Here is a 72,089-nt window from a genome sequence, read left to right as displayed (position 1 = left end):
GATCATTATCAAGAGATAATAGGGAATCTGTAAAATTGAATTTTTATTTTAAGGCCGTTTGTCATGGTAATAATAGAGATAACTAAATTTCTTGTAATGGAGAGAATTCAGTCTTTTAATTTTGTCCATATCAGATGGTGGAGCACGTCTTTTGCAGACTACTGTACTAAGTAATCTTAGTCGGTCCCGAAATAAAATCTTGGTTGCGCCACTGCGGAGAATATCCCTTCGACAGAATTATTGGATCTCTAGGCTAACGCCTTACCCTTTGTCAAGCCAATCGGGTTGTTATGTGAAGTAAGACATGGTATGGGGTCATGAACGAGTGTTTTAAACTTGATCAGTACATTGCAATGTTTGTAGACAGGGCCTCCATTTTGCCGTGCTGTATAATTATTCATCGCTGCGTGCTTTTGCCATTAGCTTTCAACACATGGACGTTACTTGACTCATCATTCTCTGTCACGTGCGTTAACTCATCATAATATTTCTTGCCAAACCATAAAATAAACAAATGCTTATTAGAGCCCAATATGGACAAAGCATATGCATTTTGTACGTAACAATGCAAACATTTTTTTTTTTTTTTTTTTTACGCATCCATGTGTCATATGATATCGGAACTGTTGTTCGCTGAGGACATGTGCACCAAGTGAACAGGGGACAGGTGACAAAGCATTTTACTCCTTGTTAAGTAATCCCTGAATAATAAAAAGAACTTCAGTGCAAGATGCGTCATCACCGAAATTAAATATAATGCGCATTTTGTGTACTATTTATTCTCTGTTCTAAAATCTGTCTTATATCTATGAAGAGAAGACAACATACCTTACATTTTAACTACCAACGTCAGTAAATTTTATATCTATTTGGAAAGTGTAATTTACAAGAACGTTGGGTCATGTGACCATCTATAAGTATATCTAATATATAAAAGAACGCACGTGCGTATCTGTAAGTGTTTGTATGCCTGTCATCACATTTTCATACAAAAAAGGAGTCACTTAAAACCATCAAATTTTGTACAGATAAATCATCATCAAATCTCATCCCATATAAAGCCATTTTCTTGATTTACGGCACGAAGGGGTATTGGGGTCATACTATCTGGAGGTTCAGGGACTATAGAGTACAGTAGAATGTCGATAATCCGAACGTCAAAAATCCGAACTCGGTTTCTAAAAGTTTTTTACATTTTGTCTTAGCGCTAGCGATAAACAAATAATAGGATTGTCCGTCGGGGTAGTGTGAAGTCAGTGTTTTTACAAAACCTCCTTCATATGTAATTGTTTGTCATACATTTTTAAAAAATTTTATTTTCCCTTAGGCCTATATAAGTTAAGTTTTAAATGTGAATTACAAAACCAATGTAATTTTGTGTACTAGCAGGTTCTTCCGAAACACTAAATGCAAGTAACCTTATGTACGGTATTGTAATTACTGTATGTACTGTATAGCCACTGTATCGATAAAGGAGCATATCGTACAGTATGTTTAAGCCTAAATGGCATTTTCTTGGTCACTTTCGAAAATCCGAACAATTTAAAAATCTGAACTACCTGTGGTCCCAATTAACTCGGATTTTCGATTTCCTTCTGTATTTAAAAAGTCTTTCAAGTTAGGCAATCCGCACTACCCTACTGTGTTGCACGTTGCGTACCGTTCAGTCCATGCTTACAGTGGGTACTTTCTACTAGTTTCTAATAAGTAGTTGGAATTCCTCGTGGCTAAGCAGTTAACTCTAACAGCACAATATGTGCTAGGCATGTGCCATTTAGGTGTCCCAGCTACTTTCTAGGTACCCGACACTTGGCACATATGATATTCATGTGCTAAGTATGTACTTCAGCTACCTACAGTTTTAGGTAGTTGTTACACCAATTAATATTTGCAACTATGTGCCACAAATATAGCATTTATATACCTGGCTCAATTTCACACTAACAGTCATTTGTTTTTATGTCGTCACTTGGGACATATATCTGTCATGTTCTAGGTACGTCTTTTAGGCACATACTGTTTCAGATACTCTAACAGCACAAGATGTGCTAGGCATGCGCCATTTAGGTATTCTAATTTCATCTCCCACATCTGATGCTTCTTTTTCTAAGCGATTGTGTACTAGAAGCAACAAACGTATCAACTTTATTAGATGGCAACTGTCGCCGATCATTTCAAAGTGAATATGGAAGAACCATGAAATAAAGTAAATAGACACTCGTCATTTTGTTATAAAATTACATTGGGATGGATTTTATCTGATCCCAAACGGTTATCGTCGAATATACGCGGTCAAAGGAGCACACTGATGAGCCAAATTCAAAAGACCTCAATAATTTATCCCTCTACAATAGGGTGACCAAATTGTCAACTAGAAAAAACGGGACAACTTTTTACTTTTGGATAGGTTGCTCCCCTAAATACATATTTTTGTCTCTCCGTTCTCTCTTTCTCTCTCTCTCTCTCACACACACACACAAAATAGGGGGGCAAATTTACACTTTTTCGTTTTAAAACCTATTGAAAAGGTTGTGGAATTAATTAAATAACAAGTAACTATCAGCAGTAACTATCAGTAACGAAAAATGAAATTTTGAAAACATTACTATATATGAAACATTAATCAATATCTGTCAATCAATAAAATCGGTCATTGGCAGAATTTATAACAAACTACTCTCAGCATCAGATTTGAACTCCCTTTATTTGCTTTTTCTTACTTCTAAACATTATTTCACTTACAACTAGTTTTCTTTTTACTTTAACTTTTATAGTTCTATACTTTTGTTCCCCTCTCATAAATGACAGTATGTTACATCTAAGTCAAATCACGGAAACACTGTACTGTACTGTAGCGCGTCAGTCTTCCACCGCCCGAAACAGTTTATTTTTCATAAGACTTTGAGCCCCTTGCACTGTCGTCTGCGGAGTGGGAGTCTTGGATGGGGAGACCTAGGAGGGAAAACAGTGCAACCACCACACCCAATATCGCAAACGTCGTAATGACGTTGCTCAGTAATTAGACATATTCCAATATAATCACATAGCTTAGAAAATAATAATATAAATTAGGAAATTTTAGATTAGAAAGTTTTTTGTGCCTAATGAACATAAATACGGGACATTTTGACGTCCCGGGAAAATTTTTCGGGACACCGGGAATGGTAGTGAAAAAACGGGACATTCCCGTTTTTACGGGACGGTTGGTCACCCTCCTTTACAAGCGACGTTACCTTCGTGGCCTCCGTGGCCAAGTAGGAAGAGCATGCGGCTACTAATCCAATGGTTGGTGGTTCGCGCCCCTTCCCCTGGGGTACATTTCTTTTACTTGTTTAAATTGTTGTTTAGACTCGCCTTAATGTAAACACATTACGCGTATAGATGATTTAACATATTTTGGGGGAGTAAGTTTGTGGTTCATTAACGCTTACGGCATGGGGAACATACCTAGAACGTATTAGGCACGTTCCCCATGTACATATCAGTCATGTGCCTAGGGGTAAACATAGAGTATGACTATCACTTGCCATCCATGTGATTTCTCTCTTAGAGGTAAATAAGACACATACTGGACACATTCCCATGTACCTGAGGGAACATGATAGGCATATGCCTGCTATGTAATTGTGCTGTTAGGGAACGTACGCACATTTGTTGTGGGAAACCCGGGTTCGATTCCCTGCGGGAGCTCATGTGATTCGGATCCCGCGTTATGTTGTAGGTCCACGTCTCATGTAGCTTGCTGCTGAACAGGACGCTAAACTGAAAATTAAATCTAATAAAGAGTTCATATACTAATTATCATCGTCTTAATACGAGAAGGTCGTGACATACTCTATTTTTGGCGTATATTTTGAACTCTCTTTTCCCTAGGTCAAACATTTTAATGAAAGTAACAAGATAAAAACATGATAAAATCAAATTGCTAAATATGTTCAAAAATTCATTTCAAATGGTTCAGCTGTTTTCCCGTGATAATGAGAAAGTCAAATAGTTTTCTATACCTATTGAGAGAGAGAGAAAAAAGAAATTGCCTCTTTAGAGCAGTGGTATAGCCATCAAGTTGTTCTAGGGGGACGTGATAGTTTCATAGGGAATGAGTTTTGTAAATTCTAAAAACAAACCAAATGGCTTCTTTCACAAAATGAAAGCAATATAACAATTCACCATACATATTACACACGTATAAATAATAATAATAATAATAATGATTTTCCGTTTCTTCTAAGAAAAATATAAATATATAACGCTGAACACGTCTTTAATTATTTTAAATGAAAAGTCTAAATACCAAATATCATGCCTCTAATACACAAGGCCCAAAGCGATACTCCCAGATCTGTTGAAAATCTAAGCATCTCCTTCCTCCTTTTATCTTTATTCAGTTTTAAAACCAATACATACATTTAGACTAACACACATTACACATACTCAAATAACAATAGCAAAGTACAATAGTACTTCGTACGAAAGCTGGACCTGTTTGAAACCTAGTTGACACTTATCAAGCTAAAACTATCGTGTACTCCCTACTTACATTAAGAATTATAAGCAAGGATATAATTTTTCCCTTAAAGTATAAAAGTAGCAGTTTGAATTAAGTACAGTAAACCATTTTTAATTTAATTTCCTATGAACATAATTCACATTAAGTATATGGTGATAACTTAGGAAAAAAGTAAAAACTTTACGTTTCTTAATAAAAATTACTTTGTAAACTGTTAATATATATATATATATATATATATATATATATATATATATATATATATATATAGATAGATAGATAGATAGATAGATAGATAGATAGATATAGATATAGATATGGATATATATATATATATATATATATATATATATATATATATATATATATATATATATATATATATACTGTTATATATAACGCAACAGTTGAAATGCGTGGGGCAGAGGCGGGTATAAGTAAAACTAGTTACGCCACTAATCCAAGTGGATATCATTCTCTAGAATTGATATCATTTATTTGCAATTCTTGTTGATGATACGCATCTTCAATTCATGACAACATATGAGCCAGAATACGGGCGTAAATTCACGACATGAATTTACGTACGTACGTTACGTCCGTAAACTTACGGTAATCTATGGCTACGTATTACATGAATGTTAACGATGACAGGATGTTACGATGAGAAGTCACACGATAAATGCTTCTGCAGTAGACGGGTCTTGTTTTTGAATTTTAACACCAAAAATCATTCTTATTTCGAAAGCTTGAAAGATCACATATATGTAATTATTCATTATATTGGGATAAATTTTACTAAAATTATTGTGGAATAAACAGATGGACATAAACAGGTGCTCGTACAAAAGCCAGTTGAGTCGAATAGTTACACAACTAGTTATGCTGTACGTTATTGTAACTAGCGTTGGTTTTCCTTTTTTTCCCTTTAAAACTGCATCTTTTTTTTTAACGTATTTCTATCCCAAACATCAGTAGTAATTGTTGAGCTTTCAAGAAAATAAACACCTATTGTACCGAAAGCAATTTTACTTCATTTATTGTGGAACATATTTTAAAACGAATTGGTACGGTTATTGCACACACCTCATTCTTGAAGGTTTTTATCCTCAAGCAATGTAGGAAAGCCTTAATGAACATATAGATTATAAATTGCATCATAACCGAATACCTTTTAGGACAGATATCATCATCGTCATCATAGGTATTCAGCCATTATTGACAGGTCAATTACCGTAAACTGAGAAAATTCTACTTATCACAATCTTCAAGTAAACTCTGTGCCTTTACATAGGAATCTTCTGGTTTTATATAGTCCATCAACCAATTGTGGACCACCACGCTCCCTTTCTATCTTTCACTGTACTTTCTATCATATTACTTTATGATACAGTTTCTTCACAGCCAATGTCACAACCAGCTTCTCCTCCATTTTTAAAATTACATTTTAAGTAGTTGTTTTCTCCCCTACTACTTTTAACACTTCTTCATCCGTTTTCTGTTCAACCCAAATAATTACCTCCATTCTTCTTCACACTATTTAAAGCCTCTAGTTATTTTTATCGCTCTTTACATTCATTTTGTCTCTGTCCCATAGAGTGTAATATCTTACACGAAACATTTCATGAGTGTTTTTTTTTTTAACTCGTTATCCAATTAAATACCAAACAGATTTTTCTTCATCCTAAATTCTTCTTTCGTCATTCCTATCCTTGCTTTTATTTCACGTTCGCGCTTTGTACCCTTATTAATAATAGAAGCCTGGTATCAAAAACTAGTTATCTGTCCTACTTTCTCCCTTCCTACTTCTATATTCGATACCAACCGCTTCATTCCAATCACCACACCTTTTCCCTTTCTAAGGTTAATTATAATCTCATATTCTTCTCCTCTCTTCCTCAATTTTTCTAACATCTTATTAATTTTCTTTATATAGCTTGTGCTATATATTATGTGCAAAGCGTATTCACGTTATCATTCTACATACTACTTAACTATCGTCTTTACCATGAAGGCCCTTCTTCAATATCTCTTCGAGATATGTGTTAAATAACGTTGGAGAGAGGCAACATCTTGGTCGAAGTCTCCTTCCAATTGCACCCTCCTCTATTACGTTGAACGTATTTTTAAAACCAGAGGGGAGATATTAATTTTCCTCCCTTATTCTCGACCGATTTTAAACCCAAGCAGTAGGAATGATGGGAAGCTTCAAGAAAGTGTGATTTAAATTGCCTAAAAATCGAATATATATCCGCAAACCTGTCGTGGAAAGTATTTTGTAAATCGGAATTACCTCTTCTTGAAGAGGTAAATTCGTCCATCTTCTAAACTGATTTTAGCCCCACTGGGAATATTGAACAATACCAAAGGCAATAATCTATATATCATAGAGATTAACAAGAATTTTAGGAGGACTCCAAAAACAAATGGATCAAAAGATTTCGATCTTGGCCTATAATCAGTTTTTGGATCAAGGGTCACAAAATTTTTGAACGGACTCTAAATCGAGTTTTCGTATTTTCTACTGAATTAGCACATCATACTAAGTTAACTGATAGTTTGGGTTCGGCTACACTATATGTAGATCTCAAGATATAAGGCCAACAGGAAATTTTTATTGATATATTGACAAGAAAATATATTGAATCTTTTGATCGAAAATAGAAATAAGCCTATGCGAAAAAATCATTTTCTTATCTTATTTTTAAATCAGGACATTTGGAAAGTACAGAGGAACTTACCATCTTTTATTAGCTTATTCTAGGCAGATTTCAATATCAAACAATGGGAATGATGTATACTCTGATAAGAATATACACTTTATTGTATTAAAATCGTATAATTTTCGTGCAGGTTATGTTAGAAAATTGTTTTCTTATCATTTTACTGTATGTAGATCTACACACTATGTGAAAACTTAGAATATGGGTGGAATTTTGCACCCTTTTATCCTGTTATTCTTGACGGATTTCAAACTCTAAATTTGATAAATTATCGGTTATTGTGGAACAGATAATCTGAGGGCCAGTCAGACGGACAATTATGCAAATGTCAGTTGAGTCGTGTGGCAGAAGCTTGTTTTTCTCGTTTCAATCATAATAAGATATAAGAAAATTTAAGGATTCTCTGCAGTCATGACGAGACTGGTTTCAAGCTCCCATGGAGCAGAACTACTCCGTATATGGATCGCATTTCATAACTTGTGGACACGCATAAAATTCCTACGTTTCCTTTCAAGCATCTCGGAGTCTCCAGGGCCGTTAACACCGCCACTGGTTCCAAAGAGTATGCAAAATTTCTTCGCAATAATTTCACCTTCGTTTTATAGTTATGCAGTTCTCATGTGAAATCTGGCATAATTACTTCTTTTCCACACGTAAGTAAACTATAGCTTGAGAAAATCTACACTAATTTCCTTGTTTAAAAATATTTGCACAGTTTGTAAAAACAAGCTTCAGAATTCACCAAGTGTAAAACGCATCTGATAGACTACTAATTCCGAACTTGAAGGTCTACACTAATTACTTTGTTTAAAAAAGATCGCACAGTTTGCAAAAACTCGTTGCAGAATTCATCACGTGCAAAATGCATGCGATACCAATTTTGAACCTAGTTGTCACGAATGCTACTAGGAATTCTGCTTGTTAAATTTATCTCATTGTCAAGTCTAAATTTGCCATATTTAGTTGAATACCAGCGCCCCATTTTCTTCAAAATGTAAGGGTAGAGTTTTTTAGGAGAGCTTACAATCGCATAATACGTTTCCGAATAAACGGTAGGAATACCAGTAGATCGATAGATGTTTCATGCATATTGAGTTTTCTTAAGGTTGTTCTATTATTTCTCTTGTAATTACACATTCTATTTTTATGCTAAATGTGTGTAACCTGTAATAACATGTTGACGATGTAAAGTTCTGTCGATTGGGTTTAGTTTCAGTTCACAACACTGGATGTAACTTCAAACATAGTATTTTTTTTCTGAATGGATAAAAGAACTATTGTTAACCCTACCTGGAAAGATTATTCTAACAGGTTTTGTAGCCAAATGTGTGCCAGTGGTTGGTTTGGTAGTTGCGCGAATTTTCCGTATTGATCTTTTAGGGAAGATTTCATTCGCGTATCAAACGGATTCGTGAAACAGATTCAAATTTTCTCGGATTTGTTTATTTTCGACGGAAGTTTATACACGAGTAAAATAAGATGCATTTGTATGTACAAGTACGAGTTTAGGCAAGACATAGGGACTAGTAATGATTTCACAAGATTTCCCCTGGGAGCGGGGGAGGGGAGGGGATTTCAATACATGGGGGATGAAAGTAATACTGTGAAGATAGTGGTAATACATGTTGAAAAGGATCGGCGCTGGATAAGGGATTTCGTGCAGAGGAAATATTTTTTTTCTGATGACAATCCCTTAGATCATCACTGATATGGTGAAATCACTACATCTGTCGTTACGACTTATAACAACTGAACTCAGGAATCAAGCTTAGGAACCAAACCCTGAAGCACGAAATAAGGTATTTCAAAACACTATCTTTTCTTTTTAGGGGAGAATTTCTTTCTTTTATAAAAAGTCATTTAGAAAACAACACGGAAATGTTTGCTTTTGACTCTTTTTGTGTGTCTTATTTAAGTAGCCACTTACACTTTCCTGTAGTGAATTCTACAATTAAGAGGACTAATCACTGCGAAATTAAAATACCACTAATTTTGTAGTAATGATGTGATATCTTCAAATTCTACATAAAGAAAATCGAAATGTGGAACAAGAGCGCTCTAGACAATATTGTCTTACATGACGTACCGTTATCAGGAGTCACCTAGTAGATTTCCGCTTGCAGCCACTTAAAAACGCGAAAATAAATAGCCAGCGGCGTAGCGTAAGGGAACGCCGGTATGCCCGGCATCCCCTGTTAATAACAAAAAATACGTATTTCATTGTATATAAATTGTTTACTTGTAATTATCACAATTATTTCCACTGCGATCTTCTGGATGTGTTCTCTCGCCTTACCTTGACAAGTGGAACCTACGCATGCGCGTCACTTAGATACACATTTTCTGTCTTTCCTCTTGTCGTATGCTATGTTCCTTGGGCATCCAGGCCTACTGCAAGCAACGGGGTTTTCGTCTGCTTTCTGGCGAATGTGCATGCGCAACTACTTGCTTTCCACTCCTCTACACCCCTTGCAACTCAACATTTTGCTTTAGATATACGCTGGCGTATTCAAGTATTTCCAACTCTATATATCTTGAACTAAGTTATAGTTTCAGTACAGAACGTACGAGCGCTAACATCAAGGAGATAGAACAAAACAGAAATTGTTACTTCAATGCCTTTTTGAAGCATGCCGGTTATGTAAATAATAGTATAAAATAGTTACGCTTTATCGTAATTAAATGCATCGTAATATAATCGTAATTAAAGGCAAACTATTCATCTTCATCATAAATACATAGTATGTCCAGTGGCGTGGCCAGGAACGCTTTGAGGGAGCTCACACACACAAGCATCACGGTCACCGATCTGGTAGACCAAGAGAGCCAGCATTCCCCGCCCCTCGCAAAGATTGCTTGGGCCCTTCAGTCATTGGCACATATCCCGGGGAGATGAGGGGGACATGTCCTCTCAATCCGATTTGAAATTGTGATGATTTGTATCCGAATGCCACAAAGGAAAGTGAGATGAAATTGAGGTCCCTTGACTTGTTTCATTTTTAAAAAAGAATCGTATTGTTTAATATTTCATTGTCATTAATTATTGTTAGTCTATTTTCAACTATTTGTTTAATTCCTGTAACGATTCCTATAATGCTACTGAGATCATCATCATTTTGCTGAAATAAGAGTATTGTTGCACCATACATAGTTGATTTTTTTCATAGTTTTTGGGAAGTCATTATTTATATTATTACAAAACAAGTGTCCTAAAATTTTAATGTATATCATTGTGGATGCGTAAATAGAAACATATCAATTATAAATATGCATGTATTCAGATTTCAGAATGTGTTCACGGTACTGATTTGTAATGCTGATACGTATCACGATTTCATCTACATCGCCTGGAATATAATATACAAATCAGATTACCTCACCTCAGAAATCAGATTCATCTACCGTAATATGAGTTTCATCTCTCCTCCCCCAGAATAAGTCTCAAATATCCTCTCCTCCCTCAAATCTGCCCTCCTCCCGATATTGAATATAACTCTGCTCTTCTGATCCTCCACAGCATTGTTTTTCAACTTCATGAATATTTTGAACATCGCTTTAAAAAAAATGGAAACGGTCTTACCCGTTCCCCGAATGTTGAAAACAGATTTGCGCCCCTGTCTTCAGTATCTGGATATCTGACAACGAAATACATACACAGAAACAGGCCCCCAGAGTTGGTTTAAGTGCTTTCTATTTGCATCTTCAAATGATATAGTATACACTCAGGACCATATTCACGAATGGGGGACTGAGTTCCGGACCCAAGATGACAAATTTGTAGGGGCGACTTTTTCAAGAACAAGATTGAAGTATGGTATGGGGAGAAAGAAGCTGTCCATGGGAACTATGCTGGAAACAATGTTTATACAACAGTGGGGCCGAGTTTTCTCGTCACAACGGTAGTGGCAAGAAGAAGCTGAGACAATTGCTTATTGGCTTCTAACGTAATCCACGCGCTTGATTCTGCATGCCCCACTAGGCCACCAATTAGGGGCCTCCCTTCTAAATTTTTTATAACCCTATGTTTCCCATCGGCATAGCTATGAATTGCTAATTTTAGTAGTATTGTATCGCACAAGTGACTAACTTTGGCATCCCCATTTCGGAATATCACGCTACGCTACTGATAAATACCGATTTTCTAAATGGATGGAAATTGAAATCAGATAAATGAGTCGTGATAACGGTATGTCATGTAAAATATTATTTTCTAGCGTCCTCTTGTTCCACTTTTCGATTATCTTTTGTCTATTTTTAAAGATATCACATAATTACTGTAAAATTAGCGGTATTTTAATTTCGCCGTGATGGGGCCTCTTAAGAAAGTGCGTTTACATAATCTAGTATTACGTGAGTCCTATGTTTAATATTGGGTTGGCTATTTTGATTGGCTTTCAAACTGGTATTGCAGTTGTTGCCAACAAGTAGACGTTATGTAACCACAATATCCCAAATGTTGCTTTGGTTGCCTAGCCATTTTATCAAGTACCTGGAAGTTTTAAATCTCGATATGTATGTTTTACTGATTTCCTAAATTCAACCTGGCAGGCAAGGAAAACTTACCATAAAACAAAGAATAGACACAAAACCCATTTTGGTTTGCTATTAAATTTGGTTACAACTAGTCCTTTGTTCTAGAAACATTTTATTGTGAGCTCCAGAGAGTTCAATTTACAAAATTAAACCCATAAACGGCTTTTTTGAGCATGATGTTAGTACAAATTTACAGAATTCTTTCCTTGTTTACTGTTATATCGTGTTAAAATTCTTCAAATAAGGAATTTGTGAATAGCGTTTTAGACGTTCTTCACCTCAAATTGTAGCACTTTCAATAAATGTTATATATGGTTACAATAAGGTTTTAGTCCATTCATAAATTTTAAATGATAATTTTGTTGCATTAGATAGATCTACTAAACTTTCAGAGGAGTAATTGCTAACACTATTAAACTTCTTACTGAAACATTTTTGTCGTTAAAGGTTTTTCCTACTAGCTCTACAAACAATTCATTGAAACACTGAAAAAGCCACTGCTTCAAATGAGTGACATTTTTTCTTTTCTATAGAATTACCGATATTCTACGCTTCTAGATTTTTTTTTCAGGATTTGTCTTTAAAATTCAGTAATTAAATGCTTTTTTCGTGTTAGAATGGGAAATCAAAGGAGAGCTCCATTAAAATTTAAACTATTTTAAAAAGTTCAAACATTTCCAAGCAAGAAAGTCGCGGAAAAACTTATTTTAAAAAAACAAAAAAGCCGTATCTGCAGAACCTTTGCATTTCTACTATTTCTTATCGTTTTCGCTTTGATAACTTATCCGTCAACAGAGAGAGATGAAATGAGCAGCGTTATTCTAAGTGGGGGTCCATGCATAAAGCATAGTTGGAAGTCTAGAAGAACTCAAACAACCCATCCAAATCAATTTAAAAAATAAAAGATTCAAATATTTATAATGATAATCATCATCATTATCACAGGTATTCTGTCATTACTGACAGGTCATTTGCTGCAACTAAGAAACTTTCTTACTCAACAGTCTTCAGCTAACCTCTTCGCCTTCACGTTCGATTTTTCTGTTCCGATATCGGCCCTCAATTGTAATATCCTTCACCTCTCCCTCTCTTTCCTGCCACTATACCCTTTAATATGTCCCTCATGATACACTTCTTTCTTTGCCAATGTTCCAAGCAGTTTTTCTTCCTCTTCTCAAAAATATCTGAAACTGTTCTTTTCTTCCCCATTGTTTCTACCATTCTCTCATTCATTTCTCGCTTGATCCATTCTCTCCATTCATCTCCATACCTACATTTCGAAAGCTTCCAGTTGTTTCTCAACATTTGTGCTTAATGTTCATGTTTCTGCCCCATACAGCACAATACCCCACACGAAGCATTTTATAAATCCTTTTCTCAACCTTTTATTCGAAGACCCTAAAAACAGACTTTTCTTCTACCTAAAGCAGGAATGCAAATAACCACTCGCCCACTCGCCCGGGGCGAGTAGTTCATCGGTGCGAGCGAGTATTTAATATCATATCGAAGTAAGTAAATGATTTCTAATGTGGAATGTGGGCTAGAAGCTTTTTTTCTTGGCCTAGTAAAATTTTGTTGCTTATTTGCATCCTTGACCTAAAGGCTTCTGTCGCTATTTCTATTCTCGCTTTTATTTCAAGTTCGCACTTCATATCATCACTAATAATACTATCCAGGTATCGAAAGCTAGAACCTTTCTATTTTAAGTGTGCCCTCGGAAAATACGTGAAACATACTTCGGCCGCACTCCTGCCACCTTCTTACGGACGAAACCCTCTCTCTGCTTAGGGTAAAGAAGTGAATGACATCGGACGTGTTGCCAAATTATCATTCAGTCCCTTGGTCTCGACGAGTGATGATCGTAGGCTACTTAGAATGGCTAACAAGTCAGTGCACGGCGAAGTCCGTGAACTAATTCATTGTGGCAACGCTTCCGCATCCAACTGAAAGAGCTCGGCCAAAGCAACTTGTCCCTCTTCTTTCAAGGGAAAAACAGGAAAATACACATCGACAGCAGTACCAACAGGGGCATACTTCAAATAGGCTCTAGTCAGTCACCTGTTGTATATTCTCTATTTGACACCGACCGCTTCGTTCCAATCATAATGGCTTTTGTCTTTCCAACATTTATTTTGATCCCATATTCTTCACATCCCTTCGTCAAGTTTTGAAATGTATTGTTTTTATTTTCAGATTCCGCCACAAGTGACGTAGCATCTGCATATCAAATATTAATGTCCAAAATTTTTTGGAGTGTGAAGGTTTATGTTATTATTGCAGTGTCTCTTTTAATGCTACTTTTATGTTTGCTTATTAGTGTGAAATCTTGCAACGCAAATTTCGTACACATCCATACTAATGCGTGCTCTGAAATTTTGTACAGATCGTCTACGAAAATGAGGATACAATGCTTCTACATAATTTTCACTCTAGCTATTGTAAAATCAATTAAGCTATTACAAATGTGTTAGGAATGTGTGCATGTGTAAGCAACGTTGTTTAATTATGCACTACGTACTTCAACAGACGGTAGTATGTTTCAGTGCTGGTAAGTGACCTTTATGTGGTATCTCTATCTCGAAAATTAAGAATTATTATCGTCTTTCATAAGTGTTCTTTCACCCGTTCTCATTGCAGAATATTTTATAAAGGCTAGAAGGAAGTAATAAACGCAAAAAATATAAATAAATACATTTAACACTTGCAAAAACTTGAATACCAGAAAGAGAAACAGTTCTTTTTTATATAAAGTGCACTGAGAAGGAGACTTTTCTTGTGCAGTAAAATGTTGAAATTGAAATAAGACTAAAAGTATTGGGCGCATTTATACTTTAAGTGAAAACAAAGTGCCTTCAACTTTAGGAAGAGCACCCAATGCTTAAAAAAGCACTCAATGCTTAAAAGAGCATCCAATGCTTAACAGATCATCCAATGCTTAAAAGAGCGCCCAATGCTTAAAAAAGCATCCAATACTTAAAAGAGCATTCAATGCTTAAAAGAGCGACCAATACTTTTAGCCTTAATATTTTACCCCAGCAAAAAATATTTTTCCACTTTTTAATTGTCCGTATCAATGATGTATAATTTAGACATTTAAGATGAGAACATATTATACATCTTCCCATTCGAGATCGAACGTGGGATCCTTAGTAAATATGTGTGAAATAAAATTTCCAGTTTCGTCTGTTTGGTAGTTTGATATCGTGCGGTTATCAAAATCAAAACAAGAAGCTTTGGAACTACCTCTATAGTTTAGAATTATGGTTCTCAAACAACGGTGAATTTTCTCATGGGCTACAAAAAGCCAATAAGAAGATTAATAAGCAGGATTCTGAAATATTTTAACGCCATGGATACAAAATAGTAGCTGTACTATAAGATATCACATTATAACGTATCAGAGAGATGTCACGATAGGACATGAGAAAACGGTCTCATGTCATAAAGTCCGAAACAAAGCGACCACAAAATGGTACCGCGTCAAAAGGAGTTCAGTCAAAATGACATCACATAAAAATGACCCGACTCCAAAAGTTTTCGTGTCAAAGTTCGCTCATGAAACTTAACCCAAGTCAGAAAGTTCTAAGTGAGAAAGGACTACCGCAGTTAATTAAAGCAGCTTGGGACAAGAATGCCCGCATCAACACAGGATAGTCAATCTAGCTTTTAGATTTTCTTTATTCCTTTCATTCAACTCAAACTGTTACATTTGATTTTATACTATCTTCACCCCTAGCAAATGACAAACACTAGTTGGTAAAATGTTGCTGTTATACTTCCGTTTCAATAAAAGAAAAACGAAATACCCACATTATAAACTATAGTAACTTTCGTAAAATATTTTACGTGTTTAAAAATTCCATTCTCTTCCTTAGGCTTCACTTCTTAACATTCAATTTTCTAATGCAACTTTGTAGAAAAAATAAATTGCTCAGTGCTATGAAAATTTTTTATTCCATTGAGCAACTTAAGTAGTAAAATATAGAATACCAAAAATTACTCTACGAAGGGTTACACCTAAATCTAAGGATACATTACGATTAAATACTCATTTGTGATTACCAATGGTTTCTACTTCCCTCATAGCGGCCATATTGAGATTTTACTCGATATGATTTTTCTACTGAACACCCATACACACACACGAACTTTCTAAGTATTATTTTGAATCCCACTCTTCAGTAGTTTACGAAACGACTTCCTATTGTAAAAGCTTTTCTTCCTCATTCTTATCCTTAAGGCATTTCGTTTGTCATTCTTATCCTTTCTTTGCATTCCTAAAAGCTTTTGTTTTGTCATTCTTAAACTTATTTTCATCCTTGTTTTCAATTCTAAAAGCTTCTTTCTTATCATTTTTATCTTGTTTTTCTCGCATGTTTAAAAGCTGTCAATCTTATCCTCGCTTTTATTTTTTGTTTACAATTCTAAAAACTTCTTATATTTTCTTTTATTCCACGTTTTCATTCCTAAAAGCTTCTTTTGCCATTCTTACCTGTACCCTTTCTTTTATTTCCCATTTTCATTTCCAAAAGTTTTTTTATTATTATCCCTCTTACCCTTACTGTTATTTGTTTACATTCCTAAAAGTTTTCTTTATCATTCTCATTCTTACTTTTATTCCCTGTTCCTAAAAGCTTCTTATGTCATTCTCATTCTTACTTTTATTCCCTGTTCCTAAAAGCTTTTTCTGTCATTCTTATCCTTAACTTTATTGCTCTTGTACGTTTAGATCTTCAATAACAATATTACCGAAGTAATCAAAATAAATTACCTGTTTTATTGTCTTCTCTCCAACTTCTACGGTTGTTACAATTTAATTTCTTGCATTAACTACTTTCGTATTGCCAGTGTTTATTTCCATTCCATATTTTTATAGCTTTTCCTGAGTGTTCTAACGAGTTTGTTTGGACTCATATTTTGAAAAAAAAAAAAAAAAATAGAGGATAAATTCCATAAGTTATTTGTTAAAATTAGATTCTTCATGATATGTTTCTAAAGTAAAATAATTTTACCTTCATAAAATAAATTCTTAAAATATGATATGGTATATGGGCTTAGCAACTACTTACCTAGGTAAAATGTATCGAAGTTTTAGGTTAACTTTGCGCATTTTTGTAGTGTAAATTATATGTATACAGGGTGTTAAGGAACTATACCGACAAACTGAAAGATGTGATACCTTACATCAAAATAAGAGAAAAAGTTCATATGGATCTATGGGAAAATGTGCATAGTTTCAGAGCTAGGGCTGTCCAAAATTACGTAAAAGCTAAATTTCAATAGGCTATATTTTGAAACTGTGAATGGTGGTTCTCATCAGCGTAAACGGAGTCACGCATACACAATCCTAAAATGCGTATTTCACCAATGTTCAATGGGTGTACAGAGTATTCCCTGCAGGATGTAATTCCCAGACACGCCGTCAAACTAATTTTGATATGTGCTCTGACTTTATGATTGGTCCAAAGTAGGCAAACGATAAGCTTTGACAGCAGTGAACACGGAATCCTTTGGCTGTATGTCGGAAGTGTTAAGGACCGTCAGCATCATGGTTCTCTAGTATTCGGAAAAAGCATGCTGTGATGTTTTCTTTTACGCTTATAAGTGAAAAAAAAACGTGAAATATACCGTGACGAATTACATCGCAGTACACGTTATTCCGAACATAAAAAAAAAACAACATAGAACTGCCGGTTCCAGAAACTTTCGACTTTCCTCGAAAAACGTTGAGTGTTCATTATTGTCAAGACTTACATCTTGCTACTTTGGAGGCAATAAAATACATACTATGGGCCTGGACGTATTTCAATTAAAATGCTCAATATTTAAACAAAAATGCGTCCAAATGTTACTTAATAAAGTGTAAAGATTGTTATTATATCTTGTACTTATTGACAGTACGTGAACAAAACATGAGTAATGGTTAGTTGTTAGAATTACATGTAACACATTCTGCACCATTATAAAATTAACAATTTGTATTTTGTAATTGCTTTCGGGTGTTAAGTACAAATAAATTATTATTATCTTGTAACCAGAGCATATCTGAAAACGTTGCTCAGAGCGTATCTGAGAATTGCACTCTGTAGAGAATACCCTGCACACCCACTGAACATTGATGAAATATGCACTTTTGGAATATGTATGCGTGATTTCCTTTACGCTCGTAAGGACTACCAATCATAATTTCTCTAATTCGAAATAGGGCCTGTTGAAATTTACATTTTTCTCGATTTTGGACAGTCCCAAATCTGAAACTATGCACTTTTCCCCATAGGTCCATATTAACTTTTTCTCTTATTTTGATGTAAGAAATCACCTCTTTCAGATTGTCGGTATAGTTAATACCCTGTATATAATAGAGTGGACAATTTATCTGCAACATCCATGGTAACGGAGAAACCAGAAGAGGGAGAAAAGCGAAACTTTGCACGAACCAACTTTAAGGAGGGAAAGATCGTTTTTGCGTAATAAGCAATCCCACCCAGATAACACTGTTGCCATCCCAGTATGGCACTACGTCAGATTATTTTGTTTTTAAAGTCTTTATTTTGAAAACTTGCTGAGGTAAGTATCATATCTAATTACTTGTGTGGTTTCCAATTGGCAAACAAAATCATTTCGCTGTTTACAGCACTTCGATATCTCAAACCTTTCCGGAGATATGATAAACGTTGATAAAGTTAGCAACACTGCTGAAAATGGCGTATTTCCGGACAATATTTAAACTGATTTTGGTTTCCTTATCTTTCGTAGGATTCCAGGAATAACATTTAGTAGGTGTGATTACAACTACTCGTCGCAATTACATGATTTAAGCAGTATTGTCCCCCTCTTTACAGTTGGTTTGTGCAAAGTTTCGCTTTTCTCTATCTTTTGGTATCTCCGTTATCACGGATGTTCCAGATAAATTGTCCTCCCTGTATATATACACATCTGGATCGGTTGAGTTCAACGTCCCTTCTCACCATCAAGAACTGATTTAAATGGAATCCAAATCATTTGTAGAGGAGCTTTGGTCTGCCTACAGTAATACAAAACATTTTCAATATTTTAATAATTTAAAAAAAAATAATGAATAAATTAATTAACATGTAACAGACCAAGATGGTGGAATGAATTAATTTTTTGTTGCTCAATTCGAATTTAAACTGTCATCTGACAGCAGTGACGTACGTCCAAAGTTTGTGAGAAACTGTATCGGTCTGCCCAATGGAATGCATTTTAATCTTAGCACAGAGTTAAATTAATTTCCAGAGATCTCATTTGGATTGGTTGCAGTTTAACGTCCCTTTCAGTTATGAGACTATACGAGACGTGGACCTACAGTTTAAGGTGGAATCTAAACTACCGTAATACATTCAAATTTCAAGGTTCTTCCGTCAGGAATCGAACCCGGCCACTAAAGGCGCGCGCATGCTAACCACTTGACAAATGGGGAGAGCATAGATCTTATTGGAGAAATATGAATTTATGCATCATATGTATACTGATGCACACAGGCGAACCCATGAAAATATTTGGAGCGGGCATAATTTTTCATTGAAAATGATACAATCAAACTGGTGGATGGTAAATTGAGGAAAGAAACAGAAACGTACATTTGGGGGACAGATTGGTAAATTTTGGGGGAGATAGGCAATTTTGGGGAAGAAAGAATGGTAACTTTCTGGGGAGAAAGATAAATTTTAGGGGAAAGAAAGATTAATTTCTAGGGAGAAAGGTAAATTTTGTGGGAGAAAATGGTAAATTTCTAGGAAGAAAGATACATTTTGTGGGAAGAATGATAAATTTCTAGGAAGAAAGGTACATTTTATAGGGAAAAATGGCAAATTTTTGGAAGAAAGATGCATTTTGTAGGGAGGAATAGTACTGTTTAGGAAGAAAGGTAAATTTCGAGAGCAAGAATGGTAAATTTCTGGAAAGAAAGGTGAATTTTGAGGAAAGAATGACAAATTTCTGGGGATAAAGGTAAATCTTGGGGTGTAGAATGCTAAATTTCTATGGAGAAAGGTAAATTTTGGGGTTAAAATGGTAAATTTGTGGGAAGAAAGGTAAATTTTAGGGAGAAGAATGGTAAATTTCTGGGATAAAAGTAAATTTTGTGGGGAAGAATGGTAAACTTTTGGGAAGAAAGGTAAGTTTTGGGGGAAAGAATGGTAAATTTAGGTCTTTGTACCCAAGCCTTTGGGGGCATAGGAATCCCTCCCTCTGTGTATTACATTTCTGTACTACTTTCACTCCACAATATTGAAGATATACGCAATGCACTTACACTGTATATGTATATAAACTACATATATTGTTAGAAGCAACAACGAATATATTCTGAACATGATAAATACTAGGTTCAGAAAAAAGAACTTTGTATCCCTCTTGCTTCCTCTCTGTCTCTCTACGTCATTCTAAAGGTGTAAGACCTTGAATTTGTTCTCCACCAATAGAGCTTTTGAGGATGGACAAAGAGCACTTCTCCTGGAAGTTGTTCAGAAGCCGTGTTTTTTGCAAGGTTGAAATAAAAAGAGTCGGGAAACCGGTTGAACGCAACATTCTTTAATAGACAGGCAGTTTTGTAACACACGCAGGAAATCATATACACATACACACAGCACGCACACATAACGCCTATTGTCTTAGATCATTTTTCTCTCTTTTATACACGAAGATGAAGGAGATAATTTATTGTTTGGTGCTATTTACCTTAGCTGCACAGAGCTTTGATTTGAGTAAGTATCATTTTGCATTTATAATTTTATCAAGATTAATATATATTTTTTCTTGTTACTTTTTCCTTCAGACACCATATATTTACTAGTTTTCTAATCTTCCTTTTATTTCAATCTAAAGTAACAGCAATGTTATTTCTAATTTTATTAGCAAGCAATACTTCTTCGATAAGTTCAGCGGAGATGTTTTCTAATGGTAATAATATATACTTGGTGTTTCAAAACAACACCGACAATATTTCGGAGGTGGTTCCTGACACCAAAATAAGACAAAAAAGTATAAACCAACGGAGGTGCACAAATCCATCATTTCGGAGTTATATGCTGCTGGAAACGAAAAAAAAAACTTTAAAGGCCCATAGCTCCAATAGTATGGGACCTACCACAATCGAATCGAGAATTAATGCGTGTGCTATCCAAAAAATACATGTTTCAGAATCCTGATGTACTCACGCAACAGTTTTTATAAAGGGTATTTTGGCTATGGGATTATAATTGGAATTACTCAACAACTACCTCTATATACGGGGTGTCTCAAAAGTCCCCTTACATAGGACAACTCTGTTATTATCAGAGCAACAACAAAATGTAAGAAGAGAAACTGTCTCCAAATACGATGTTTTCAATATAAAGTGAAAGTTTTTTTTCTTTTTAATCGGACGAGCTGTTTGGGCTGTACGCTCTTTATGCGCCCAATGTTAAATGAAAATGCAACGTTGCCATTTACCTAGACCCACAACTTAAGTGAATAAAGTTACTGTTTGAAATGGAGGATGGCCATCTATATGTTCGCATGAAAGACAGTAACCTCATTCACTTAATGTTGTGGGTCCAGGTAAATGGCAACGTTGAATTTTCATTTAACATTGGGCGCATAAAGAGCGTACAGCCCGAATGACTCGTCCGATTAAAAAAAAAATCTCTGACTTTAGTTTGAAAACACCATATTTCGAGACAGTTTCTCCTCTTACATTTTGTTGTAACTCTGATAATAACAGAGTTCCATATGTCAGGAACTCTTGAGACAGCCTGTATAAAAATTGTTGAGGAAGTACTGCAGGATTCTGAAACATGGATATTTGGATATGACGTATACTAATTCCTAATTGAAGTCTTGATCCGATTAAGGTAGGACCCATAGTATTGGAGCTATGGACCATTAAAGTTCATTTTTTCTTGTTTTCGGCAGCCTATAACTCCGAAATTACATATTTGTGCACCTCGGTTCGTTTATACTTTTTATATTAACTTGGTATCAGGAATCACCTCCCAAACGTTGTCGGTATTGTTTTGAAACAGCCTGTATATTTGAAAAAAGAGCAGTGGATATTGAGGGAAATCATATTGGTAAAAATGTCAATTTTATCGCTACAAGGTAAGGGATGTAATCTTACTTGATATACCATATAGTTTTCTGAAGCTGCATGAAGCTTGCTTTTCTTAGTTTGTTGCAATAAGATTGATTGTTATAATCTACGTGACGTCCCTCAAGATCCGAAACTGAAATTTCTACAAAATACTCTAACATATTAAGCACACCTATCGCCTGATAAATTAAAGCGGTTAGAGGATAAATATGGTATGTAACAAATTGTACATTGGCTTTCACAAGTATGTCTGTTAACATACACTCTTAATCTTTTTCAAATCTCTTCACTCCGATGAGGACTCATTAAACAATATGTTATGTAGCATGACTAACCTATAACACGTGCATGAACCGCCAGAATTCAACGTTTATACTCTAAGCGCTTCAATTAAGTAAATTATTATTTTGCATTTCTTTGGTCGAAATTTTGATGTAATAGACTCCATTTATTTAAGAGTATTCATTTTACGGTAGAGATTATATAGAGTAATAATAATAGTAACAATAAGAAAAACATTTCTACAAAATGCCATACCTACAATACACTACACATTTATAAAATAATGGCATAGTTGGTTTATTGGTGATATGTTTCGTAAATTTTTATGGGATTATATATATATATAAACTCCATAAGAATATTTAACCGGCATAACCGTGGGACGTAAATCTCAAAGATTTCATTTTTCCCATAAGAATATACAGTACACAGTAAATGCGATTGCTCACATTTCACTACTCTACGACATGGTCAGTCTTATTGCCATTTTGTACATACGACTTTTCAAAACCTACAACTTACTTTCTTCTTATACTGCACCTTGTTCATTCTCCTCCAGTTTAACTATCCACATTGCATTCTGTACTAGATTTCTGATTTCTGTATATAATCCTTCATCTTGGTCGAGGTAAGACACAAGATACTTAAATTTCGAGGTAGGTACAAGCATCACTCCTTGTAACCATAAGAAATTTCCACCTTCTTGGTAAGAGGTACCTGACAAATTCTACAAACATAATATAGTCCATCTGAAACGTACATGAGTTGGATCGAAATAGAAATCTCTCTCACCGGAGGTGAGCACGAAGCACCAGGCACACTAGAAGTTTCTAGAATACACTTGAAATTTATATTATTCTTAGCCTTCGGCTAGCTGGAGACTTAGACTAAGGCTATTTGAGAAAGCGTTACCCCCTCTAGCGAACGCGGCCAAAGTGGCTATTCAGTAATTTTACTTTCACCAGATGTGTAAGTCTTAGGCTATTTGAGTAAGCGTTACCCTCTGTAGCGAACGCGGCCAAAGTGGCTGTTCAGTAGTTTTACTTTCACCAGATGTGTAAATCATACTGTGAGCCAATCAGGGTTTCCAGGTCTTTTTGCCAGGTCCAGGTGTGTAATAGCAGAGTTCCAATACTCTGCACAAACCATCTTCTAAGCAGCTGTTTCTTGCTACAATCCCTTTGCCTGGCAACACGTCTTTCCTTTTTTCCCCCTTCCTTTTGAAATCTTTTAAACAGCAGGCGGTCTATTGTTCCGACCCGCACCAAATACGCTCGAGCTGACGTTTTCTCAGCGATTTTATTGCTTTCGCGTTTATGATTAGCCATCTACATTTAAATACATGGTCAGCGTATTCCAAGAGTACGCATGAGCAATAAATACGCTTTGTCAAATAGTCGGGTACTTAGCCCCCAGAACATCGCGTTTGCTCACCTCACGGTCGTGCATGTTATATTTCAGCTTTCAGTCTATATGCTACATTTCATATATCAAACATATCTGTAATCTCAAAAGATTTCGAGATATGGTCATCTTATTACAATAATTGCAAGTCTTATCCTTGTTTTCTTCTCTTCTACGGGAAACATTAAAAAACACTGAAACATGTCTAATTATTATTTTAAATGAAAACTTCATAAACCAAATTTATTGTCTGTAACTTTTAGGGATTTTGAGATATGGACGCCCTGTTATAAGAATTGTAAGCCTACACTTTTTTCATGTCTTTTTTTTCTTATATTCTAGGGAAAATATAAGAAAAAAAAACAGTGAAAGACGCGTCTAATTATTTTAAATGGACAGTCGATATACCAAATTTCTTGTTTCTACCCTTCAGACATTCGGTGATATGGACATTTTACTACAATAATTGCTTATTTTCCCCTTTTCCGTCCAATGTCCAAACTCCTTCTTTATTGTATTTTAAGTCAAAAAACCTATTCCCTGTCCACATTCCGTTCCTAGCTTAAGCAGCTTGGCTTACGTGTTAACCAATATGTCAGTCAGTCAGCCAAGACTTCTTTTATAAAGAGAGATTTACAGTATATATTCTATATTATATGATTTTTTTTAAAAAAGGAAAATTTCGAAAATTATACTTATTATTATGTTTAAGATTGTTTGTGTAGATTAGGAGCGGATCCAGAACGGACTTTTGAAGGAGGTGGGTTGTAATACTACTACTTAGAGCTAATTTTAAGAGCTCCAAACTCTGAGATGGGTTTCATTTGTATATAAAATAAGAAAGTTTCGTCTTCTGATGGGAAGGGGAAAACGATTGTCCCGATCACTACACCTTGAGTCTAATGATTTGCATGTCTAGTCGAAGAGAATGCAGATCCATTAATATAACTAAAGAGAGCCCAAGTATGAAGTAAAAAATAAGAAAATATAATAGTCACACATCCAAAAGACAGAAAAATATTAAGTTTTAATAATGTACTTTCTAAAAAAAATAAATTATATATGTATATATCATCTTACGTTTATATCACGTATTCATTAACTTTTAAAAATATATCGGGCGTGGATTTAAATAATCGTTTCAATAACTAAAGCTTCTGATTACCAATTAAAGTTATTAATATCTATGTATTATATCATATTGTATACAATAACATACAACTGAGTGGAAGAGCGTTCACCACTGCTGTTGCTAGAGCGTTCACCACCAGCGGAGAAGCTTCCATGCTCCACGGTCCTCCGGTAACTTCTTTGTCTTCACGTATGTCTTTCTTCTCTTATATCGCTCATTAGTTGTAGCCTCTTTAGCCCACTCCCTTTCTTTCCTGTCACAATACCCTCTAGCACGTCCTTCATGATACAATTTCTTCTCAGGCAAAGTTCTAAACAGTTTCTCGTCCTCTTTTCAATAATATCTAAAAGAGTTCTTTCCTCTCCCACCCTTTCTAACACCCTCTCATTCGTTTTCCGTTCAACCCAACTATTTTTTCCCATTCTTCTAGACATTTCAAAAGATTCCAGTCGTTTTTCATCACCTTTACGTAATTTCCATGTTTCCGCCCCATACAACACTACACACGAAACATTTTATGAATCTTTTTCTCAACTCTTTATTCAAGGTCCCATAAAACACATTTTTCTTCTTTCTAAAGGCCTTTTGCCATTCCTATCCTTGCTTTTATTTTACATTCGCACTTCATGTCATTACTAAGAATGCTCCCCAGGTATCGAAAACTATTCACTTGTTCTATTTTCTTCCCTCACACTTTTATATTCGACACAGATCTCTTCACTCAAATCATCATGACTTTTTTTCTTTCTAGCATTTATTTTCATCCCATTTTCTTCAAAAACCTTCCTCAAATTTTTTAAAAGTCCTATTCATTTTCTTTTCAGAATCTTCAACGAACGCCATATCTTCTGCAAATCTTATGTGTATCTTATCATTCTACCTCCTACCGAAATGCTGTCTTCATCATGTAGACTCTTTTTCATTATCTCTTCTAGATATATATTAAATAATGTTGGCGAGAGACAGCATCCTTGTCGAATTCCCCCTTTAATTGCACTCTCCTCTGTCAATTCCTCCTCTGTCCTAACACCTATTTGTTGATTCATATATAGGTTTCTTATGAGTCTTCGATCTTTTCATTCCAACCCTATCTTCTTTAGAACTTCCAACAACAATTCCCAATTCACATGATCAAAAGTCTCTTCTAGATCAATAAATACATCATGCACCTCTTTCCCTTTTTCTATAAACCTTTCACCGATCGCTCTAAAGAATCTAATTGCATCTCTTATGCATCTTCTACCTCTGCTGAACCCGAACTGTTCCTCCGCAACTTTTTTATTTGTTCTTCCATACAACCTGTTCAAAATTCGAATCAAAATTGTAGCTGCATGAGATATGAGACTAATAGTTTTATAATCCTCACAACTCTTTGGGTTCGATTTCTTACCCATCGGTATCATTGTCTTCAGGATACGTCTCTTGGCCACTCCCCTCTTTCACATATTTCATTGCAGAGTCGGTACAATTCTTTCTTACCCTTGTCTTCCATTAAACATAACATTCAAATAATAATAATAATAATAATAATAATAATAATAATAATAATAATAATAATAATAATAATAATAATAATAATAATAACTTTTATTGATGTCATTGATGAAATTGTTACAAAATTGCATCCGATAAATTATTTTTCAGTTCCATGAAAAATGTACTAGACACGACAAGAAAAATATTTTTTAAAATATTTATAGACTATGTAGATTAGTTTTTTGTGATCGTTTAGTTTAAATTAGAAATTATATTTCTAGGCATTTGGCATCTATGGTCATTTTAGTTCGTAATGTATGAGGGATGAAGTCCTTGTGCGATCACACTATCCGGAGAATTGGGAAGGGAAGAAAGAAGTGGGGGAAGAAAAGAAACAGCGTGGGACTGTTATGTTAGGTATCGTCGCGGCGTTTGACTGTTGTGAATGAGGAAAAATTAACACATTTCCGCTGAAAACGGTTTAACACATTTCCGATCAAGTGTCCCCACCGAGAACCGAACCCAAGACCACTCGCACAAAAGGGGAGAGCGTTAGTGGCTACGCGGCCACCTTAGTACAGTTTGAAATAGTCTGCCAATCTAAGAGACTTTCAAACTTTCACCGTGAAATATCAGGAAAAGTATGATTGTTTCTAGGTGCGATCTCGAATACATTTTCTACACAGCTGAGGACCGACCACTAATCACAGAAGGCAACTGAGCAGAAGCGTCATTTGGGGAGGGTAAGAAGCGAATTGTCACCCTGGTCTTTAATAAATTGAATATTAATATGCTAAAATAAAAGTGAAACTGTTATCTCCATGGACTATCTTATCTCTCTGTCCTGGTAAAAACTAAAGTGACCTAATGAAACAGAGATTTATATGAGACCCGACCTAGAATCGGACACACAGAGTTTTTCAAAATGATTGTCGGGTTGTGGGGTTTCGTTCTTGCTTCATTAGATCTGAGTGATTGACACAGTCAACGGAAACGTATGTTAAGTGTCGTATAACTGAAGAAGTTTCTGTTTGTCATTTGTTTCGATAATTCTGTTTCCAAATTCTGCCGTTAGACGGCAGTTTTGCAGTTGTGCAATATGGCTTACAATGTTAACTCTTTGTGTCCATGGTCCCTTACGGTTTTGCAGCAACATTTTCATTCGCATTACGGGAAAGATACATCTTTTGACAACTGTTAAAAGTTGGTACGGAGGGCTTGCATTTCTAAGGATAAAACCAGTGTTAGACTTTCAGCGTTGAAGATGTTGAAGCAAGTTCGTGCAACCTACTTATAGAATCCCAAGTTCATATGCAAATCGGATGCATATCAGAAAGCCTTTTCTTGCTATTCGTATTGAATTTTTAGACTCCCAATCTATGCTACGCTAACGTAAGTGTCCGCATTCTTATAGATAGATAGATGGCCCTGTCTGTCGGTCCGTCTATTGACAGGTGAATGATACCGAGATGTTCTTTTGCAATCGATTCGGCGTTCCCAAGAATAAGTTCCATCTCCATTAACCCCTATTCAAACAGGAAGTGGTTCAAATCAGCCTTTTCCGGTTTCAACATTTATCGCCATAGAATGAAAACCGTAATACATAGTGGAAAGCGGTTTATTTCAAACGATTCGACGTCTCCTATCGACCTGTTTATCCAGAACACTCTACCAAAACCGAAAGTGGTTGAAATTTATTACTATTTCCAATTTCAATACTTACTTTCATAGAACAAAAACGATAAAATATATCAAGATGCGCTCTTTGCAATTGATTCAGAGTCCCAAGAATATTCCTACATTTTTTTTTATCTTCTCCATTAACCCTATTCAAACTGGATGTGGTTAAAATTAATCACTTCCTGTTTCAACGTTTATAGCCATAAAAACTTAAACGGTAAAAGAAAGCAAGAAGCGGTTTCTTGCAAACGATTTAACGTTTTAAGACATACTACGAATATACAGAATACTCTACCAAAACTGGAAATGTTCAAATTTAATGTTATTCCCGGTTTCAATACTGATTTCTGTAAAGCAAACACGATAAATAATATGAAGATGCGGTGTTTTTGCAATCGCTTCGAAGTCACAAGTATAGAATTAGTCTTCTTTCTTCAGCGGCGGATTCAGGACGGACTTCTGGGTGCGGGCGGTGGGTTGTAATACTGCTATTGATGCTACTTTTAAGAGCTCCAATCTCTGGGATGGGTTTTATTTATACATAAAATAAGAAAGTTTCCTCTTCTGGGCGAGTGATCTCCCCGATCACTCCCTGAATCCACCCCTGCCTTCCTTAGTCCTGTATTCAAACCAGAAGAAGTTGAAATAAACGATTTTTGGTTTCAACTTTTATCGCAATAGTACAAAAACGGTAAGGCATTGCGAGTAATGGTTTTTGGTATGGATTTAGCGTCTTCTTTTTAATACTATTATATATATATATCTTATATTTGGTATGGATACAGGTTCTTTTTAATACTATTATTCTATTGCATCCAGTACTTATAGATGCACTATTTCAAGTTTGAGTACTCAAGTTGCATAGTTTGGAAGTCTTAGTTTCGCACTCTGAAACGATAATCATTTGTTCATATGGTGATCAACGTTGAAAGTAAAATTGTTAATTTCTACCACTTTTAGTTTAAGTTAACGAACATTAAAACCTATTTTTGGGACACGGAATCGATTACAAAACTCCCATTCTCGATACTTGTTTTCGTTTCTGTTGTATGGCGATCAACCTTGAAACTGGAAATGGTTAACTTCTACCACTTTTAATTTGAGTTAACGGAGAAGATTAGAACCTATCTTTGGACACGGAATCGATTACAGAACTCCGATTCTAACAACTTGTTTTCGTTTTTGTTCTATAGATATCAACGTTGAAACAGAAAGTGGTTAACTTCTACCACTTCCAGTTTATACATAGGGTTAACATAGGAGATTTATTCTTTGGATGCTTCGTTAATTTCAGAAAGTAACATTGCTTGATATCCGTTACAGTTTTTGGAGTCTTGTCATTTCTCATGAAAGAACCGACATGGGGTATTTTATTCGAGGGAGTGAGTTTAATTCATACAATTTTCTTAAACATGACTCGCCAGTGATGTTTCTATTTTATAAATGAGCATTTCATTACCAACTCTGATGTTTCCTTAACATTTTGTGCATTTTCAACGAACTTTAAAAGTTCGTTACTGAATTATGTATATCTGTGTGTGTGTATGTCTGTTTGTTTTTTTGCGATTTTCTTTTTCAATTTTGAGCCCTCCATTCGAAAACTATCTGAGAAAGTGATGGAACTTTTTTTGCGTTACTCTTACCGTTCCCGAGATATTGACCAAAAGATGGCTGATTTCCGGAAATTTAAGGAGCCATGTCTCGGGAACCTTAAGTCATAGAGAGATGATATTTTGTGAATTTTTGCGAGAAAGAGAAGGTGCGGATAAAAAGATTTAGATGTAACAACAATCACAGGTATTCTTCACGCTCAATTTCTGCATTCTTTTAAAGTTAGTTCCGGCAATGCTCTTGGAGCATTCTCAACAGGTTGATTATATTAATCCTACAACATGACATAGGTAAACATTTAACCTAAGAAATGGGAGTGAGAAAGTTTAGTACAGTGGCCTGTACTTATTATTATAATTAATAAACATTTTGGAATACCTGCGTGTACATGAAAGCATTATTGTACCTAGGTACATATAGTAAAGTTACGATATAGCTTATAATTCTCTGTGTTGCAAATAAATAAGAATTAGGTCTACACAACTTTTTGTCTTATATCTTTTAAGGGTATATGCTGGTTAGATAGAGAGCACATGCTTATTTTTTGCGTGTGGTTTGCGTAAACATACTGTTTAGCAGGATTAAGTAAATAATTAAAGAATTACCGCTTTCAACATTATATTACTTTAATCATTGTTATATATATATATATATATATATATATATATATATATATATATATATATATATATATATATATATATATATATATATGCTAAAGTAGGTCTAACAGTTCATGAGATCTAGAACTAAAATGACAACAATTTTACGAGGAACGCATTAGTTAATACTCAACTTCTATGAAAAATAATTACACAGTTAAAAAAAATAACAATAATTTCAAACTCTCCTTCTTTGTTTACAAACCTCATTTAGTATTACATAAATATTTTTTCACATTATTTCGAAGTTTTATCTTTAAACAAATCCAATTTCGTGTTTTTAACGTACGAGTGGATATATGTTTTCCAATTTGAAACATGGTTTCATGCGAATTGTGACGCAACCCTCTGTAACCTTGACTTTCTCATAATATTTCATTGTTCGTGAGAAAGAAAATATTTCCACCATGTGTACAAAAACATGGTCCCAATGTTTAATTTGAGCTTTTAATGGACTTTAATACAAGGTCTAATTAGCTTTTTGCGTTACAAGGTAAATATGTTTTCTGTAAGTTAAAGCAATCTAATTAAAGTTACGTTTGAGGGGGGAAAAACAGTAGTTTATCTAACTTAAGATTTTGAATACAGAGTTTATTTCATTAAATGGCGCAATTTAATCGTACTAAATATGTAAACTTTTGATTTCGAAGCTTAAAACCAGTTTCGCTAAGTTGTACCAGAGTTTACGCAGTGACATATGCGAATACTGAAATAAAATCTCATTGCTAATTCTCGCAGTGTCCTTTGGTATACTTGAATAGTTACATATGCAAGTTTCTTCGAGAAATCTTTAATATGTAATAGGCAGGCTTAGAATTTTTAGGTGGACAATTTTTACTTTCGAACAATTGGATACAAGAATGTTGATCGTGGCAAAATTATCGAATTCGAGTTTTTAACGGATTTACAAGTTTCATGGTCCGTACGTACAGAGGAAAGAATTTGTAAAAACGTATCAATAATTTCGTCCCCGTGTATATATATATATATATATATATATATATATATATATATATATATATATATATATATATATATATAGATAGATAGATAGATACAGGGTGCCCACAATCTCGTTACCCCTGTGGAAAGAACTGAATGATATGAACAACAATGATTTCGAGAAGTTTTAATGAGGTAGGAAACATTAAGTGTCCAAAGGATCAGTTTGTCGAGAGTCATTCTTATGACAAAGGATAATACGCTGCCAGATTCTGTACAACATTTTGCGGAGCATTGCAGGTGTAACTTGAGTGAGAGCCTATTTCTCAGCTTCTGGCAGTTCGGCAGTGGTATCGTAACGGTTTAATGCAACGATGCCCTTTATGAACCCTCATAACGCATTATTACAGGCTGCAAGGTCTGGGCTCCGTGGTGGCCAGGCAAATGGTGCAGGTAGATCCGATCTACCACGACTAATCCTGTTTACTGAAGGTATCAACCATCGTTCACACAATCTGAACCAATGAAAACCTTACATTAGAATTTATAAAGGAATAAAGAGAAAACTTATATTAGCATTTATCAAGCGATAACGGGACTTTGTGGCCATTCTGTATGTGTACTCGCCTAGAAGTCATATCGTTCAACTCATCCAAACGACTTTTTGAACCTAAGAATTTTAAAAGATTCTGTAGCTGATCTTAATTTTCTGCCAACTCACAAAGGTAAAGATAATTTACTTAAGAGTTGAAATCAGAAATTGCTATTTTGTGTACAACGAATCTAACGATATTGTTTATGTGTCATATATCGACATTTAATTATTAGTATGGTTAATATGTAAAAATCAGAAGTTATTTTGCGTGTTTATGCTGAGTTTATTCAGGCTATTCTTAAAAATGACTCAGGCAATTTTATAAATAAATGATTCAATATATTTATATTTTATAAATAAATATTTATTACCAACTCTACATTATGGTGGTGTAAATTGTTTCTACTGACAAAATCCATATTTAGTCTAAGGGGTAACTTTTCGTTCGGGAGACCTTTTTCTTTAAAAATTAAAAAAAAAAAACATATCAGCCGATTTTGTTCACATTAAAATGAAAATACAATATGGCATTAGTGATTTCTCATTTTGAGATCCATAACGGATAGTTTACTCTTCGGGTTGAGTATTCGAATTTGAAGAAGGTGGATTTGATCCTGTCTCAGAAATAGATATTTCATTAACGACGCTATAATGTGATATGTTATTTCTCCTGAAAAATACCTGAAACGGGATAGTTTACCCTTGGCATAAGTTGTTTTAAGACGATTTTTGTATAAAGTATTCACCCGAGTTTGTTCATATTTCAAAAATAAATATCTAATTACCAACATTATAATATGAGGTAAATCGTTTCTTCTGAAAATATTCACAAGGGGTAGCTATTTTTTAAAGGAGTGAACTTTCCAGATTATTGTCCACAAACCATTTCTCAGACGATTTTGTTCAGAGTTTTTTTTTTTTTTTTTTTTTTTAATAAATATTTCGTACAGTATTGCATAGGTCATTTCAAATGAGAAAACACACAAGGAATAGTTTAATCTTGTGGGTGAGGGTTATTTTTTTCGAACTTTTCCGAAAATGTTTATTAAATTTATAATTATGTTCATATTTTTTAAATGAATATTTCAGTAATAACTGGAGTACGATAATTGATTCAATTTAATAAATAGGAGCAAGAAAGTTTAGTGTGGTGGGCCATACTTTTAAACGTTTAAAGCAAGAAAGTGCGCTTTCCGAAAGTATTCGAGTTCTCAATTGTTGCTTCCAAGAGGGAATAATATTACAGTACATTTTTCCCCTTTTAGTATGGACAAGCATTTTTTTTATGGTATTAAAAATTTTGTCATTCGATTGGAGATTAACTCGTCATTTGGTCTATTTCCCATTTTGACTATCATTTTATCAGCTGTCTATCACAGATAAAAATCACACTTATCATTTTAGGTGAAATGCCATTACGCCTAACGATTTTATCAGAAAGGTAATACCTCTATATAGAAGATCTGATCCATACTTATACATAAATGACAGAAACTTACATGCAAAAGCCACATAACTGTACCATAAAATATTTCGAATATATATATTAAAAATATAACTCACATCAAAGACATTTAGGGCTGCCATATTTTAAAATTAACGGGGTGAGCGCAACAGTGGTCTAACCCACACTTTTTAAAAAATGGGAAAAATCAAGTTAAAGTCTAACTCATGTGCTTTTTGTACAATATACCAAAAGCAACCACAAGTGGATGAATGTGTCATAGAATGTGTCGAGGTATTCTAAACCGTAAATACGATGTGAAGTTGTGTATTACAAATACTGACCTGGGATCCTTCGGACCTTTTGCTTTTTTTCTAAGTGATTTCTTTGTTAAGGGACACTTTCAATTACTTTTGTAACGAAACTAAACTAAAGCAAATTTAGTTTTTGCCTTTAATGTTTTATTGTTCAACAAATGTGAGTCTCGAATTGTAAAGTAAGTATTAAGTATATCTATAATTGTAAGAATATCAGTAAGGCAAGTTTTCGAAAAAAGAAAAGCGATATATGGCAGATATTGTTCATACGGTTCTCTCGCTAAGAAACACAAAATAACTTATATGAAGTCATAATTCAAGTATGTTTGTCACAACATCCACAAATGAATATTCATTCGTATAGAACCTCCAGTACATTAAAAACATATGAATTACACAAAGAAACCCACTGTGCATTAGAACAAATCTCTTATTAGTAAACGGCTCTGCGCACGCGCACTGGGCAAATAGCTCACAGCCTAAGCGCGAGGCCTATCTTAACTCAATCGCGATTGAGATTGATACAGAGATGTAGCGGTTTACGTTGGATATAACAATACTTTATCAACAAAGTCGTCTTAGATTCTTCTCCAATCCAAAAAAGAGGGTGGATTTTCGTTATTAAGAAGTGATTAAGCGGGGGACGGATATAGAACCTGAAAATCGGGTGGTACCTGCTAAAATCGGGTAATATGGCAACTCTAAAGACATTACTACAATCATATTAAGAACTAGTGGTGGGCACAAAAACCGGTTTTTCGGTTTTCGGGTTTCAGGAAAACCGAAACCGGTTTTTGAAAATTTTCAAAAAAACGGTTTTTATTTTTCACCGAAACCGGTTTCGGTTTTCTCCGAAACCGGTTATCAGTTTCGTTCAAAACCGGTTTGGGTTTTCACCTGATCCGGTTTCGGTTTTCTTCAAAACCGATTCCGGTTTTTTTAAATTTGTTCTATTTCTGACCAGAATGGTGTTTCGTTGTTCTCCGGAAACCGAATCCATTTCCACAGAAATAGTTTTATGTTTTTTCGAAAAGTTTTCACCGAAACCAGTTTCGGTGAAAACCGAACCGGTTTTGGAGAAAACCGAAACCGGATCAGGTCAAAACCCGAACCGGTTTTGAACGAAACTGATAACCGGTTTCGGAGAAAACCGAACCGGTTTTGGAGAAAACCGAAATGTCGGTTTTTCGGGTTTCGGTTTTTATGGAAACCGGTTTTCGGTTTTTATAAAAACAGGTTTTGCCCATCCCTATTAAGAACTTATCACAATGAACAATTAAGTTTGCTAAAAAAGAAAAAAATGGACTACTTATTTCAAGTTATAACAAAAGATATTTCAAATATAAAATATTGTAACTATACTGTGTGAATACATACATAGTCGTCCAGCAGCAGATAACAGTAGTTAGCCTTTGTCAAAAACACATCACAAATCTACAGTATATTACATTCACTTCTATACGGCGAACCCTTCTAAATGACATATCACACATACGCAAATAATAGAATATAACGTTTATGTCAATGATGTTATAAATAGAGGATCTGCCCATATGTATCGTCATCCTATTAAATAGATGAAGCCAAAAAACAACCGAGCATCGGTACGTCTGATTGGCTACTCTCGTTTCCGCCATCGTTTGATTGGCTACTTTCGTTTCTGCCATGATTGTTGGCTCAAAACATTGCGATCCTATTGGGCGGAGTGGGCAGAGTAGGGGTGGCGAAACTGTGACGTATGGCTTGAAGATTTTGTTGTAAGGGCAGATCTTCTATTTCATAAGATCCTTGGTTTATATAAGAAAATAAAGAAATTTCTTCGTTTCGTAATCTGGTTTTCAATACATTATAACAAATCACGGTATAAAATAGCGTTGCTTTTGTCAACAAGGACTTTCATATGTATGTAAGATTCTGTCACTTATTTATGTATGTATGGAAACACTATCACACCTTCTATATAGGAGGTATTTCCTTCCTGATAAAATCGTTAGGCGTAACGGGAGTTAGGCCAAATGAGAATTGACCTAAAATGGCGGATGTGATTATTATCTGTGGTTGGCTGCTGATAAAGTGTTAGGCAAAATAGGAATTAGGCAAAGTGGGAAGACACCTTGTTTCGAATATGATATAGCTAATAATTTGTATTCTGCTCCTTTGGTTGATTTGGAGCTTAGCGTCATTGTCAGCCCAGAGGCTATATGAGACGTGAGCTCTCACTTGAAATAGAACCCACAATTCCCGCGTCGAAACCCCATAGGCTAACCATATAACCGTTTAGGAGCTCTTATTTTGCTGGTATAGATTATTGTTTTGTATACTATATATTAAAAATTACATACCAATGAGTAATCGATTGTATCTTATTTTTTCATTTCCTCTTGGTAGTGTCACATACTTACAACACTAATGCACATACCATCTAACAGTGACACACATATTGGTAATAGTAACTACTTGTAAATTTGTTTTATATCACTGACCATTCATTTCTTCCACAGGTCACAAGTTCCTGAAATGCCCAAATACAGGAGACGAGATGACAGATTGTTATATACAAGCTATCAATGAATTTATTCCCCATTTAAGGAAAGGTAAGTTATTTACTTTTATTAACGTTTTTCTTTCTGCACTAAAGAGAACATATTAACACAAAGCTAGAAGTATACTCAAGAATGGACGGAATATGTGATTCTATCTCTAATAGTAATTCTCACTTAAAATTACTCCCTGTAGAAAAATTTACACTTCTTGTTATCTTGATCTGTATTTTTCTGTTAACAAGTTGAAAACATTAAAATGCCTTTTGGTTTCCTTGAGTTTTCATAAGCATTATGCATTAAAAAAAATAATTAAAATAGTTGCAAATGGAGAGATTATTGAGTATTTCTTTATAAAAAGTAGTGTTCTTTGTAATGAACACATTCTAAAAACGTCTCGAAAGAACTAACGCTCACGCCACTGGTAAAACGTGCCCACCTTTGGATAACTTTCTAATAACGCTTTTTACACTAATTCGGGGATGCTGAATGCAATGAAACTTTTTAAAAACACATCCGTTCATGAGGACACAAGAAAAATGGCCTCAAAGTTGGGATATTTATATTTGTTTAAATCGCAATTTCGAGATAATTTTTCTAGGACTCCATTGCCCGATATGTTTGAAAATAGTTCCATTGAATCTAGAATACCAAAATTAGTATAAGAAGAGTATTAGAAATGTATTCAAGTATGGGCACTTTCTGTTAATGGCATGAGCATTAGTTCTTTCCATCGTCTGCAGGGTAGTGTAATAGGTGTCCTCTGAAGGTGCATGAACGAATTAATACAGTACAAAAGCTGGTATGGATAAGGTTCGAGTAGCCACTACTACCATATTAATACCATAAAATGTCATAACCAAATAGCAGAGCCGCGGTGAAGAAATCGGTAAGGCGTCTTCCTATCAACTCGACAAGCTAAGGTTGATGAAGTGGGTTTTATTCTCCCGTCTCACTCCCTTTCAATAGTAACATTTTCACAGCTTCTGTCAAACGTCACGGTACCTGAGGAAACCTGACAAGGGAACCTTCCGAAAATGATAGTTGCAGTGAAAGATATGGCCTATGCCAATTGAAAGAGCTGTAACAGAGATGAGCATTTCCAAAAAAATAGCTGCCCATAGCAATAGGTTCAAGAAATATAAGGGGTGGAAGTTCGGGAAACAGCAAGGTTGGACAAGGGGGAAAAGTGCAAATTCCGCAAAAAAAAAAAAAAAGGGGGGGCACGGCAAAATACAATGCTGACAAGTGATGTATAGAAAGAGACTTGCCACAATAGGGAACAAATGAAGGCCACCAATGGGGTTAACAGTGTTGCCAACTGCAATGAAAAGTACATGTTTTGCAAAGAGCACTATATGTAGTGAGTGCAATATTCAGTGTCATGTAGAACACAAGATATGACGTGTATAATCAGTGGTACAATCTAACAAAAGAGAATAGAAAAAACAGAAGTACGAAAAATACGGAAAAGACGAAGTTGGCCACAATGCGCCTCATTTGATCACGAGCTGTGCATATTAGAATGAACAAAACAAGAAGCACCGACTATGCAGGAAACCGACGTACCTAGAGTCGAAAAGAAAAACGAGTTCCAAAGTTGGCAGCACTGGCTATGAACATCCAGACAATTCTAATATAGTTAGGCTACTCGCTTCACAAAAAGAAAATTCCGGCAACAGGCATCACTCGGAATGCATCAATGCTAGAGTGATTGAGGCAATTCCAAGTCGGGGAACATGAAATGGTTGGGTTCCTACAACCTATAATAGAAGTAAACATTATGTCATGGTTGGGTCGTGTGTGGGAATATACAGGGTGTCCCACCAAACTTTGTGACCTGAAAGATTTGAGAAACGAACAAAAATGTGACGGATCCAGTTGTGCAGGAATGTACCAATGTCAGGCCATGATAAAAGTCTGTGAGGAGCAAGTGCTCCCAGGATCCCCATCATAGGGCCCCAGAAGCCAACTTCAAAATTTCAAATGGCAACAGGGACCGAGTGGTAGCTCTCTCGATAGATCATGGAATGTGCAACAACACATATAGGAAACATTTGCTATATGAAGCATGTTTTTCAACATGGCCGCCAGAAATATATGTTGTATCTTAACATGGCATCGAACATTGTGATCTCAAATTGCTGCGAAGCGAAAAGAGATGTTGCAAATCCAATTGCACAGGAATGTACTCATGTCGAGAGCCAAGAAAACTTTGTAAGAAGCAAGTCCCCAGGGTCCCCATCATAAGGCTCGAGGGGTCAACCGCAACATTTCAAATGGGAACAGGGGGCGGATGATATTTCTCTGGATAGATACAACACCGCCTATAAGAAACATTTGCCATATGAAGCACGGGTTTCAAAATGGCCACCAAAAATGCACGTTGTTCTTGTCACCCGAGCAGATATTTTTGGCGGCCATTTTGAAATCCCATATAGTAAATATTTCTGATATGCGTTGTTGCATATTCCATGATTTATCGAAAGAAATATAACTCGACCGATGGTGCTATTAGAAAATTTGAAGTTAGTCCCTGGGACCCTATGATGGGGGACTTGGGGGCACTTGCGTCTCACGGAAGTTTCTCGCCCGCTGACATGGGTACATTCCTGTACAACTGGATATGTCACATTTTTTTTTTCGCTTTGAAACTATTTCAGTCGCAGAGTTAGGTGGGTCACTCTGGATACATCATATAGGCGGTGATAGTACTGCAGACAGCAACACACAGCAGATCAAGCTTTTGATTATGTTTGCTTTCTACTGGTGTGGATATGTGATAGAAAGACCACCAAAGGATCCGACACGTCTAGAGTACTGTTTCGAGACATTCACAGGCGATCATTGTACCATGTATGACGGATTGGCAGTATTCCGCTATGCTCACTGCAAATGTATCTTCTGTTTGGACCATTGTCTCATCGAATAATTGCACGTACAATGTGGACGAGCATGTACAAATGATGCGAAGGCTAATGCCTCTTGCCGGAATTTTCTTTTTGTGAAGCGAGTGGCCTAACTATATTAGAATTGTCTGGATTTTCATGGCCAGTGCTGCCAACTTTGGAACTCGTTTTTTTTTTTCGACTCTAGGTACGTCGGTTTCCTGCATAGTTGGTGCTTCTTGTTTTGTTCATTTTAATATGCACAGCTCGTGATCAAATGTGGCGCATTGTGGCCAACTTCGTCTTTTCCGTATTTTTCGTACTTCTGTTTTTTCTATTCTCTTTTGTTAGATTGTACCACTGATTATACACGTCATATCTTATGTTCTACATGACACTGAATATTGCACTCACTACATATAGTGCTCTTTGCAAAACATGTACTTTTCATTGCAGTTGGCAACACTGTTAACCCCATTGGTGGCCTTCATTTGTTCCCTATTGTGGCAAGTCTCTTTCTATACATCACTTGTCAGCATTGTATTTTGCCGTGCCCCCCCTTTTTTTTTGCGGAATTTGCACTTTTCCCCCTTGTCCAACCTTGCTGTTTCCCGAACTTCCACCCCTTATATTTCTTGAACCTATTGCTATGGGCAGCTAAGTTTTTGGAAATGCTCATCTCTGTTACATCTCTTTCAATTGGCATAGGCCACATTTTTCACTGCAACTATCATTTTCGGAAGGTTCCCTTGTGAGAAGTTAAAGCGGATTAAGCATGGTAATACTGCTGAGATTATAGTAGAAAAAAGCGCATGGAAGTATGAAGAAGCTTATGGCCATACCAACACATAATAGTTTTATAACATTTAGATATATTTTCAGCCAAGAAATATAACATGACAGGGTTATCGTTTATAAACCATGTCGTTTCTGTCGTATTGCTTGGTTGGAAATATCATTTCCGAAACCCTTATCACTCTATGTCGTAGTACTTTCTATGCTGAAAACCACTTTAATCATATAAAGTTTTCACGTGCTTCTTAGCTGAAAGTAACATTTCCAAACCTCTATTTCATAACTCTTCCTATGTTGACTCTATTTCGTAACACTTCCTATGCTGTAACCAACTATCGCCATAAAGTTATCATGCTCTTTTTCTTAACCACAAGTAATACTTCCAAATCTCTTATCACTGTATTTCATAGCATTTTTACTCTGAAAACTACTATCGTCATAAAGTTATCATGCTCTTTTTCTTAACCACAAGTAACATTTCCAAATCTCTTATCACTGTATTTCATAGCACGTTTTATATTGAAAACAACTATCGTTATAAAGTTATCATGTTCTATTTCTTAAATACAAGTAACATTTTAAAACATCTGTCTACCTTATTTTGCAGCACATTCTACATAAATAAATTAACATTGTGATAAAGTTACCACATTCTATTTCAAGCTAAGCATAACATTTCGATTACTACAGTATTTCCACCTAATTTCGTAGCACTTTAATGCTGTAAGCATTCACTATCATAAGGTTTTTAGTTTTGTGTTTCTTAGCAGCTAAAAGGATTTCCCAAACACTTGGAGCTCTATTTCATAGCCTATTAACCGCTATCGTCATGAAGTTAGCACGATACGTTATAGCTGAACTTCTGTGGAAACACTCAAGGTAATTTTAGGAATACTCAGCAATGGTAAATCTAAACCGAATGAAAAGATCTTTCTCCTTGCTTGGTTTGAAATCTTACTTTATTCAGGAAAAGCATCTAAGGATCAAAATTAGATATGAATATAATAGTGTTATACGTTATTTTGATCTGAATAAGTATACGTACTTTCTTCAACATTTAAAAGAAGGTCAGCAAAATTACTTGTACTCTGATTAGAATGTATAAATAAAAAGGGTACACATTATTTCTTTTTAGTGTAACTTTTCTGTATTCTTGTTTCAGGCCTACCTTCTTTCGGAATCAAGGCTATCGATCCCATGAAGTCGAAGGATTATACTATGAAAGCTGATGTGGGAAACTATTATTTTGCAATGACACTGTCTCACCCAGAAATTCGAGGCTTGAGCAAGGCAAAAGTTGCAGGAATTAGGTAAATGATTATAGACTTATTAATTATATAGATCAGTAAGAATATTTACCACGATATTCAAACAATATTTTGTCCCATCGCGAAAAACATAATTGGATAAGTACGGTTGTACATCGTTTCCCCTCTCTCTTACTGTTGTAGACTTAACAATCTTTATGGTGTATTCTGGTTCATGCGTTATCATGGCATTCTTCCATAGAACGCAAAGCTTTCTATGTTGGAAACAATTATCGGGTTAAGTTATCACGTCGTACCGGTACTTCTTAGCTTTAAGTAACATTGCGCGGTATTTCATAACGCTCTCTATGTTCTAAACTACTATTGTCATAATGTTGCTTCTTAGATAGAAGTAACATTTCCAAAACTATTATTACATTCTATTTGTAGCGCTTTCTTTGTAGTAAACTACTATTGTCATAAAGTTACCTTGTCGTACTTCTTAACTGGTAGCACATTTCCGAAAGTATTACCACACCTTGTTTCGTCGGACATTTTCTATGCTGCAAACTACTATCATCATAAAGTTGCTAAGTACTTCTTAGCTGGAAGAAAAACTTTCAAAACTATTACCACATTCCATTTCGTAGCGCTTTCTATGTTGGGAATTATTATCGTCATAAGGTTATTAAGTACCTCTTAGCTGAAAGTAACATCACCAAAAATATTACCATACTCTTTTCGTAGCACCTTTCTATACTGTAAATTGCTATAGCCATAACTATTAGTGTCGGTAGCTACTATAAACTGATGGAAACTGAGGGTAAAGCATTATCTCCATTACAGAAAAGAAATGCAAGGGGAAAGCAATTCGATGGCACCTTGTAACGTTTCAAAACAAACAGTTCAGACAGTTCTTGAGTCTTTGTATTTATCTTCTCTGGATATTTTCTAAATTGAATACACTTGCATTACGAGACAATGTAGTGGATATCTTATATATTTAGTTGGCAACAATTTTTGCCTCTCCCGGAATAGTTGTTGCAGATACGCCTTAACTGATGTATGTAACAATAACTATCAAAAAGTGGTATCCATAATCCTGGAAATTTATCTATTTTAATTTTTGAATAGTCTCTAAGTACTAAACACTTGTTTGTATATTTGCTATTATGGTTCATTAACATAATCAGTTCGTAACACACTGTTATTTCCCATTTTGCCAGAGGCAAGTTTCGGATATCAATATCACAATGTTGCCGTAGCTCTCCATCAGGATTCTGCCTCGTACGCATATGTAAAATCAATCATAGCTACGGGAATATAGACTGAATTACATTTGAAAAATGACCGGCTGGTAGCGATGATATCATGGTGCTCAGTTGTACTATTTAGTTCAATATATATTAATGTTGAGTGTGGCATTGATGAGTAAATGTATTACTTGCTGGCTTGTGTGGTTGCAAAGGTGAAGCTATGTGAACATCGTACCTTCTTTCAGTTCTTGCTTCTGACACCTAGCAATAATTATTTATAACAGTACTTTTGTGTACACTAGGTACACCTATATTTAGTTTTCAAGGAAGTGTTTGTGATTTTAAACATAAAGGTTTTCATTAATTATTAGTATTGTCCACAATATTAGACTAGACAAGACGAGAAAATTTAGGTTTCTCTCGTCTCATGTCGAAAATGTTGTAGAAGGCTTATCTGGTTTTATAAATTTATATACTTCATTTATACCCTGAGTGTTTGCTTAATTTCAACTACAAATCAACAGAATTCTTCCACATCACAAGACGTCCATGAACGGTGCGATATGACATATTTAAAATACATTTATTATTGAAGCATATTTTGAAATGAATTACGTCTTTTTAAACGTTGATAAGTGCTCTTCACTGTGTTCGAACACAGACTTTATGAATTTATAGATTTTATGCTATGAATTGTATAACACTAGAACAATGTTTGAGATCTAAAACTTTTGTGACCTGATATTATCCATGAGAATCGTGACATTTCTCGTCTTGTGTCGAATTCTTGTCTCATCTCTAATTTAAAGATGTACAATTAGTCTAATTTTCGAGACGGAATGTCACATTTCATAACTATTTATAATTTACGATTTGCTTTAATTCCTTGTATGTCAAAAGTAATGTAATGCTAAAGTCTGGGACTTCAACGCTGAGAAAGTAAGAATTAAATGAAACAAAAAAATAAATGTTTCCACACAAAATATGGGCATGGGATGTATTTTTCCCGTCCCATAAGTTTTAATAATTATCCAGGGACATTAATGCTCGCAGTAGAAAATTTAAAGATAACAGAAATATTCATGAGGTTTACAGTAGTGTTGAGGACGGTTGATCTAACTTTTGTGCCTCCGGAACCCTTACCCAGAGACTGTGGTTCAGATATTCCATAAGATCACCTCTAGGGGCCATAGGACCCAGGAGTACCCTTGATTAGCTTCCAAGTCAATGGGTACCATAGAAATAGCTTATAGGACTTCTAGAAGTTTGGAGACCCATCTCATTCCCTTTTGTGGGTGCAAAATTACCAAAAACATAAATTTCGGAAGTTTTTCACCTATTTTATTCTCTTTGATGAAGTGTTATTTCCTTGTATCATTATATGATTGAATACATTTTTCCAGATTAGGAGTAAATTAATGTTCAACCTGGAGGGGTTTATATAGGGCCACCTTAATTTTTGGAAAGTTTACACACATAAAAGAGAACGAGGTGGACCTCCAAACTTCTAGAAGTCCCCATAAGGTATTCATTACCTTGGAAGGTGATCCTATGTACCCCCGGGTAGTTCTATGCACCCCTGGGACATAGCCACTAAACCAGGGACCCAGGGGCACAAAAGTTAGATTAACCGGCCTTACGAGAATCTAAGAGAACAACATTCAAATCGTATTCATTATTGGAGTACAATGTGTAAGAATTTGCATGTAATGTATTTAAACGATAAATGGTTTTCACTGTGTTCATAACTAACTAACTCTATGGCCTATGGAACCCGGAGGTTCAATGTCGCGTTCACAAAAGCTCTCCACTGACTTCTATCCTTAGCTAACTGGATCCAGTTTCTACTTTGTATTCCAATCTCTGCGAGACCCATCTTAATATTGTCCTCCCATCTGCGCCTAGGTCTTCCTAATGGTCGTTTTCCGATTGGTCTTCCAGTCAAGACTTTAAAAGCGTTTCTACTTTCTTCCATTCTAGCTACATGACCCGCCCACCTCAGCCTCCTAGACTTGACGACCCTAACAATATTGGGTAAACCGTATAAATTATGTAGTTCCTCGTTATGAAGTTTCCGCCATTCCCCATTCCCGTTCCTCTTGGGTCCGAATATTCGTCTCAGAATCTTGTTCTCAAATACTTTCAGTCTATGTTCTTCCCTCAGAGTAAACGGCCATGTTTCGCAGTCATACAGAACAACAGGCATGATTATCGTTTTGTATATTTTACGCTTCAAATTCCTTGACAGAATTCGCGACGACAAGAGATTTTGAACCGAATAGTAACACGAATTCCCTGCTTTTAATCGACATTTAATTTCTCCGTGAATATGATTTTCCTCTGTTAATACTGATCTTAGATACTTTAAACTATCCACTTTATCAAAAGTATTATTTAATATTTTAACGCATCCATAATTTGCTGTATTCCGGTCCCGACGCACTTCCATGTATTTAGTTTCTCTGCATTTACTTCTAAACACATGTCCCTGCAAGTGTTTAATAAGATCTGTGCATGTCTTTCTATTATTCTCCTATCATCCCGTATTAAATTTACATCATCAGCATATGCCACAACCTGGTGAATACCGTTCAACTGTAGGCCCTGGTTGCTATCTTTGATTTTCCTTATAGCGTATTCCAGAACGAAGTTAAATAATAATGGCGACAACGCATCTCCTTGTTTCAGGCCATTTTCGACGTGAAAGCTCGTGGACAAAAATTTTCCTACCCGGACTTTACTTTGGGATTCATTTGAACATATCTTAATTAATCTAATTAGCTTTCTCGGTATTCCAAGTTCTGTAAGAACGTTGAATAATGTTTCTCTCCTAACTGATCGTACGCCTTTCTAAAATCAATAAATAGTTGATGTACCGGGGTATTGTATTCCCACTTTTTTTTCGAGTATTTGGCGAACGGTAAATATTTGGTCGATAGTTGATCGATTTCGTCTATCTTCGCATTGAAATCCCCTAATAGAATTTTCATATGGTATCGCTGGAGTTGGTCAAATATCCGTTCCACTTCTTCGTAAAAACTGTCTTTTATATCGTCATCCTTATCTTCAGCTGGGGCGTGTACATTTAAAACAATAATATCACACCACCGTCCCTTAAGAGTAATAAAATAAAGTCTATCAGTAACAAATTCAACCCGTTTAATTGCTGGTAGTATACGTTTATGAACAAAAACCCTGTTCCTGACTGGTGATTTTTATTTCCTTTCCCGTAAAAGAACGTAAAATTTCCGGAATTCTCAGATCCATTTCCTTCCCACCTAGCTTCCTGAACTCCTACTACGTCCATCCTGTATTTCTCTAACTCACTTTTACGGATTTTAATGTGCCTGCCCTATAAAGACTCCTAATATTCCATGTTCCAAATCTCATGTCCATTTTCTTTTGCTGAGGTCGTGCCAAGTTATCAGTCCTTGTCCGAGGCTTTTGTGCATATTTCTGAACAAGTGCTTTTTTTTCAGTATGAGGTTGTTAGCCCTACCCAAACCTCAAAGCTGGAGGACCACTCCTAGTCGACTGTCCGCGACTGCTTATTCAGTATATTCGCAGCTAACCTCTATATCTAGAGGCCTTCTCCTTGATCCGCAACCTGAGGACGCGCCATGCCGTGGTGACAGGAACCCACGTTACACGGCTTCATTGTGCTCATACAATGAATTTATCAATTTATAGTATTTTATACTATGAATCATGTAACAGGAATACAATGCTTGGGATCTAAACCTTGAGTGAATTAGTGTTGTCCATATGACTCGTGAAATCTTTTGTTTCGCATAGATTCTCATTTCGAAAATGAGACTAGAATTTTGTCCTTCCTCGTATCGTTTAGAATATAGAAACATATTTTTCATCTCGTAATCAACATTAGGTATAAGAAGATATCTAAAATTCCACGGAATGTCCACGGGCAAAACTAGGACATCTTGTGGAAATGAAAGTATCATAGAACTAATCTCCTTTAGGTATCCAATGTACGTTTCTTGCTAAGTGAGTTGTATCTTATCTTATATAAATTTGTGGAGATAATTATTATGGATTGTTATCTTATTTATTTATTTATTTACAGTTTAGAAGATGGATTCAAGATGAATCTTACCATACCCCAAATAAAAATTGATACAGATTTTAGAAATTACTACCGCCTCATTACAATAAACGCAACGGATATTGGAGAACTTAGCATCAGTCTTAGTAAGTAACAGAACTTCGCTCATTCAAGTACCTTTATGATTTAACATACGGGCACTTGCCATGCTTAGAACATTTCCTGTCAACGACCTCAGTTAATACTTCAGAGATATAGTGGTATTGATTGTGGTTACACAAGCTTGTTTCATCAATAGCTACGGATCAATTTATTTTTTTTCACATTTATAGTAGCCTCACACAAAATCTTCCCAGTTGAGAGTTCTGACAAGAGAATAAATGGTGGTGCTGACTGCTGACTGTGGTCACACCTTCACATATTGTCAAGAGATAAGAATCAATTTATTTCTCTTATAGTTAAAGTAGCCTCGCTCATAGCATTTTTCAGATAACTAGCTCTGATGAAAGTTTAAAGAAATAATGATATTGACTATGGTCACACCTGCACGTATTATCAACAGCTATAGTACAGTTTATTTCTCTTATACTTATAGTAGCCTCGCTCACAACCTTCCCAGTTGAAAGTTCTGAAGAGAATAAATGGTGGTGTTGACTGTGGTCACACCTCCACATATCATCAAGAGCTAAGAATTAATTTATTTCTCTTATAGTTAAAGTAGCCTCGCTCATAACATTTTTCAGATAACTAGCTCTGATGAAAGTTTAAAGAAATAATGATATTGACTATGGTCACACCTTCACGTATTATCAATAGCTATAGTACAGTTTATTTCTCTTATACTTATAGTAGCCTCGCTCACAACCTTCCCAGTTGAAAGTTCTGAAGAGAAAAAATGGTGGTGTTGACTGTGGTCACACTTCCACATATCATCAAGAGCTAAGAATTAATTTATTTCTCTTATAGTTAAAGTAGCCTCGCTCATAACATTTTTCAGATAACTAGCTCTGATGAATGTTTAAAGAAATAATGATATTGACTATGGTCACACCTTCACGTATTATCAATAGCTATAGTACAGTTTATTTCTCTTATACTTATAGTAGCCTCGCTCACAACCTTCCCAGTTGAAAGTTCTGAAGAGAATAAATGGTGGTGTTGACTGTGGTCACACCTCCACATATCGTCAAGAGCTAAGAATTAATTTATTTCTCTTATAGTTAAAGTAGCCTCGCTCATAACATTTTTCAGATAACTAGCTCTGACAAAAGTTTAAAGAAATAGTGGAGTTGATGGATCACATTTTCACGTGTCATAAATAGCAAATTATCAATTTAGTACAGGACAAATGTTACGAGAAACAGATCAATTTTGAGCTCAGAAACAAAAGCGTTGGAGAAATCTCGAACTGTAGAACCCATTGAGCACGACAGTGTTTTTTCTCAAGAAAATAAGAGTAGAAACGATTTGAACAGGGCTATTAAATCGGAAAGATTAAATACTATAGTTCATCGGTTTGTATTTGGTCTAGGAATTAATTCGTGCGGGTGGACAAGAGATGGCGCAACGAACGGAGCGTCCCACAGTTCCGTGTATCCACACATGTGTTGCAAACCCCTGTCATCGCGTATCGTTCGTAGTATAGGGCAGTGGATTAAAGCGTCAACAACACCAGTTTGTAGTTAAGTGAACATGGCGCAATTTGTGCCTGATAAAGTGTTTTTGCGGGGTGTCCTGCTGCATTACTTTAACATGCAGAAAAGTGCGACTGAAAGTCATCGTATTTTGGTGGAAGTGTATGGTGACCATGCTCTAGCTGAGCGAACGTGTCAGAAGTGGTTTGCACGGTTTAGAAGTGGTGATTTCGGCTTGGCAGACCAAGAGCGAGCTGGACAGCCAAAAAAATTTCAAGACGAAGAATTGACAGCATTGCTCGAGCAGGATTCGTGTCAAACGCAGGAACAACTTGCAGCAGCATTAGGCGTTGATCAAACAACAGTCTCCAAACGCTTGAAAGCCATGGGAATGATTCAAAAGATGTCACATTGGGTTCCACATGAATTGAAAGACAGATACGTTGAAAGACGAAAAACCATTTGCGAATTGCTGCTTCAACGACAGAGCAGAAAGGGGTTTCTGCATCGAATTATTACGGGTGATGAGAAGTGGATCCATTACGAGAACCCTAAACGAAAAAAGGCCTGGGTGAAACCAGGTGAACCAGGTCCATCACAACCAAAACGAGATATTCACTGTGCAAAGGTTATGCTGTGCATATGGTGGGATATGAAAGATGTGGTGTACTATGAGCTGCTGCAACCGGGTGAAACTATGAATGGAGAACGTTATCGACGACAATTAATGCGTTTGAAGCAAGCTCTGGCAAGAACACGACCAGAATGGGAGAACAGACATGATAAAGTTATTGTTCAACATGATAACGCTCGCCCACATGTCGCGAAACCGGTCAAAACCTATTTAGAAAATGTCGGATGGGAAGTTTTACCCCTCGATTGCATGAACAACGATTTGATTGGACAGCGGTTTACTTCTTCAGAAGATATCGAAACATGGGTCTCTGACTGGATCGCTTCCAAGGATGAGGACTTCTTTCGCCACGGAATCCGTACATTGCCTGACAGATGGGCGAAAGTGGTGGCTAGCGATGGACAATATTTTTCTTAAGGTATTTATGTATTTTGTGTTTGTACTACAGCTTCAATGTGTGCGTACCAACCGCACGAATTAATTCCTAGACCAAATACTAACGAAGGTATTGCAATGTACGGCTGTATAATATTCAGATTTGAATGTCGAATAAAATGTAATTTAAAACTGTTGATACCGATATATGAAGAAATATGAACATGTTCCATATTAAAATGCCGAAATGCACCATATTAAAGTGTCGAAACTTTTAAATATTCTACATTAAAATTTCAAAACATCGATAAATATCAAAATATCACATATTAAAATATAGAAATATTCATGATTATTGAAATATTTCATTATAATAAAAAATATTATTATTATTATTATTATTATTTATAGACGACAATTATACAGTAACCTATTGACATTTCAAGATACATTTAACGTTGATTTTGTTTGAATAAGTTAAAAGGAACAATTAACAATATATTTAATATTGTTTATTTTTTTGCAAAATTTGAAATAATTAGGAAATAGTGTATTAGTGAATAATTATATTTTAATAATCTGTAAAATGTAAATTGTGCACTGTTCAAGGAATGTAATATTTTGTAGTTTTGCCAGCGGACTTAATGCAAAGTGGGATCTTATTGTTGTCTAATTTCTAATCTATATATATAATCTATATATATAAAAGAGAACGTACAAATCCTTTGTTCCCTCATCACGCTAATACGGCTGAACCAATTTCTTTCATTTTTGGGGGGTTATTAGGATTTGGACCCTAGATTGTTTTTATCATATCACTTTAATTTTTAATTACCAGTGTCTTGAGATAATGGACCATTCAAGTGTCCATAACGTACAAATCCTTTGTTAGTTCATCATAGGTAAAAATAAACGTATTTATATGCAACCCGCATGACCGTGTCACTCGGCGGGTTAACATAAATGACAGGCGATATAATGTTAACATTTACTGCAAGCATATTTCACGGGTATTAAACACATGAGATATGGAGTTGTGCATTTAAATTTTCATTTCAACCCAGCGAAGCGGGTAATATATGCTAGTTTTAATTAACTTTGAATGTTACAAATTTGAATGAGGCCGTCGGTTTTAACAATATTTCATTGTTAAATTTTAATGTAAATAATTAGGCAAAAATTGCTTTGTTGTTACAATACATATATTTTTTGTTCAAAAAAAATGTTTTTCCTTTTGAGCTAAATATAATATTGTTATTTAATTTTTTTATTATTTTTTTAAAACAATTTTCTTTATTTATTTTACACGTTTCCTTCTATTCACTTATGTTTATATGAAATACAGTGTCATAATCAGTAAAATGTAACTACAGAATTTTTATGCACAGAAGTTCAAAATAATTAACGAAGAATACATAACAATATATTAATTTACCATATTTATATATGCTTTATAAAAAGATTCATTTCACATGGCTTTCGAGAAAAAATAACAATTATGGATAATCTGAATATTGTTTTTGGTATAGCAGCAATAGCATGCTGAACATTAAGTGCGACCTTTTGCCCCGCTTTACTCTACTGGAGAAGAAATATCTCCTCCAGTTCTCTTCCAGGCGGCAACGTACCAAGAACTGACGAAACGTTGCCACGTTGGACCGCAATGGATATACGTTGTATCCATTATAATATATCATAATATCCCACGTTAAAACATCGAAATTTTGAAAAATGTTACATATTGAAATATCTCGTATTTAAGTATCAAAACATCGCATATTAAAATACCGAAATATTGCAATATTCCATACTAAATTACCAAAAAGTATTGAAATATCGTATTTTAAAATATCGGCAAATACCTGAAGTATCTATATATTGATCAGTAATATTTTTGACATTAATATTTCGATATTTGTAAATATTAATCGATCAGCATATCGTAATAACATGGGCACTCGAAGAGGGGGCAGGATGGGACCCGCCCCCCAGCTCACGAAAACAACTTAAATTTCTTAAGATTTTCTTAATATAAATAGAAAGTACCAAACGTAATATACCAAACAGGAAGATGTCCCCCTTGAAAATTTTCTTCGGACACCCGTGCGTAATAACGTGCAGCACTAACGCAATGTACTGTCAAGAGTATTATACTGTACCGTAAAGGGAATACTGTCGCCAAATTTATTCAGCAAAATCTGTCACTCAACAAGGTCCAAGAGCTCCACATTTTATTTCCATTGTGGGGAGGTTTTCGCTCATTCTGGAAGGCATTGAATTTAACAATATAATTAACTGTTTTAAGTTTTCACGACAAGAGTTGAACACTTCATTTTACGATTTTTAGATTATACTTCGTGTGGTCTAATCAAACAAACGATGACTGTTTTGCTGATTTTATTGCCAGCCTTCTCAGGGTCATTATGAATGTGGATAACTCGGTAGTATGAAGTTTGATCCACATATAAATACACAACATCAACTTTCATACCGACCGTTAAGAGGCTGTGAATACAATCAGTGAGACGATTGTCGGTTATAAAATTAGAACACCCAATGTCTATGTTTCAAAAAACAGGTTCCTCCTCCGATCTTTTCCATTCAATGAAGCTGTAAATGACAGTTTTATCACTTCCGGTTTTAATATGCAATTTCTCATAGTTTGAGCTTTGTTATATTAATGCTAGAAGCATATGCTAATATTGTAATAGTAACAATAATTAGTAACGCTTAATATCAAATGAAAATTGTTTATTTTCTTTAATTTTGTGAGCCGAAGTTCCAAATTTGGTCGTCCATTTCTAGCAAAATTTTGAAAATTTACCGGGAAGAAATGGATAATTTGCTCGTTTGTGTGCTTGCTAATATGTATGGAGAGCGGATATAATCATGGAACTATTTGGCAAGCGGGAGGAACTACTTCGCGCAAAGGTACTTTCACATGGTTAATTATGTGAAAGTAAGAAGCATTTTTATTCAAAACATGGCTGTAGGTGTACAGAGACGCTCCAGTTGGTATCCATACTCAAAGACAAGAATTTACACTCTGTTAATTTGAATAAAATGGATCCAAACTTCCTAACTCTAAGCTAACCCAACCCTACTCTACCCTATTTATTTCTATCTTAGTCTATTCTACCTTATCCTACTCTATTATACCCTTTCAAAGAGATTCTTAAAATTGATGATTTTTAAATTTTCGTAGCTGTTATTGGGCTTTTTGTCGAAAACCAATCGGACGACCAACTTCGGAATAAATGCCATTTTGTGTCAGTCACTCTATGTATTGTGAGTACAAACAGGAACAGCAAACAAAAACAGCTATTTTATTTACTTTCTTATTTAAAATCATTGTTTTTCTCTTCTTTCAGCAAATGTTTCATTATCCAACAACATAGTTTACCATTTGGAATTCGTCGATCGTAGACTCTATGCTAAAATTGATTACATTGAAACGGACATGAAGCTAGAAGGTGCAAATATTCGAGCTGATAATGTTATTAGCAGTGATGCTAGCACGAATTGTAAGTAAATCTGTTAAAATTTATATAAGATAATACTTTTTCGGTACTTGGTAAAAATTCAAATAAGCCAGGTAAAATTTTACTCATAGCAAAAACAACAATTAATATGTATTCTCATTGTGAGTTACTTACAATAGTGAGTTACAATACATTGTGAGTTACTGCAAAATAACAAGCAATAGACTTTTACATCATTTTTCTTTATTTTACTTCTACATCACTTAACATCACTTTTCTTTATATAAAATAGTTCCCTATTAATTCTATTCTTTATTTTCTTGGTGCTTGTCCACCATCAGCTTACAATCCTACAAAATTAATATAAACTGTCATGATATGAAAACAAGGATTCTTCTGCCTATCACTCACTTTTACGAGGGTTATTTGGAAATGTTTTGTTTCTTGACCCAGTGGGTAATGTGGGAACCGGAGATTCCGATAACAAGCAGAGACATAATAGTAACATTAAAGACCAGGGCATCTAAGGAGTAGGGGAAGACACTATTCTCAATTACTGCGTAGGTACCAGTCTATACACAATACTATACGGAACTATCTACCTAACTAGTTTGCTAATGATTACCTAATATGTAATTGTGTTTTAATGCTGTTTCTATGTTATATGACTACATTATGGCGTCTTCATAAGTAAATTACGAGAAGCAGTCATAGAGTCCCTGAAATTTTGTTGTAGCTCTCTATTACAGCAATATAAGAACACATTTGCTTAATTGCCTTCAAAGTAGGAATCTTTGAAACACATACACACTTGCCGCTTTTGCGGGCTCCGTAGTATTTCATCCCAGTAGCGTTTCGTCCGAAGACAAAATTCGTAGCATTTCGTCCCGGTGTAGTAGCGTTTCGTCCGAATGCAAATCCATGGCAGTTCGTCTCGAGCTACCGTTATGTTTATTGATTAGTGAACAGACTAATGAGTAGAGTTTCGTCCAGTAACCCACACAGATGATGACTCACCCGTCGATCAACCGGTAATTCTGAAACTTAATCTAGGTGGCAGCACAGCCGGATAAGGCTACTAGGCACTTCGAACACTTGCTAACGACCGTTCTCCAATGGAAGTACGGGACTCAAGATGTGTGCTGCCTTACCTTTTTGAAACCAGCAAAAATGGAGAAAGGATGACTATATATCCACAGTATCACAGAAGACCACGAAAAATTGACTGAATTTTTCATTACTTTGTTGACCAGTGGTTTGAAAATCCACAAATATGTTTCCATGGATGACAGAATTATAAGAGCTATTGAGTCACTGGAAAAGTCAGGAGACATCGGGAGCTTTTTGAGAAGTGTCACTTACATAATCCTTATAGATTTAAAAGAAAGGAAAGCCGTTAGGACTGACATATGAAAATATTGGACGAAGCTATTGATAGTGAGGAATATACGAATATCATTTAATAAGTAACAAAGCGCAGGCTGCAATTATATTTTTGTGACTAGGCCTTAAGTTTTAAGCCCTAGTGAGGTGATTCCGTGGATTTTTTAAGTTTATGAAAATTAAAAAAAAATAATCCATGAATTAACCGCGCGAGTCCATGAAATTCGTGGGTTACTTGCTACCCCTTTCGTATATGTTGAGTGCCAAGCTTATACAGCAGGCCCACCTCTGTCAATAAAAGAGGGCAAGCAGTCCAGGCTGGTGACAACAGTGAAGCTTATCGCACTGTAAACTTAATAAATATATGCGTGTGTTGTGTGTTTGTGAGTGTAAGTACTGGGCGAAACGCTACTCGAAACCTAAGTTTCGTGTTCGTGGAATTGGAACGAAATGCTGCTTGGGACGAAACAATACGACAGCGGTGGGATTGGGATGAAACGATACTGGGAAGAAACGCTACTTGGGACGAAACGACACGACACGCTTTTGCGATTGCTAGAAAAAACCGACAAGAGGCCTCTTTTGGTACCTTCAGAAGTTCAGTCGTCCTAAGTTAGTTCTGATGTCTTCTACGGTGGCGAAACGGGAACCAATGCTATTTTCCGTAAAGCGCTGGCACCATAAACTGATTTTAAGGCTATTAAAGTAGGTATCTGAAGCAGATTTCCCCAATTTGCACAAAAATTAGATGTTGGTATGTTGCTCGAACTGCGACAATGCACTAACTGATTATCACAGACTCCTCCGTTTAGCTATACTACTTGTAAACTGACTGTCATGACCTGTTCACACTTGTCATATTCATAACTGGGAAACCTGAGCACTGTACTGTATAAGATCCATTGTAATTGCATCTCAAATGCCAAAACTACAACTTTCCGGAAACTTTTGACTATCACTCGTATTTAAATATTACGGTAATGATGCTTTATGAATTAACATATTTCACTGTAATTTTTCCACAAAGTGGCCCCTAATATTCTCAGTCTGCACCAAATAAACAGACTAACCTTACTGTATTTATCAACCACTTTCCACTAATATTGTTTCTCTTGTTACAAGCATGTTTACAATATGAGGGCTCACAAGGGAAAATAACTCGCCATATATGTCAGGGAACACCTACAATATTGAAAAAGATGTTCAGCTCATTATATTTTAATTATTAGATTAAGAGATTACTGTAATCACCGTATTATGTTCGAAGAGACCAACATCCAATAGTACTTTTCACGCATGCATATTACCCAGTTCAAAGTAACCTGGCGTAATAGACTCACACCCCTTTTGGAAACAAAACAAATAACACTGAAGACACTATATGCGTCTAACCCAGGCCCGTAGTTAGGTAAGTGCTATTCTGTGCTCGAGCACAGAGCGGCAAAATTTTGGAACTTTTTTAAGACTCACAATAAAGTAATATTTAAAAGTAGCAACCCGCAGAGTCCCGCGTAAGCGCGAAAAATCATATTAATGTGTTTGATTCGCTCTAATTACAGTAGTTACTAATTAGCTAGCTTATTTGATTATTTTTAAAAAGTCATCTTCTATCACCCCCACCCCAAGGGGTGAGGATGTACTTGAACATCATGAAAACTGATACCGCTATACTCAGCGACCTCAAAAACTATGAATTCAACATTAATATCTGTCGTTTTCGATTACTTCTAAAATCTCACCCTCCCTGGGGAGTGAAGTATGATATTGAAGTTGAATTGGATTAAAACCGTTACTATTAATCTTAACGACCCCAAAAACTGTGAATTCAACTCTAATATTGATCGTTTCCGATTATTTTAAAAAATGTCTCCATGTTATTTTTCTGGAAACTTTGCACCGCCATATCTCAGCTCAGGTGTAACCTAGGGACCTAAACAGTTCATTTGGATCATTTCGCTGAGAGCGTTTAAACATATTAAAATTTCATGTTTTTATGTATTATGGTTCTCGAGTTGAAAAGCGCTACAGACAGACAGACAACTTTTGTATTATTAATATAGATAGTATTAAACCATTACTGATGGTGATTAACGTAATCAATTATTTTTCTTATCAGTTATTTCCTTGTTTGAGACATAAGTTTGTGCTGGGGGCAGCAAATTAATTAGAGCACAGGGAAGCACAATATATTGGCCTAAATACGGGCCTGGTCTAACTTGTATTGGGAAATAGGGTTTAAGAGAAGATTTAATGCTATGTTTTGGGCTTATGGCCCAAAGGCCTTCTGAGGTCTTTTAGACCGCTTTTCCTAACGTACCTTGTCGACACCACTAAGCCAGCAGAGGAGGGGTAAAGCGCCCGGGAACTTTCCTCAATGATTCAACAATGATTCAAGAGAATAGGAGAATATGTTGAGAATTAGAGTGATGGATACCACCAGTGGGAGCATTTCAACGCAGGCAAATATAGCACAGCTTCGGTTAACAGTGTGTTTTCTTGGACGCAGCTTAATTATGCGTTCTATTTATTATGCTGTAATTATCGTGAAAGTGTTCAATTACGCAATATACATGTAAAAAATTATTGATAATAAGCACTTTCTGTGAACAATATGGAGAAAAGCACCTCCAAGAGCAAACTTCAGCTTGTGAATTTTTTCATGACAAATTATTAATATCAGATTGTAGGGTTGCCAGAGAAATATTTGTTTATAAAATATGAACAAAATTACCGGAGTCGTTATTGAGAAGACCGTTCAGGAGTAAACTACCCTTTGTGACTTTATTAATAGAGAATGATTCATATCATATTGAAGGCTTCTTAATAGAACATTTATTTATGAAATATAGACAAAATTGATTGAGTCGTCGTTGAGTAAATTGTCCGAGAAAAACTCACGCCGAGAGTAAACTACCTCTTCTAGATCTTTCCCACAGAAGCAACTTATACCATACTATGAGACTGCTAATGAATTGTTGACAGTTGAAATATAAACAAAATCGTTACAGCCGTTTAGAGAGACTCACAATATTTTATTTTCACCGTTCAGTAAACCAGTCTAAATTTATGCAATAGGAATACAATTCGAGAAACGTTTGTAAAGAATTGAATAGAACTATTGGGCCTCATGCAGAGTCGTTCTGACGCGTGATTAGTGCCATACTAAAGAGTTCGTCTAACGTATGTTTCCTGTAGTACTCAGGCTTTTAGTACGATGCTAATCATACATCAAAATGACTCTGCATAAGGCCTATTAAGCTTATAATTTTTTTGCAGATAGCTTGAACGATACGGCCGTAAGGCAAGTGAACACATTTAGATCGGAAGGACTGGACAGACGGACATCCAAAATTCACTATTTCAACTTTTAAGGGCTATGAAATGTGTAAATCCATTGAAATCTCGAATTAGATCTGGTTTTTTCACGATCATCATATTTTCTTTTCACCTATCGTCGCTCAAAAGTAAAAAGAACAAATTGCATTCTTATCTTCTGTCTAATGGATATCCCAACTTTACCTTTAAGAAAAAAAAATAAATGAAATCTTTGAGTGTTACGTTCCACGGTTATGCCGGTTAGGTTAAAGGAGACGGTGATGGTGAGTAATGAATGAAATGGTGGAATGAAGAAAGTGGGAGGAAACGGGAGAACCCCGAGGAAACCCACGCACACGGCGTTTGTCCACCACAAAGTTCACTTGGTGGGAGATGGAATCGAACCCGGAACACCAAACACCAGAGGTGTTTACCTTTAAGAGTAATTTGTTTTAGCATCTTACCCTTCAACATTATCTCGGCCTGTCAACATTATCTTAATTGATCGATCCTGATATGGAATGATATCAGGAACAGAAGGTACTGTGAATTCCAATATGTCCTGCAAATGATTCTTTTTTTAGTTTGTGGTGGACAACATCGTGTCCATGAGTTTTGTCGAGATTCTTCCGTTTCCTCTCACAGTCTCTTTCCATCTATTCTTTCGTAATCATTTACTTTCAATAAACATCCGTGCCCTTTAACTTAAGAGTCATACCCGTGGAACAAAAACCTAGAAATTTCACTTTCTTTTAGACTATATTTGTTAATAATAAAAATATATATATAATTTGACCAATATGAGATTTATTATATTTAATTTGACCAACTGTTATTATTATATAGTGTAATTGTAAAAAAAAAATACATATTGTTAAATGCATACCATCTCCGAAATACAATTAGGGCTAAATATCCAAATAATTTTATAATATAAATAGTACACAATATCATATTTATTCCCAATGTAACTACACATATAAAAGAATGTCAACGTACAACTTCAATACAGCTTCATATTAAGTGTAGACGTTTATTCAACCCACGTCGATGTTTCAAACATATACCGCCTTATGCAGAGCCGTTTTGATGTATGATTTGCGTAATACTAAAGGCTCGACTACTGCAGGAAACATATGTTAGTAGAACACTTTAGTATGACACTAATCGATTGTCAGAACGACTCTGCATAAGGCCCATAGAATCTCCACACGGCCTGGAGCTGAATGGTGTTGACCATGTTATGGAGTATGTTGATTTAAGTATAATAGAGGATGATAAGAGAACTCTAGAAAAAAATACAGAGATTTTATTAAACGCTTGCAGGGACATGGTTTTAGAAGCAAAGAATGCAATTTTAATGGCAAAGAAAATTAAATAAATGTAAATTTGTCGGAATCGTAATCCTGCAAATTATGAATGCATTAAAATATTAAATAACACTTTTAATAAAGTGGATACTTTCAAATATCTAGGATCAATATTAACAGAACGGAACCATATTCATGAACGTGTTCTAGCGTTCATGAAGAAGCTAAGTGTCGACTAAACGTAGGAAATTCGTGTTATTTTGCAGTTCAAAATATTTTGTCGTCGCGATTTCTGTCGAGGAATTTGAAGCTTAAAATATATAAAACGATAATCTTGCCTGCTGTCTTGTATGATTTACAAAACATGGTCGCTTACTCTAAGGCAAGAACGCAGACTGAAAAGTACTTGAGAATAAAGATCCTGAGACGAATATTCAGAGTCAAGAGGAACGGGAATGAGGATTGGCAGAAACTTCATAACGAGGAAACTATATAATGTATATCGTTTACCAAACTTTGTTAAGGTCATCAAATCAAGTAAGCTCAGGTGAACAGGTCATGTAACCAGAATGGAAGAATGTAGCAACGCTTTCAAAGTTTTAACTGGAAATCCAAATGGGAAACGACCATTAGGAAAATTTGGCGTAAATGTGAGGTTAAGATCAAGAGGGATCTCAGAAAAATAGGAATATAAAGTATAAACTAGATCCAGCTGGCTAAGGACAGAAGTCAATGGGGAGTTTTTGTGAACGCGGCATTGAATCTCCGAGTTCCATAGGCCATAGAGTTAGTTTGTTAGTTAGTATCTCCACAACAACAAAGGCAAATACTCGTCAATATTGACAAAAAAAAAAAAAAAAAAAAAAAAAAAAAAACGCTATTGGAATAGTATAAATATTTTCGGCCTGATGCCATTTAAATTCAAAACAATATTGCTTTTATTACTCCCAATATCATTCATTTCCTTCTTTGTTTCAGCACTTGTCTCCTTTCTCTTTTGTATGGATACTTTCTTTGTATTATCCCAACCTTCTTCACTGTTTCACCCATGCTGGAGTTAGAATCCTCCCTAAGCAACACAAGGGATTGCTGAAAGTAAGGAAATACCACACTCGAACATCGAACATTACTATAAGATGTTAATTGAAATGACAGTTTAACATTTTAGTACCCTAATAATGTATAAGCTTATATTGATATTATCTAACGATCTTTTACGTGCTTTGTATACTTACAGATAAAACATACAACGCTTTCTTGGAGAAAAGCGCAAAGGATGTTGTCGAAGTATTGTCCCCTCAAATCCAAGTCTACTTTGCAGACATTCTGAAAGATATTGTTGGTAATCTGTTGGAGAAATTGCCGGCCAGTTACTACGTAGCAGAGGAAATGGATCTCAGTACAGAATAGAATTATTGTTATTAATATTATTGTTATTATTACTCATAATCATATATTTGTATTATTTTATATCATTTTACATTTAAAAAAATCATGTTTGTACAGTTTTTATAATAAACAAGTGAAAAGAATGGGAAAAATATTCTATTGATTTTGAAACAACATGCAAAAACCTTATTAATGATTGCTCTTATTATTAATATTTCAAATATACCGTGTTTCAAAAATAATGACCTGAGTTTGGACGGTAATAATTACGGAACATGGGACGTGCTGGCAAGGAAATGAGTGTTGTTTGAATGGGCGTGGCCTAGAGTTTCAGAAAATTGCCGTTAAATGTCAGTCAATGCGTCTTCTCAGTTTGTAGTCAGTCAGTAGTAAGATAGCGTCCGCTCAATAGAAGGCGTTATGTATGCTGCAGTTTCCAAAGACTAAGGCAGTGATTTCGCGTGCATTTCGTCGGCGTTTTGGCATTGATCCGCCTGCACCCAAAAATATTCGTCGTTGGTATCGCCAATTTAAAAAGACAGGATGCTTGTGCAAAGATAAGAGTCCAGGTCGACCCCGCACTTCCGGCATTTAGCTATCGTCTAGATGTTGTTCGTGCTGCTGGTGGTGGACACAAAGGGCACTTGTAATAGCATAGCTAAACCTTGAAGATTTTGTGAGTATTTTGCAATTTATCCTATTTTTGTAGTATGCTTTTATCAATACATATGGACTTCTAAACTCAGGTCATTCTTTTTGAAACACCCTGTATTATGTCTCTCTTTGGAATCCCAATACCAGTTCACATCAAGGGGAATTTGTTTTAAAATTTAAATTAAAATGTCTTTATTCAAGTGAACGAGGTTATATTATGCTGCTCTGTCCTCTAAACCTTATCTGAATGTTTTATTAATTAATTTATTTATACATATTTCTGGATAGGGACGTACATAGAGGGTAGGTCCTGGGGGTTCAGACACCCCAAAATTCCGACTTTTTGTAAATTTAGTTTAATTTTAGGGGTGATTTACAAATGTTAATATAATTTGAAATCACCTTAAAAACAGATTTCCGATTTACAAGTTTAACACATCTTTTCACTCTTGAGTGTGATCAAAAAAATTTATAAATTGAAAAGTCAGGCAGAAGTTTATTATGTATAAACGATAAAAATTTTCTGTTGTTAGGTTTTCCATCATTGAGAGAATAACAAGGAATAACATCCAATCAATCAGCTCGTAGCTTTTCGGTATCGAAATATACTGAGGGAGGCATAAATGTTCTAAGAGATTTCCTTTTCGCCTGTTGATTTTTGATTTTCAGTATTCTACTGTAAGCAAATTCTCGCATGTGATGCCTTTCAACCACTGTCATCGTGAACTACATGTTCTCAGGAAGTTAGAAAAACAAGTTTATTTTACTGGATTGATAAATCCAGTCATTCTCGATGGTTGATTTATACACTATGTCTTACGAATATTTATTTCTTACTACGTATGAACTGAAGATACGAACTACGTACATTGCGAAGATTAATGCTGTTGTTTGCTTTGAAATTAAACTTTCAAACCGAAAACCAGAGTATATACTCGCCTTTTCAATACCTACTTTACGTATGGGAACCCGTGCACACACTATCTAAATGCAAAGTATTAAAATAATTAGGCATTGCACTGTTATTTATGGAGTTTTCGTTATACTGTAAGTAGAATCTTTAACGTCTTACTAGCAATGCTTTATTGCAATACTCTCAGTAGTATATGAAAATAGGGACTCATATGCCAGCTTGAGGGGTTAAGAGACACCATCATATTAATTTAAACACGGTAGAAAGCACAACGGTTACAAACGATGAGACATTTGCGAACTGTATTAAAGAAATCATTGAACTTGTGATTAAAAGAAACTAGTTCTATCATCCTGAGAACATGTTGGCGATGATACTGGCTTAAAGACAATATATATGGGAATTTCGTTATAGTAAAATACCGGAAGGGAAATTTGTTAGAACTTTTATGCCTCCCTCAATATATTTCGATGCCAAGAACTACAATAAGCTGATTGATTGGACGTTATTCTCCCCAATGATGGAAAGCTTAAGAACAGAAAATATTTTATTTTTTATGCAACATTAAAAAAATCTTGATTTTGAATATATATAACCTTCCCCTGTCACACACAAACAATACAAAGATCTGCTAAGGGTAACACGGTCTGCTGGAAAAGTATGTGGACAAAATAATGGAGATGGCTATATTAGAACAACATTCCAAACTTTGATACCGAAAATAGATCGTAAATCTGATTTCAAGATGATCCCTTCAACCGATAATGGTGAAAAAGCACAATTTATAATGCCACGAACGATTGTGTAGAACATGGGTGGGTGGGCTCGAATTACAGCCACCTCCACGTAATGAGAACGGAATCATTTTCTAAAGTATAATTTTGCGAAGTGGGTGAGAATCTGTAAACTATTGATATCATATCAAATTTCAATATATACAGTAAAATCACCTTTTAGGACTAATGAGTAAAAGAGATGGCCTTGTATGTATTTTTAATACAAATGTGTGCATGTGTTTGTAATATTGTAAAAAAAAATGCACTGAAATTAATTCATTTTACACCATATGAACGAACTCTAAATGTATAGCTGTAATTTTAAAAATATTAGTGCCATTAACAACCAGTTAAAATAAAGTAATTTTATGTTATTGGAAATGGAAAAACTTTGTAATAAGGTATTATGTTTCTTGTCATTATTTTTAATCTTTAAGCCCTTTCGAGCGAACTAAAAGTTAAAAAAGAAAAATAGAATCTTTTTTACCAATGTTTTCCCTTTGCTAGCATGGGCATGCGTAAATTGGCCGCACTATTGGAAATTGATACTCTAAAATTTACTCTTTTTGGTCCAGTCTAGTATACATTTATGGTCCTTTTACAGATATATTGGACTTGTACCACTTGCAGTCTTTACTCTAGGCCTAATATGATAGCAATTGATCCTAATCCAACATATTAGAATTACATCACTTCCACTCTGCTTCTCTCACGTACTGTTGGTTGTTTTATTTAATATTAACATTTTGAACTTTCACACCTATTCTGTTCCAGTCATATGCTAATGGTAAAACATAAGTGAAAAGCAAATGAAATTTAACTCTACTTTAACGTCCCACGATTATGCACCTTAAGCTAAAGGAGATGGATGTATAATGAAAGACTTAGCGACAAAGCACCCAGCGGCAGAAAACCCACATATACAAAAATGTCCCAGATTAGTGCTGAAGTGCCCAGTGTCGATCAAAAGACGTTATCAGCTAGAAAGGAAATCACTTTGAGTGCCCCAACGCCCATTCTCAGAAAATGAGAAATCGCAATCCAGCTATGCCCTTAACTCGATAATACATTCCTAAGTAAAATTCTACTTGTTTGTATCAGTCTTTAAATAGTAGGATTCGTATTACGGAGCCTAGGAGATGACATGCTAGAGAGCCTGGGAATTTATCTTGTTCCTCTTATTTCTCGTAGGGGGGAAAATCCAATTGAAGTAGGTTCATCCAAGCGTATGAACAAAATCAAACGAAAGCCCAAATATTGAACCTCTTACACCATCCACATAGCCTAGTCATTTTAAGTTTGAACCTTGCAAAAAATAGTCTAAAGCTGAAAAATGGCAGATTTGTTCCATTGGATGTCCTGAACAACATATCAAAAGTCCACTAATCTCCCGTAATCACTTCCTGGAAATCCAGGCGGTTAAAATTTGGAGTGCTGGAAAAGAAGAAATTATCACTGGAATGGCTGTTACATACAAATGCCCAAATCCACAAAGCTAACATAGATCTCAAATGAAAGATAGATAATAGGGATTTAGTTCAAGATGTATATTATTTTAATTACACACCATTCAGGCCACACGAAACGATTGAACCCTTCAAAGGTCGAAATGAAACTAACTCGCTTTTTGTTTGCTTGCTTACGGACGTTTTGCTATCACAGATATCGTAAAACTACCCAAATTAGAAAAAAAGTTTCAGCAAACTTTCATCTTTCCATCGGTATCTTTGTAGTGCATGTACGACTAATAGTTACGGACTTACGTGCGTTTAAGTGACGCGCGCTGCACTATTGCCCGCCATTCACGCGACCGTTATGTGAGCACCTGTAGATCAGATACTGTACGTAATAATTTTACAAATAATTGTATGAAGCTGAAAATTGGTACATCTGCTCTATTTGATGTCCTAAACAACATATCAAAAGTCCCGTAATCTCCCGTGATTGCTTTATATAATTCTAGGAGGCTGAACTGCTGGAAAGCTGAAGAAACGTAAGGAATCTCTGGAATCACTCTTAAATCCAAACGAAAAGGCCTATGGCGTTCAAATAGAGTTCGAAGGAAAGATAAGAGAATGGGCTTTATTGTGAGGTGTTCATTTCACATCAAATCTTGCCGCACAAAGAAATAAAACTTATAAAGCAACTAAAATAGTCCCTTTGTTTTTTCCTCTTTTTATCAATGATCTGACACAATACTTCATATCTTGAAGGAAAACCAACGAATATCAAATTAGCACCAAGGAATTATTACAATTATATTAAAGAGTTTTATAAGGAAGAGTTAATCTCCTGATATGACAAGCAACAACCATTACCTTGAAAATTTTACTGGACAATTTCTACTTCAATGCAAGACAAAATGAATGTATATATATTAAAACCTGGATTCATGGAGAAATTATAATTTATTACCAACTTATTTTTAGAACAGCGTTAACACCTATAAAATTATTCCAAATACGGAAAAAAAACCTACGTATCACTGTTTGTGTGATAAACGTATAGGTACACTTAATTATATTATTTCTGAATGTGAATTGTTTCAACCTCTACACCTGCAATTATTAACACAACTTCATAGACGCCTTGAATATGCACCATCTTCATGTAAATATATATTGGAATCTAACAACTGGTCATCAATTAAACCTTTATTACATTTCCTACTAACATCTGGCATAAATTTTTAAATAAATAAATAAATAAAAAGAAATAAGTTAAGAAATGAAAGCAAATAATATTTTTTTAAAAAAAAATCTCTACTGAACCAACTTTCTTAACTGGACATATGGAAGACAGCCAAGTAGGGTCTAATATGCAAAACTAAAAGTACATAAAAACTTATTTTCATTCATCTTTTCATTGAAGTTTGATCAAAGTTATTTCGACAAGGATTGCATCCATCTTAAAAACCGACTACTAGAACCATTACCAATGGATGGGAAACATATTACTTCCTCGGAATTATATACAATTCTTCAATATACAATCATTATTTGAAAAATAATGATATTTTTTTTTTCATTTCTAGCACATACGAGTTGATACCTGGTGCACCTATTGAACACTATTGATAGTGAAGATGACAAGACAAGACATTTACCAAACAGTGATGCCACTTGAAGAAAATCATATCGGTAAAAGTTTAAATGTTAACTCTTCAAACACAGGGGGAAAAAGAGCTTCAAACAGTTTTAGAAACCTGAATACAGTAATTAGTAAACTAGGTAAGCTTTTTTCTCGTACATGTGGCAATAAAAAAGTAACATTTATTTACCACTGCCTCCCACATGATGTAACGGAACCATTCGTATTTTAACTCTATCTTGCAATATGGTATCATGTTCTGGGGAAATTCAAGTCAGAGATTTAATGTTTTCAAAACTCAGAAGAAAGCCATAAGAATACTTTGTTATAAGAAGCCGAACTTTTCTTGTAGACATTTGTTTAAGGAGGTCAATATAACGTTACTTCCACTGGATAGTTTATATTTGTATCTTCTCTTTTTGTATTTGAAAGAACACTCATCGGCATTCGTAACAAATAAGGTACATAATCATAATACGCGAAATAAGAATAATTTTGATTTGTGTAATCACCGGTCAGCAATGTATCAAAAAAGGGTAAGTTATGGTGGTGTTAAGTTGTACAACATGTTGCCTATTGATATGAAGAAAATATGAAAAGTTTCAGACGAAAGTAAAATTATTTCTATTAGAAAATTCTTGTTATACGATTGAGGAATACGTAAATATCATGACAAGTAATATTACTTTATTTTACTCATGTAAATTTTTTGTACATATGACGCATGTTACACTTACTTGAGGACATTCCTCATACTTGTAAGTTCATACAAAAGAAGTAAATACAATAAATACAATTAAATAAGTGTAGAAGAAAAACTATCAAACGTTTGTAATATAGTTATGTTAGCTAAAGCATATGTTTGAAAAAGTCCTCACGAAAAGCTTTTTCAGTGTTTCACTTGCTCTGCTTGATACGACTTATTTCGAGAGTTCATCAATAGATGGTATGAATGCTCATTCAGCTGAATTTGTAGTTTTCACTGCTTAGATGCTGGATGGCTCCACGACTTGAAATCAACTGTTAATAAAGTTGGATTTAACTTGAAAGAATAAGCTTAATTTGGATACGTGATGTGTAGCCAAATATTTCGACCTATCGGGTAGAAAAGTCGAAGAAATTGTCTTGTGCTTGAGGCTATGAAGATTTCTCTTCAAATGAATTGGTGAAATTATTCTTTTTTAATGCTTTTGCCGTTTTAATTCGTATATTAATTATGTGGTAAACGGTAACTTGAAATATTAAGTGAAAATTGGAGTTAGTCTATTTACATTCACTTGCTATTCGCATTGTATTGCTTGAACCAAACTTTGGTTTGGAAGGCGATTTAAAATTTTTACTTTTAACTCATCGACGTTTACAATCTGCCAGATCTGAAAATTAAAAAGTAGCAAGGTTGTGCTCCGAAAGTAGCAGATTTGAACTATTTGTAACCCTAACATAAAAATATAAAATGCCAGACGTCTGAGTTGGCTATGGTCAGGCGGCGACCGCAGTTTCGGAATGTTGGCGGTGGTGTTAGGGTAAACTCCATACTACCTCAGCTGTAGTAGAACTGCCGTGTGCAATGAACTGGGCAGGCGGTAATAGTATAAAATGGGCCATTTCTTTTTCATTTTCAAGGAGACATGTTTGTTTAAGTCAGCTTTGTAGGCTGTGAAATACATTTTACAACGTTTATAATATGTTTATTCACTTTCACTCCTCACTTCTTTAATTTACATGCTAAACTCTTTATCTGGAGGCATAAATTTATAAAGATTTATTGTAACTCCACTTACACATTATGTTAATATGGACAATACAGTAACACAATTAAATTTGCGATGATCATCTTTACATATCTATTAGGTCGAGGCATTAACTGACGTAGCAATATGGTCCGTGATACTGTTAAGTCAGCACAAACTTTACTGAAATCTACTATTTTCAGATCAAGAGATTAAAAAAAAAAATACTAAAAGAAAAAATGAAATCTTTGAATTTTACGTCCCATAGTTATGCCGGTTAGGCTAAAGAAATGACGGAAAAGGAATGAAGACAGTGGGAAGATGCGGGAAAACGCCGAGAAAACCCACTTACTACTAGAACAAGACTTGAACTAGCATCGAACATGTTAATTTTCCTAAAACTATTGTTCATTGTGAACAGAATACTCAATAAACAAACCCTTTATTGTATTATACAGAGCGTTCAAAAAGTCTCTATACACCTGAATTGTCACATATTCAAAGCAACAAGAAAATTATTTTACTCAAAATTTATTATATTTTATGGCATAAAAGCATAATGTACGGGGCGTAGTATATACACACACACACATTTTCACAGCAAATGTTGGAAATGTCCCCCATGAGCCTCCAAATGTCCCCCACCCCCAGGATTCAGGTGCATAGAGACTTTTTGAACGCTCTGTATAAAATTAGTAATTCGTGATTTCATAAATAAAAATAAAGAGTAGCGCATTATTAAGAATTATAGCCTGTACATAACTAAAAGTAGCCCAAAAACTAGCGTGTCGCCCAATTTGAAATTTTGCTAGCAAGGGGACTTTAAAGATAGCGCAATCTGGCAACACTGAACCCTTATATTTTGGAAGAATAAAACAGTAAATCGAAAGGGCCTCGATGAAAATTATAGCCCAGTATTTCAATGCCATCTTACGTGTACGAATTGCACATAGTTTAAAAGCAATAATAGGTCTAAAATACTTCGTCCTTTTTTAAAAATAAATCGTATAATTATTCATGATATTTATTTGAATATTTTCAACCGATAGCTTTTGCGATTTTATTTGGTTTTTGTTGAACAATATTGGAATGATAAAAAAACTTTAAATTTTAATATTAATAATGTTTCGAGCCTTCAAACAGTTTGATATTAAGAAAATGATGTTATTGCAAGAGGAAAAAGAAAAAAATAATTTTCAAAGAAAAAATCTATAATTTCGAATCTTGATTTTTCGAATTTTCGAATGTATGTTAGTTATTTGTCCATGTTGTCATATATGATGAAGAATTTTGCTTAATAAATGTTATATATTTTTAAATGTTGGTTTACTTTGAAAGCCTTATATCTACTTCAACGTTTAAAATTTTGATTTAAAGATTATTTAAAAAAAAATATTTTGTATATACTATTCTCTCTGCCGTTTTTCGATTGGCTTTAATCTACAGAGGAGGGAAAATTAGAAATTTGCTAACATTTGATTTGTTGGCTACTTTGACTTTGCTATTCCCAACAGCAAGGGAAATCATGTGGACTTGCCTATACTGTTGCAAAGAGCCACCACTGAAATAAATGCTGCTGGATTGGCGAAAGCACATATTTCTTATCATTCTCATGTATAACTCATTATTATTATTATTATTATTATTATTATTATTATTATTATTATTATTATTATTATTATTATTATTATTATTATTATTATTATTATTATTATTATTATTATAGAAATCTGATAGCAACCACTCTTTAAGTGTAGGTGGTTGTAAGTTGACTAGTTGTACTATTTTTATTATTATATTAGTAATTAACAACTACACTATATTAAGAAATAATTCAGCCAGATTTTATTGCATTAGTTATAGCTTCATAATATATAAAAGTAGAAATCAACAAGTCGTTCAATGAGTTATCCTGTCATTGGAAGTAGTAACCACCAGTTGATTGTAAATTATATATTTTTTTCGTAGCTAATTAGTCTTATCATAATCAGTCTCTCTTCCAGACATGTTTTTGGGGAGGCATTGCCCCCCCCGGAGCTCTGAGAGTGCACCCCCGCAGGAGACCAAAATAATACGTCTATAATATAATATAAAATAAAATAGTACAAGGAGTGCAAGAAACATTGATAATAATGCCAATCAAAGTAGTTACACGGACTAAAATGGATTTTGTCGCAAATTGTACTGATTATAGACCGTACAGAATCATTCACGCGAGGCAAATACCGGGTTGGTACCTAACACAGAAGTAACAGATCGTTTCTTTTCTTCCTCGTGTGGGATGGGGTTAAGTCATAGGTGCCGGTAATGCCCAAATGTATGTATAAATAAATAAAGAAACTAACATTATAATTTTGTAAGGCCGACTAGCGTTATCCTCATAATATTTTCTGTCTGTAACCTATTGTTTGGATCTACTTGCAGGTAGTCAGACGTTAGCTACCAGCTAATCCTTTCTCTGTCAAACTAAATCACTAATTAACGTCACTTTCGCTTTCATAAATACTTACTTCCTCAAGGGCACCTATTGAACAGTGAGAGTTGCTCTCAACACATTCAAGTCAACACACTTTCCCCGTCCACAATCTTCCTTGTCCCACCAGTACAGCAGAGTTGCCAGGGAACAAAATTTTTGATTTTTTTTTCTTTTTAGTTGATACAAAGAATACTGTATAAATCTTACAATTCCTCCCCCCTCATAAATGAATAGTTGCCAGTACATACACATTCTTTCTCTGGAGGAATAATGTGTGTCAGTTCTGTACTGTCTGTTCTCTATCCCCTCCCTCATAACCGCCATCGGCATCATCATTCACCAATAATGTTTCTGAAAGGAACTGTTTCCTCCATTCATTTCAACAATTGAATTTCATATCGTTCTTTCCCCTCTAATCGCCAGAACCAAACAACTTTTGGTTTTGCAGATTAGTAATCAAGTATTTTGCAAAAAATTAAATAGTTCTTTATGTTTTGAAAGTATAATGGGAACAACCGCCCTCCAATAGAAGGAGAGTGTGTGAGTTCTAACTGCTTCAGCTTCTAGATTTTTCTACTACGTACTTTACTCCATAATTAAAGTGAAATGGAATGAAATGTTTCAGTCTTATGTTCCTCGATTATACATTGTGTTCTAAAGGAGGTGAGTCATCAATGAAAGAGGATGACTACGAATGAACTGGTTGGTGGAATGGGAATGTGGGAGGATACATGAGAACCACGAGAAAACCCACAAATATAATGTTCTCCATTAAAAACTCACTGTTCTAGGGTGATACAGGGATCCATCTCACCACAGGTAAGTGTTCTCTTACTGAGCCATGGAGTCTCCTACACCATCATTATTACGTGCCTTACTGGGGCAGAGGTTCAAAATTATAAGGGGTCGTGCATGTCGCATTCAGTACATTAGGGAACCAAGTCCACTTTGGAGGTAATTTTGGCCATATTTTATCTTTAAGATCTTCATCTGAAGCTCCTACCAGAGCTTAAAGGATTCTTGCCAGATATTATGAACAACTCTATTAATGTGAAAACACTATATTTTCCATGTACCGCACATATTTTATGTCTCTTTTTCCATGTACTTAAGTGTGCAAGTGCAAACTTTATGTCTCTTTTTCCACGAACTTAAGTGTACCTCACAAGCTCTTTTTTTTTTTTTTTTTTTTTTTTTTTTTTTTTTTTTTACTTCCCCATAACTAACGTCATTGGTCTTGATTCTATTGGCTTTGAAAGAACTATACGTGGACAACACTGAAACATTTGTTTCTGTTCCTTCAGTGCTACGGAAACCAGAAACCGATTACAACGAGCAATCTAAATTCAGTCTATACATTCAACAATATTTTTTTTTCTGTTCCATTTTATTAAGTAATTCGTATTCCATAAAAAGAAAAATGAAATGAAATCTTTAAGTTTTACGTCCCACGATTATGTCGGCTAGGCTAAAGGAGGCGGTGATGATGAGAAATGAATGAAATGGTGGAATGAAGAAAGTGGGAGGAAACGGGAGAACCCCGAGGAAACCCACGCACACGGTGTTTGTTCACCTCAAGATTCACTTGGCACGAGTTGGGATCGAACCAGCGCCTCTAAACACCAGAGAAGAACGCTCTATCACTGAGCTAACGCGGCCCTATTCCAAAAAAGAAATGACTTTTTGAACTCCTTTTGTATCATGAATTTTTAATGTATTCTTTTGATGCGGTCCATTTCGACGATGTGTGTCATGGGAGCAAGAGGGAGCTAACCTCCTTACTATATAGACGTGTCAATGATCATGGAGCTAGAAAGATGGAACAAACGCCACTCGCAAGCTTTTGCACAACTGAACACAAACAAAAGCGGACCTAATTGCTTCACCATGCATAGTTTTTGGTATCTAGCATGAAACATATCCAAACATTTAATTTTTCCCGGGCTACAACCATCATCACGCACGTGCTTTCTTCGCTTTTTTACCATGTCCTTACTTTTTTATCCATGTAATATCAGTCATGATTTTTTTCTAATTGTTTATTAACATATAGAATTACTTTGTGGTGTAAGTAGAAATTTTTAACACTTTGTCCTCCTGAGATATTACGCCCCAAAAATGACATCAAAACCACAAACTTCCATTTTCAAACCCCCATAAATCTACGGTGCCAGTAGTATCATAGCTGTAGGAACACTTGTACATACGACAACATGAATGATGTTATTGACCTTCTCATACACAAGGATCATCACACTCAATTTTTTTATAATTTTCGGAGATGGTCGAGCAACCACCTCTGGACCATTTGATATGGAATGACCCACAAGTGAGTGGTTATAATGTCTGTGCAACCTTTTAACGAGACATTGCCATGTACAGTGGGTCACAGAAATTCTTGATGTACAAAGTCCGCGAGATAGGCAACCCAACTAACGCCTGCTCCAAGATTAATTACGCCTGCTAGAGTAGCTAGAACAGGAGGCATGAAGTTGCATCGTAAAGTGTGTTTTTGTGCAGGAGTGAGGAGAAACGCTGGCTGACGAAATGACAGAAGGGAGTTTCTGGATACTTGTACTCACAGTAAACAGCACAATGCCAGAAAAAAAAATATACGGACACCAGAGGCACCGATGAGAAAATAACAGCCGGGGAACTTAAATAATCTTATAGTTAACTCAAATGAGGGATTATAAACAAGTTAACTTACTTCAAGTGACTATGCATATATACGTATC

At 35.2% G+C, this 72,089-nt stretch overlaps 2 protein-coding genes across 2 annotated transcripts in view; one reads left to right on the top strand and one right to left on the bottom strand.

The window, feature by feature from the left end:
- Window positions 1-9,585, bottom strand: part of LOC145692538 (uncharacterized) — a 181,393-nt gene extending 171,808 nt beyond the window's left edge. The window contains exon 1 of the mRNA XM_081767846.1: window positions 9,527-9,585. The gene's annotated coding sequence lies outside the window, so the exon portion shown is untranslated. The remainder of the gene's footprint in view (window positions 1-9,526) is intronic.
- Window positions 9,586-20,260: 10,675 nt separating this feature from the next.
- LOC145691995 (uncharacterized) lies at window positions 20,261-59,855 on the top strand. Its single transcript, XM_081767294.1, has 6 exons — window positions 20,261-20,489; window positions 35,903-35,995; window positions 40,787-40,934; window positions 46,212-46,336; window positions 52,205-52,357; window positions 59,561-59,855. Exons 1-6 carry the CDS (start codon window positions 20,429-20,431, stop codon window positions 59,731-59,733), a joined length of 753 nt encoding a protein of 250 aa, XP_081623420.1. The 5' UTR covers window positions 20,261-20,428; the 3' UTR covers window positions 59,734-59,855.
- Window positions 59,856-72,089: the final 12,234 nt, after the last annotated feature.

This window comes from Thermobia domestica, chromosome 8 (assembly GCF_964235325.1).
Source record: "Thermobia domestica chromosome 8, izTheDome1.hap1.1, whole genome shotgun sequence".
Classification (NCBI taxonomy): Eukaryota; Metazoa; Arthropoda; class Insecta; order Zygentoma; family Lepismatidae; genus Thermobia; species Thermobia domestica.
Note: the sequence above shows the minus strand (reverse complement) of the source record. Positions and strands in the feature narration are given on the sequence as shown.

What these genes read in the sequence shown, in the direction of transcription:
- LOC145691995 (XM_081767294.1), top strand. Translation starts at nt 20,429, where the DNA reads ATGAAGGAGATAATTTATTGTTTGGTGCTATTTACCTTAGCTGCACAG. An exon ending in GCAAAAGTTGCAGGAATTAG is followed by an intron (nt 40,935 to 46,211) that starts GTAAATGATTAT and finishes ATTTATTTACAG; the next exon opens with TTTAGAAGATGGATTCAAGA. An exon ending in AGAACTTAGCATCAGTCTTA is followed by an intron (nt 46,337 to 52,204) that starts GTAAGTAACAGA and finishes CTCTTCTTTCAG; the next exon opens with CAAATGTTTCATTATCCAAC.